Below are 62,239 nucleotides of genomic sequence, written 5' to 3' on the forward strand. Positions count from 1 at the left end.
TACCACTCCTTCAGTAACCATGAAGTGGCACTTCTCCCAGTTCAAGACAAGGTGGACATCCTCACATCTTTTCAGTACTTTAGTCAAATTCAGCAAACATGCATCAAAATCAATGCCATACACACTAAAGTCATCCATAAATACTTCCATGATGGACTCAATAAATTCAGAAAATATGGCCATCATACAACGTTGGAAAGTAGCAGGGGCATTACATAGGCCAAAGGGCATCCTTCTATAGGCAAAGGTACCATAAGGACATGTAAAGGTGGTCTTCTCCTGGTCATCTGGGTGGATAGGGATTTGGAAGAAACCAGAATAGCCATCTAGATAACAGAAATGAGAATGACAAGCTAGACGTTCCAACATCTGATCAATGAAGGGAAGGGGAAAATGGTCTTTCTTAGTGGCAACATTTAATTTCCTATAATCAATGCACATACGCCACCCAGTAACTACTCTTGTAGCAATTAATTCATTTTTCTCATTTTTAACTACAGTAGTACCCCCTTTTTAGGAACCACTTGAACTGGACTCACCCACTTAGAATCAGAAATAGGATAGATAATCCCAGCATCAAGCAATTTCATAACCTCTTTTTTGACAACTTCCTGCATATTCGGGTTCAAACGACGCTGACCTTGTATACTAGGACGATGATCATCCTCAAGAGGATTTTATGCATGCAAAAGTCAGGGCTTATGCCTTTCAAATCATCAATGTTATATCCAATTGCCTTTTTATGTTGTCGCAAAACAGACAAAAGTTGAGACATTTGACCATCATTTAATGCAGCACTAACAATCACAGGGCAATTTTCAGAATCATCCAGAAAAGCATACCGCAGAGAAGGGGGAAGGGGTTTCAGTTCAGGTTTCTTTACCTCTACCGGTGGAGTAGCACATACTAACCGTTCATCCTCATGAGTGGTAGTACCATCAAGCTCGACACAGGTAAAAGCTGCTTCCCAAGCATCCGCTTCAGTAGTCCGGATAATATCATCACCTGTGGAAGAGGTAAAACAAAGCAAAGCCTCCAGTGGATCCCGCATAAGGGATTGAGGCATGTCATCATTAACCAGCACATCAATGACATCTATTCTGTAACAGGCTTCCTCTAGCATGGGACTTTTCAAAGCATTGGTCAAACTAAAAGTTACCTTATCATCCCCCACAGTCAAAGTTAATTTCCCATTTTTTACATCTATGACAGCTCCAGCAGTATGAAGGAATGGTCTCCCTAAAATGATTGGGATTTGAGTATCCTCTTCCATGTCAAGCACAACAAAATCCACAGGAATGTAAAATTTACCTACCCTCACAGGAACGTCCTCTAAGATACCTAGGGGGTATTTAACAGAACGGTCAGCCATTTGAAGAGTAATGTTGGTACATTTTAAATCTCCCATGTCAAGCTTTTTACAAACAGTCAAGGGCATGACACTAACACTAGCACCTAGATCACATAAGGCTTTGTCAATAAATATGGTGCCAATATTACAAGGGATGGAGAAACTCCCCGGATCTTTCAATTTAGGGGGGGATTGATTTTGCAAAAGAGCACTACATTCTTCAGTAAAGGCAACAGTTTCTACTGCATTAAAGCTCTTTTCCTAGTCAAAATTTCCTTCAAAAATTTAGCATATGCAGGTACTTGAGTAATGAGTTCAGTAAATGGAACAGTTACCTGAAGATTTTTCACTACCTCCATAAACTTACCAAGTTGGTGATCCAGCTTATTCCTTGATAGACGAGTGGGAAATGGAACCTTGATCGCAGGAGTGGTGGAGGGACTGTTTTCAGGTACTGTCTGCTTCTCTGCATTTGTGTTGGTGGTAGCCTCAGGAGCTGACGAAGTTTCAGTTATGTCTGCATTTTTTTCTGCTCAACCGGACCATCCTTAGGCATTGGGGGACCATCATAATGTGCCACTCCTAAGAGTGATGGCGTTGGCAGTGTCCCTTGGTTGCATTGATTGTGAAGGTAAGGCCCCAGGTGGCCTACTAGCAGAAGAACTAGCCAACTGAGCTAGTTGAGTCTCCAACATCTTGTTATGCGTGCCCAAATTTTCCAGTTGAGCTTTTGTGTCAGCTTGAAAAGCATTGAACCCCTTCTGCATCTGGAACATCATATTCTTCAACTCTGTCATGGCTGGGTCAGCAGGAGGAGCAGGCTGTGGAGGTGCTTGATTTCTCTGAAAACCAGGTGGAGCTTGTTGTGAAGGTTGGTATTGTTGACCCTGTTGTTGAGGTGGATATGGTTGTTGAGGTTGAGGGTTCAACACATTAGTACTCCTATATGAGAGGTTGGGATGTGTCTTAACCCAGGATTGTAGGTGTTGGAATAGGGGTTGAATTGGTTCCTAGGTTGTGATTGGAAAGCATTGACACTCACAGTTATTTCCCAGCGCAGGACACTCTTGAGAGTTGTGCCCAGATATTCCACAAGCATCACATACATGCACATTATAGTTAGAAGCACTAGCCATCGCATTAACACTCATATGGGAGGAATCATTACCTAACTTCAGGGAGTCAATTTTCTGAGTTAGAGTAGCTAGTTGCCCAGACAGTAGAGAAATGGCTTCAACATCATGTTTACCACCCTTTTTCAAAGAGGAACGAATGGTAGAGGCTTGATTAGATGCTAGCTTCTCCAAAAGTTCATACCCTTCCTCAATTGCTTTATCCATGAAGAACCCACCAGATGCTCCATCAATTACCCGTCGTGTATCTGCATCAACTCTAGTGTAGAAAATCTGACACAAGTACCACTGGTCCAACCCATGATGAGGACATAGACGCTGCAGATCCTTGAACCGCTCCCAAGCTTCATATAGAGATTCACCAGGATCTTGGGTGAAAGTAACTATGGCATGTCTCATATCTGCAGTTTTCTGGTAAGGGTACCACTTGATGAGGAAAATCTTGGAAAGTTCTGGCCAGGTGGTGATGGTGGAAGGCAGCTTGTTATACCAACAAAGCTTTATCGCGCAGAGAGAAACCAAATAGAAGGAGCTTCATCTCATCAGGAGTAACACCAGCTTGCTTCTGAGTAGCACAACACTGTAAAAATCTCTGCAGATGCTGATTTGGGTCTTCAGATGGTAACCCAGCGAACTGATTGTTCTGAACCATATTCAAAACATGAGACTTGATCTCAAAATTTGTAGCAGCAATAGTGGGCATCCGTACCCCAGTAGGCACGTTATCAGGAGATGGTTGCGCATAGTCTCTGAAGGTTCGAGTAACATTCTCACCCATGTTGACAGTAATAGGTGAGGTGGGGGTTTCTTGGTGTGGGGAAGATGGTGTCTTTTGGGAGGGTGTCCCTGCAGACAGCTTAGCTTGCTTAGTTTTCTTTCTGAGTCTACGAGCGGTCTTTTCAATCTCTGGATCGAACGGGATGAGATTTGGAGATTTCAATTTCCTGCTCATACACCAAAAACACTAAAACAAACGTGAGATGCTCCAAAGAACAGGTGTTCTTCAGAGTAGAGGTTAGTTTAATACTATAATTCAGAAAAATAAAATAAACCGTCTCCCCGGCAACGGCGCCAAAATTTGACAGGCTAAAGTCGTATCACCTAATCAAAAATAACCTAAGGTCCACTAACTAGTAGTCAGGGAAGTCAGGATCGAATCCACAGGGAGAAGTTATACTATTGTATCTGAACTCTAATATTATACTAACAAATCAGATGAATGGTTGTGTTACTAAGCTAAACAGGTAACAGAATTAATAAGAAGGTGTAAATATATCTAATAAGTACTAGAATCATGGATCACTATGCATACAATTCGGGAAATCGGATAAATATACCACCTAGTAAGTCAACTGTCTAGGGCACATGTAATTTCTCTCGAACATTACCTCCCTCAAAGATCACCCAGCCGCTCTCGCATAGTCAAGGGTCACTTTGCCTAATAATTGAAAGCCTATACGGTATCTCTCCTCTCGAAGTAGATTCAGTATTGCAACAGTAGAAATATAAATCAGGCCTAACTTATAATCCTAGCATGAAGAATCAATCAAAGGAAACAATTGAAATACCAGATAATCAAACTAATCTATCAATCCCTTATTGCATACATAGATCTCCACAATTCTAGATATAGAACTACTCACTCATAATCATGAAATCAATAACAAGAATCATATAAAAACTCATACTTTGAAACATGGCAAATAACTAAGAAACAAAATAGTTAACAATGGAAGAAATAACAAAGAAGTAAAGAAGAAAGATTACCGAATTATATTGAACTATGAATAAGCAAAAGGTTTGATCTTGAATTGAAATCACAAAGCAATAAATTAAGGTTCTTGAAACACTCTATGGAGAAAACTAATAATAAAAACTAGATAGGAGTTAATAATTCTGATTTTTCTATTTATACAAGCCCTAAAACATAGAAGAAAATCTCGAAAAAGGGCCCGACATCATTAAAATCCGCGTCTCGTCAGACGCCCGATCGGGCCAAGTCGCCCGATACATCGGGCTCAAAGAAGATGATTAAGGCCAAAATCCAGACGCCCGATGCAATCGGGCTGACCCGCCCGATGACATCGGGCGGTCTTATGAAATGGAGGCAGAGTGCTGGAATGGCGCCCGAAGTCGGGCCAACTCACCCGATCGGGCGAAAGACCGAATTACGACAGGGCATAAAACGCCCGATCGGGCCCGCAGCAGAAGCATGAGAACTGGTATCTAGCCCGATCGGGCTGGGCCGCCCGATCCTATCGGGCCGGTCTAGCTAATCTTCGTTTCTTGTTCTTCCTTTGCTCAAAGTCCCGGAAATCATCCTCAGGATCTAGAAACTGGCATCTAACCCTCTAATCCACTGTGCAATCATGTAAAGTAGGTGATAGCTTCCAAAACCTACAATTCAATACAAAATAGCAAACCACAACTAGATGGAGAGAGTTAGTACCAAATGGCTCCTAAGAGCACCATAATCACAACTTTTATCACATAATTTGGGGAGAAAACTCTATATAAAACCATAACATCAGTATACTACTTCCAATAAGGCTCTTTTCTCTCCACCTTAACACAGATTTCATAAACATAAGGGCCAATGAGTTACGGTATGTTCAAATACATCTATTATACTATATTAAAATAATTCCGGCAACAAACCAGTAATCACTAGTACAAAAAAGCCCATATAATGCGATTCTAAAGGGTTCATTCGATGTAAATTTGAACCACACCATATCGGACTGCCACATATGAGAAAAAACTCATATGGTGCAATTATGGAACCGCACTATATTAAGTCCCTTATATGGTGCGATTCAAAAACCGCACCATAAGAGTGATTTTTTAAAGAAAAAAATATAGTCATGTGAGATCTTGTTGGATTCGTCTCAATGTGTAGTATCCAAATATCAACTTTTTGTAATTTTTGCTTATCGAAAATTAGAGATATTAAGGTTCAAATTAATATCTCGACAAATGTGCCCCAAAGAATGGGGTAAACTAATAAAAGATGGAGAGAGTACACCACAACCTACGTAGGATTTGAACCTACAACCTTTGTGCAAACGCACAATGCTCTACCAATTGAGCTAGTAGGTTATACAGGAGCAGAACAAAATTTGTCTAATGGAGCTACAAAATATACAACACAAGTAGCAAAAAGCATTGTCTGAAATCTGAATAAACACATTAAGATTTAGAGCAGCTTGAACTAGGGACATGCGAACGTCAAAAAAACTACCAGAACAATAACCATGAAACTATATATCATATCATTTTAATATAGAAAGCTGGTCCTCTAGCAAAATGCAATTGCTGCGTGCATTAGTAAAATGGATAATAATGCATTATGGAAATTCAAGCATTGATAAACAACCAATCTCTAATTAACCTGCGAATAATTTTTTCTGATTTGAGAAAATAACCTGAAATCTCTTATAACTAAGCTAATCCATTACTTTTCAATTCACTCCTGAAACAAATCCAACCAAACCAAAAGAGTTTGAAACAAAATTGAAATATGAAGTCAGAGTCAAATTCACACAGAAAGATATATATAAGAGAACGAAATTAAAGAACAATGGAGTATAACTGCAATTTGAGAGAAAACCCATGAGAATTCACTTCTGTTGTGGAGGAGGTGCTGTGTACTCAAAATCCCCATCCTCTTCGAGGTCCTCCAAAGGGTGTTGCTCCACAGGTGTTGACATTGAAGTAGCTTCCATGATAAAGTGTACCACCTAAATATAGGTGAATCTAATATTAGAATTCAAGCATTAATTCTAGCTAAGCATGATTATAAGTATGGATTTCTTTGATGCAGATAAGAAGGGATTTTCTAACTATAAGTATGGATTTCTTTGATGATTATAAGTATGGATTTCTTTGATGCAGGTAAGAAATATCACAAAATTACACTGATGTTTTTTTAAGAAAAACTCAAGACTGTATATTGGGTATCACAAAATTGCCACTTCATTTATAATTAATTCAACAGAAAATAGGTACTTTATACTCTTGAAATGTGGATATGCACAGACCCATAACCAAATTTAGCTATCATTCCAACAACCACAGACCCAAGGGTTTATTTTCTACAAGAACCAAATAGCATTTGCTGTTTACAAGAACCCAGAAATATGTAAACATAAGATGCAAGAATCATTTGTTCAAATGCAGAAAAATATACTAAGAAAAGGGTACTTAATAACAAGATTAACAACCATATGCAATCAAAGAAATAAGTTGAATTACACATTTTCCACATGTAAAGTACAAATCTTTACTATTGAAAAGAGCACACGTAAAACAGATAATGAAGAAAAGTGATCATGTAAAATAGTGAGTAACCAAGATCACCAATTTCCTCTCAATCAAAAAACTCAGATTTAAAAAGATAATCAGACAAAACTTGACACACCCAATAAGTTTATGATAAAACCCAAATCACCAATTACCTAAACTGACAAAACCCAGATGAATTTCACAAAACCCAGATCACCAAATGTGAAATTCTGATGAATTCTACAACATCCTTTCATACCTGATTGGGTAGATTCTGGACAATTCAATCTAAACCCATTTGAGAAATGAAGAGATATGTTTAATCAATGGACCTGTAACACAAAAAACAAAACCAAATGAAGAACATGTTAAGGCTTAAAACCCTAGCAGGTATGAAGAACCGAAAAAAAACAGTAACATGGAAGAAATCAGAAAAAATCGAACTCAATCTAAACCCAAAAAAAAGAGAACTTCAAGCATTGATTTACAAATCGGGAAAAAAAATCGAAGAGAATACTAAAAGGTAGATCGGAAAAAAATCAAAGAAAATACTAAAAAATAGATCGAAAAAAAGACTAAGAGAATACTAAAATGTAGATAGGAAAAAAAATCGAAGAGAATACTAAATACCTCGTGTTTTTGTCAGCTATGGCGTCGCTATTCACAGGAAGAACACCTCGTTTTTGAAAGAAAGAAGAAGAGACGAGAGAGGAGAGAGGAGAGAGAAGAGAGAAGAGAGAAGAGAGGAGAGAGGAGAGAGCCAAGAGATAAATGAGGGTTTCTAAACAAAATTGTTAGACCCTGCCTAAATTAAATGACCCTTTTTTGACCCGACCCGACCCGTTAATATCTTATTAGGGTCAGACCCTATATGACCCGACCCTATTTTAATTGGATCGGGTCATGACCCTATGATAAAGGGTCGGGTCATGACCCTATAATAAAGGGTCGGGTCAAGGGTCTTTTTTTGGGGACTCGACCCGTTGAACGGGTCTAGTAACTGGCTTTGGATTCATCTATCGTAATGGGGAAAAAAATTAACACCTTTTAGGAGATTTCATTCTGGGAAGAGCGATAAAGAGAAAAGTTTAAGCAAAACAAAATGGAAACTCACCAAAAGTAGGAAAGATGAAAACAAGAGAGCGGATGAACACAATAGGGTAACTGAAGTAGAGAATTCATGAAGGTCTTATTATGGTGGTGGTTTAGGGGAGACGAAGATGGAAAAAGGACGATCGAGGTGGCGATGGGCGAGAGAGGAGATTGAAGAGGCGTGACAGAACTGAAAAAATGTTAGGGTTTGAGGGGGGCTCAAAAAAGGGGGCTTTATATCAGATAGAACTTTAGGCTTTTGATCTTATTTCATCCGTTGGATGGAATATCTGAGGGTTGAGATTAGCTCTCATTCCAATTATGACTATTTTTTTTATTTTTCAGAAGAGAGTAAGGGGGCGTTTGGTTCATATAATTGTATGGGTTTGGAATCAGGAATGAAATCAAAGTGGTATGGGTTTGGAACTTGATACTTAATACCTTGTGTTTGGTTTCATTTAGGAATGAAAATTTTCTTTTATTTGATACCTAGAGGTAAGGTATGAGCCATACCCACCTCCCCCCATGAGTTTCAAAGCCATACCTTATGGGTTTGAGGTATGGGTTTAAAATTTAGAAATAAATTAAACAAACACTAGGTATGGGTTTTGTTCATTCCAAACCCATACCTCATACCTAAAACTAGTAAACCAAACACCCCCTAAGAGAGTAGAAAACGAAGGGCTTAGCTTTGCTTTTCTCTAATCAACGGTCTAAATTCATGATCCATGACATTTTTCTTTGACCAATGAGCACTGAGAGTAACCAAGTACATGGATTGCTAAGTTAATGTCCATCAATGGTTCAATTTTGATCTTTCTCAAATTAATGGCATTAAATATTCTACATTTGTGATTCTAGTATTGATTTGTCTAGTAATTTAGTTAACTTCTTAAACTAGTATTATTGTTATAAATTAATAGAAATTAAACTTCAAAAATTTTATTAGTATTATTAATTTTAAATAAGTTATTATTAAAAACTTTGAAAATTATAAATATGCGAAGTTTCGAACATGTTACAAGTTACTAATTAGTGCTTATAAGTTACAACTTTACGAGTGGTGATTAGCGCTTACAAGTTTCGACCTATGCGTGGTTTGATCGTTAATGTATCAATCATTAATCAATATTCACTAATCACTATCAATGTACGTTTTTATAAGTTTAAACAAACTTCATACTTTTAATGCTTTCTTGTATATAATTTCATAAGTTCTACTTCATCACTTCATGTCTCCATCTTCCTACGATCATATATTTAATTAGTTCATTGACTTAAAACGATCAATGTGTATAGTGTGTTGTTATGTTCAATAGAGAATACAAAGTATATTGTAGTACAAAGTACCTTTAACATAAACGGTCCAAGTAAACAAAATACAAAGTATCTTAAATGGTTCATGTAAACCATATACACCAATTAGCTTATTGACTTCTATCAATAAATTGATCTAATCCAATATTAGCATATATATACATTAGCCTTGTGCAATAACAAATTGTTTCAACTTTTTTATATGTTTAGATGTATTCACATATATTACATCTAATCGAATAAGTTAATAACAACTCAACTAATCAACTTGTTTTGCTCTAGTAATAATATGTTTTGTATTTGCAATAGATAAAGCTTAATCAAGGTTCACTTGGATAGATCATTGTTATTTTCAATTACCTTGTCAGCTTACATTGATATATTATATAATCCAATATCAACTTATTTCAGTTATGTTAGATATTCGAATTTCAAAATAAATGCTTTTAGTAACACCATAACTTGTGTGCCCCAAAAAGGTGGCATTAGGGGCAACCTATTATTAGCGACAGACATATGGTTGCCTCTAAACATAACAGTCTTTAGCCGCACCATAACTTGTCTGCCTCTAAATGACGCATTAGGGGCAACCTATAATTAGCGACAGTCATATGTTTGCCTCTAAACTTAAGAGTCTTTAGCAGATACCATAATTTGTCTGCCTCTAAAAGGTGGTATTAGGGGCAACCTATAATTAGCGACAGGCATATGGTTGTCTCTAAACATAAGATTCTTTAGCAGCACCATAACTTGTCTGCCTCTAAAACGTGGCATTAGGGGCAACCTATAATTAGCGACAGACTAATTAGAGGCAACCAAAAAATTGTTTCTAAACACCATTAGAGGCTACAAATATATATTTAGATGCAATTTTGGATTGCCTCTATATGTAGTTTTTTTGTAGTGATTGTAAGCTCCCGGTACATCTACTACTAAGAATTATGCCATGACATCCCTAGTCTCCTCATTTTCCCCAACTCCAACCGGTAACGTTAGGAGACCTTCAAGCACCACCGACGCTCCCGTGAATCCTATCATCGGATAGAAGACAGGCTTCAAGTGTTCCCGGCCGATCATTAATTTTTCGAAAAAATTCAAAAAATAAAGTATGTTTCCAGAGCTTCCTCCATCTACATGGGTGCTATCAATTAGACAATTTAATACCATCAAAGTGACCACCAGAGGGTTGTCATGGGGGTAAATGACATGCTTGGCATCTTTCAAGGTGAAAGACATGGCCGAAAATTACTAGTGGCTTCCTCGATTGCATACTCTCGTTAAAGTTTACTTGGTGCCGGAACTCTTTTTAACTTGCCTTACCTCCATTCATGCTACCCCCATGAATAGGACTTCCACTGATGACATGAATTTTGTCAATCTACGACTGAACATTCTGGTTGGTTAGCTTTTTCAGATCCCCATCTCTAGTCTAACCCTTGTACTGAGTGAAGTAACCTCTTCTTATCAAATCCTCTAGATTGTCTTTTAAGTGTCTACAACCCTCAATCAAGTGTCTGTGATCGCCATGAATAGAATTTGTGTTTTATATCATCCACCTATCTTACCTTCTTCTTTTATTTTCATGTCTTTGCTCGCAGCATTCTGACGGAGGACTGGACAAAACAGCTCAAAAAAGAAAATAAACAACTTGTCCGGTAAGCTACTGCAGATCGGGACCAGGCTATGTATGACATGACGGAGCAGGAAATCCTGTATCGCTAATCAAGGGAGGCTTGGGAGAAGCGGTCAGCCGAGATGGAGGCGACCAATAAGAATTACCTTGTCAAAATCAACGAACTATTCACTGAGAAGGACGCTTTGGAGTTGGCCTTAAAGGCTAAGAGGAACACTGCTCTCTTGGCTGCAACTCGACTTAGGAGGGAGAATTGTCTTCTAAGGGCTCAGAACCATCACATGAAGGAGGAGGTAACTCAAGCCTTCAATGACGCTAAGGAGGCCCTGAACGAGATCGTTAATACCTCCAATTCCTGGGATGTGAAGGCCTTTGAGATGCTGACCAAGGCGGACGACGTTACTCGATACTAACATCGTCTACTGTTCCAAGAAAGTCTTAACAGGGCTATGATGGCCGTCGAGGAGCCTGCAGTTTTCCAAGAATCGTCAGACGACAAAGAAGAGGAGGAGGCGACCGACCCAGAGGCTTCGGATGATGACACCAACCTCCCTACCGAATAGAACTCATAGCCTTAAGTCCCCTTGTTGTTGTATCTTAGCCGGAGACCTTTTTGTACTTAGCTTTTTTTGTAAACCATTAGGTTGTAATCCTTTTGAAATTTATATCAGAATTGCTTTTCTAACATTGTCTCTGCTTGCAATTTTCCTTTTGTTAACTAAGTATCAAAAAAGCCTTGTTCAGTTCTGAATAGACATGGAAGAATTAAATCCAAAATTTAATTGAACACCCAAGTGTCAAAGTTACTCGTCATTGACTAAAGAAACGATTCACTTAAAACATAATTCCGGACGTTATCTCCAGCTTATCTATTTCTGGACGATCCCTTTTTCTAAATTTGCACAACTGTTGGTGTTGTTTGTCTGAGAATATAGAATAAAACAAGATGATCAAGCCGTCTATGGTCTATGGTCATAAACTGACATATACTGGACAGTTTAATTTCATTTTAGTCACTGTCTTGGCTCTCCCCCTCTTCTTTGACGAACTGAATTCGATGAATCCTCTATGTTCGGAGAAGGAGAAGGGCCATGGCTAATAATGACATTGTTTGCAAGATAGAGCATTCAGGATACTTGTAAACCGTCCTGCTTTCTTTTGTAATAACTTACTCCTTTACTAAGGTGGTTATTACTTGGGTGACCTTTTGATTGAAAGTAAGATCCCTTTACTAAGGTTTCTCAATTCTGGCCGTCTTCTTTTAGGAGATTGATGTTACCCTTTCTAGAGTTTATCAACTGACAACCTTTAGTCATGTTACAAACCTTATAGATCTGGAACATGTTGACAAGGAAATTGTACTTGTGTTTTTCTTTGTATGTTGTACGTTTATATTTCTTTCCTTTGTTATTTAATTATTTATTTTAGATCACTGTTTTGGCAGGTGGTAAGATGCCCCTAATTAAATGGTCATAAATTACAAGTAAAGAGACAGACATGGAGTGAAAGTAGAATTGTACTATATGAATTTTGCTTGGCCGAGAGCCAAGGTACATGTCTACATATCTACTTTTTCATTTATGTGCCATAGCACTTTTGTTAGAGAGCAACAAGCTTCCACTTAATTACATCAGACATTGTATTTTTTCAAAGTATATGAGTTCTAAGTTTGAGGGAATAGACGACCATCCATGGCTTCAAGACGAAAGGTACCACTTTGTACTTCCTATATGATTTTATAAGGTCCTTCCCAATTTGGCCTGAGCTTTCCCAACTCTTTGGCTCTACCGACCGCTTCCATCTTCCTTAGGACCATGTCCCCCAATTTTAGTGGTCGTGTGGCAACTCTTTTGTTAAACTCTCGAGTCATTATGAGCTTATATAACTGCATCCTTAACAGAGCTTTGGTCCTGATTTCTGGTACCTGGTCCAAGGTCGTGCGTAGAGCAGCCCAGTTGCCCTCTTCTAACTATAACAGGATTCTCAGAGTGGGCTCCTCTATCTCAATGGGCAAGACTGCTTCGGAACCATAGACAGGAATGAAAGGGGTCTCCCTAGTTGAGTTCTGAATGACCATAAAACCAACCACAGCTCTTTACCCATAAGCTTTTTGCATTGTCTAGTTTCTTTTTTATGTCGATTGACAGAATCTTGTTGAATGCCTCCACTTTCCCGTTTTCCTGAGGATGGGTAACGTCTGCGAAGTGAGCCTTGACTTCTCGCTCGGCCAGCCAGTCTTTGAGCTTAGGTGTCTCAAATTGCGGCCCATTATCAAAGACAATAGACTAGGCATGCCAAATCTTATTATGATGTTCTTCTAGAAAAATCCTTTTACATCATTAGTAAAATAGTAAAATAGTCCACTGCTACTACTAGTACAAACTTTTTCTAGCTGGCCGCTACAAGAAATGGTCCCAGAATGTCCATGCCCCCACTTGGCGAAGGGAAGTGGGAACAAGATTAAGGTCAGATAGTTGGACGGCTTCTGATGTATGTTACCACGCCTGTGGCAGCTATCAAATTTCTTAGCATAGGTAAGGGCGTCTTCCTTTAAGGTGGGCCAGTAATACCTAGTCCTTAACGCTTTTTCCCCTAACGCTCTTCCCCCAATATGAGCTGCGCAGGCTCCTTCCTGAACCTCCTTTAAAACCTCTAATCCATCCTCCCTAGTGATACACTTGAGGAGAGGACGGTTAAACACTTTTTTGTAAAGGGTTTCATCCCAGAGTTCAAACCAAGTGTCCTTGGCCATAACATACTTGGCCTTCAACGGGTCTGCAGGCAACCTGCTTGTTTTCCTGAACTCGATGATGAGGTCCACCCAGACTTGCCCCCGGCTGAGAAACAACACTTGCTCCGGCTCAATACTTTTCCTTGGTTTTACTTCCCAAAACACATTTCGTGGTGCATCACCTTTGGCAGAGTTGTTTTGGTGGTTGTGGTGAATTTGTTGTGGAGTTGTTATTGTTGTTGTTGCTCTGTTGTAGTAGTGTTGTTGGGTTATTGTTGTGCTGTTGTTGTGGTTGAGGTTATGTTGTTGAAGAGGCATCATCATTGTGAAGTGTTGTCGCTAGTTGTGGTTAGTTATATGCTCCAAAGATATGTAGAATTAGTTTACAAAATTTAGATTTAAGAAATTGGAATTATGGTTATGAAGTGGGATGCTAGTTATATGGTGTAGCTAGTGTTATTGAACTTATAGTTGGTTCTGAATTGAGGGCCAAGTATCTAGAATGTTAAAGGTTGATAATTTGTAAATTGGGAATTAGTTGTTGTGTTATTGCTGTGATGGTTGTGTTGCTCTTGTTATGTAGTTGTTGCGACTGTGTTGGTGTCCTGTTCTGTTTTTCGTCCCCTCTATTGTGGTGGTGGTGTTGTTGCTTTATGATTGTTGTTGTTGTTGTAGTTGTGATAGTTGTTGTAGTTGTGGTGGATATTGTGGAATTGTTGTGGTGGATGTTATTGGGTTTTTGTTATTATTGTTTGTTGTTTGTTTGTTTGTTGTTGTTGTTCTTGATTTAATTGAAGGTTGTGAGTTAAGTCTAGTTAGTTTAGTTTTATAATTAGAATTCTCATTATGAATTAAGGATTATGGAATTGGGATGCTAGTCGATGTAGCTAATATCATTAAAGTTATTATGTTAAAAACTAGTTTCAAGTATGAAAATCCTAAATCTTCTCAATTGTCAAAGTAAGGGTAATTGAAAGGAGTTGATAAGAGTTTTGAGTATTAAGAATGAGTTGATAAGAGTTTTGAGTATTAAGAATGAGTTGATAACAGTTTTGAGTATTGAGGATTAAAGTATGAATCCTTAAATATCTTATATTATAAATATGAAAGTGAGGCATGAGCATGCACCCGAGCTAGGGCGGGTAGAGTCCCTAACTGTTGTCTTCCAAGAAGGGCGAATTCCTGGCATTATAGGACATGTCCGTTTAAGTCTTGCAAGCAGAACAGTAAAAGGTGGAGTGACGACCCTCAACAGTTTGGAAACAGCTGGTACTGCGTGGTACCCCTCTCCATTCACGTTCATGCCAAACGAGCTGATTTTGTGAAACTATAATAACTGAGTTGAACGTGATTATTTGTTATTATAGATATATGTTAGTTTTCAAAATACACCTAAACTTGTATTTTATATTACACAGTGTGTACTCAGCTTTGCTGATAATGTTGTCATTTTTGTGGCCTGTGACTTGGTGGGTGGCAGAGTCAAACTTTGTTGCAGGATTGTGTTGGGAGCCAGAATCGAGCTGAGAGCAAAGTTATGATTCGAATTGTGTACTATGGGATAAAGTCCGATATCTAAGTTTTTGTATAGAAGAGTTTATTTAGAATAACTTACAATAAGGATTTTTGTCATGAAATTTGAGATTGAATGACTATGTAATTGAAGTCTTATATAAAGAATTTTGTTTTGTGGGCCAATAACCCATAGGTCCAGGATCGTTTTATAGGTTATGTTTTCGCTGCGAGTAAATATTTAATTCGAGGCTTATTAAGCATTGATTGTGATTAGTGAATCTTAAGTGTGTTTAGCTAGCAGCTCGGGAATTGGGCTGTTACACTAGCTGCTTGCTGTTCTCCATATAGAGACCCAATTTTCCCCCATCACACTAGAATTTCATCAGCATCATTAGACGGGTAACAATTACCGCTTTGATATGGTTCAAAGTTGCTCGTCCGATAATGACATCATATGCCGTCAAATCTCGAACACTCAAGAACGTAATGAACAACGTTCTGAATGCTTCCTTGTCCCCTACCATGACAGACAAGGTAACGGTTCCCATAAGGTGGATTACTCCTCCAAACCCAATTATGGGATGATGAACTGGGACTAAATCCCCCTTCTTGTACTTCAGCCTTGACAAACTGTCCGCGCTTATGATATCCGTCAAACTCCCAGTATCAATTAGAATTCTTCTTAATCTTAAATTCGCTATATTCATTTCCACAACCAAGGGATCGTCATGAGGGGTTCTCAATTTCCCACGATCCACTGACGACTACCTTAGGAAATGGGTCAATCTCTGCTGGATTAGTAAGCATGGTATGGCCGAGTTCCCTTAGGTAATTTTTATGTCCTCGGTTGGTTGGTCCTCCAGCTGCAAAACCTCCGGATATGACAAGTACAACTTCCTCGTCAGTACTTTCACTTTCTTTTCTCTTTGTTTGACGGTCATCTCTTTTCTTAAACTTTCTTCCCCCTTGGGGCAGATATGAATTCATCTTCCCTTTCCGAACCAGATCTTCCAGAACTCTCTTCAGATGTTTATATTCATTTGTTTCGTGGCCACAAGCCTTATGGAAGTGACAATATTTACTCTTATCCTTATTCCTATATGGAGTCTTCATTTAAGCTGGAGCCTTTAATTCATGTTGATCTTTTATCTCCATAAGAATGAAGTATTGATCTTTCCTCAACTCTATAGGTTTCATTGAAGTTTCCGGTCCTCTTCTTTTACTTCTCCTAGACGAGGTCGTCATAGAAATCAATGCCAAAGTTTTTGCCTTCTTGGGATTGTTCTTCTTTGGCTGAACAACTTCCTCAACCTTTTTTGCTTCTGGGTGCTTTGCCTCTGTGCATACTTCTGTTGTGTGAATGAACGCTTCAGCCTCCCGGAGGGCTTCAGCTAGAGTGGTGATCTTTTTCATTACTAGATCAAACTTGAAACTTCCCAACCTCAAACCCCTGATAAAGGCGTCATGGGCCACCCCTGCATTCAGATCTTGAATATGCAATGCTTCTAAATTGCATCTTTTAACAAAACTTCTTGAAGCCTCTTTGGTCCTTGGATGATTTTACCCAAGTGCATACTAGTTTTCTGTTCCTGCCGATATGCTATGAAATGACCGGTGAATAGATAGCTAAGCTCTGTGAAATTCTTAAACCACTTATGAGCCACACCCATCAAAGTGGCTGGGAAATTCTTACACCATGTAGCATCATCTACTGTCTGAATAGACATCTGACACTTGTATGCGGACATATGGTCGTCTGGATCAATTGTCCCATCAAAGGGTTCTATAGTCGGCAGCTTAACCTTTGAGAAAGGGGGTGCCTCCATGATTCTGGTCGAGAATGGAGTATGTCAGTTAATCTTGAGAGCCTTTCTTGTTTGGGGCCTATCTCTTTCTCTCGGTGGCCTTTCATCGTCCACCGTATCTTCTAATCGAATTTCAAAACTCCTGTTTCTAGCAACGTTAGATGAGTGACAATAAGTCATTGTTGCGTCTCCCCACAGACGGCGCCAAATGTTACGTAGTGCTGAACTCGTAAAATACTGCTATTCCCAACAACAGGTTCTTCAATAATACCCTGACTTAGATAACCCGAACCTGAGCTCCGCTTTTAAACCTGCAAAAAGGGACCCACCCTGGAGGTTTGGGTGGTAATTTCTCCTCCGAAGTTTAAGTCGGTTATCAGGAGTAGTAAAGGAAATTTTTAGAAAGAGAAAGTAGAGAGAGAGAGAAAATATTATGAGAGAGTAACAATACACTGTTCTGAAAAACGTACCTCTCTCTTGATTTCAAGGACTATTTATAGTGTCGGAAATAATTGTTGTAATACCTTGAGGTCACGCTAATTTGGGAGCACTTGATTGGCTAAGTAATGAAATCATGACACGTGGCAAGCATTTTTTGGAGAGTACACATCATCCAACTTTATGCAAATGACCTTTTGGGATGTTGGGTCTAAGTACAAACTAGGCCATAAAGTTGGGCTAGGACAATTCCCAGTATGAGAATTGTACTTCAGCCATCTGCCATTTGGACCCTATACTTTCTGCAGCAAGGAAGGGACACGTGTACGGGCTAGATGAACCCACATGTTCTTCTTAGAGTCGTTGATCTTTAGGCTACAACACTCATGTAGACGATTTGAAAAAAACTACACATGACTATATTTTTTCTGAAGTATATTGAAAAGAATTTAGACGATTCTCTTTACTTATAAATATTGCCAAATTTAAAAATAGGAAGATCTTAGAAGAACAGAAGGTTTACGATTTATGAAAATAAAGTAATAGAACCATAAAATTACATATATACTCCCTCCATTTCCTAAAGATCTTCCCTCTTTCCGTTTAAGGGTGTTTCCAAAAGATCTTCCCTCTTTTGCTTTATTCCTTATTTGGCAAAACAAATTTTCCTATTTACCCTCTCATGTCACTATCATGTGGTCCACCATTACATTATTAATTCAATTTTACTCCCTTTCTCTCTCCTACTTTAACCCCTTTTTATTTGTTTATTTATTTAACCCCTTTCTCTCTCCTACTTTACTCACACCATGCCCCCACACAACTTGATTTTCCTTGGTATCTGTAGGAACAGTAAGTGGGAAGATCTTTAGGAAACGGAGAGAGTATTAAAGTTTTGAATGATAAAAAAGTTAACACAGATTTTTAGAATAGGCTGTCTAATTTTTACATAAAATTAGACGAATTCAATACTGAATTTTTCTATCAAACCCATTTCATAATTAATTTTTCAAAGTTTGATTTTAAATAAACAACCTTAGAATATTATACTATGTAAGATGAGTATAAGTTTCTACATAGTCTAAATTTTTTATTTTTAGTACCATTGACGATTATTATCTCGAAATATGTTTCAAAATAAGAGAGTTTTGTCATAGAGTTGTTAGCCTAATACAATATAAATTTTTAGATGTTACATAATGAATAATTTATACAACCTATAAAGTAATATGAATTATAACAAGAGAACAACTATAAGAAATATGCATCATTGTATGAATAAGAGTATCGACTATTATTGCTTAGTTCCATTATACTATTGGAGCTAGCCAATAATAACAAAATATTATAACAATAGTAGGATTATAATACAACTATATACTAATAAAAGGAGATCTTTGAAGTACTGTCTACGGAAGAAAAGGATTTTAACTTGCTTTGAGGTGCAATGATTTGTTGGAATAGTTGACTTTGCCTTGTATAATATTCTCCTCGCAAAACACAAACTCGATTAGAAAAATTTAATTGTAGATCAACATGTCGATGACCATTATATTCAATAGTTTAATTTGCTGGAGACTGGACATGAGGTTTACCAGAAAAAGGCAAGTAATGTCTACATAATGCACATAAACACTTCCAGGAAATACACCAAACAAAAGAAGAAGATGGAAGTTATTAACACCAAGCTGCAGTTGTTCAATGTAGCGCTGCTCGTTATAGCGACATTTATAGCAGCAATAATAACAAAATGGGCCTTCAAAACTCCCATCAAAAGCAGCAAACACCTACCACCACCCGTGGTGAAAGGGCGGCTGCCGCTTATTGGGGGTTTGCTTCGCTTCGTAACGAACCCCACCAAGATGCTAACGGAGGAGTATGAAAATCTTGGTAGTGTATTTACTTTGAATGTGTTTAACAAGAATTTCACATTCTTGCTTGAACCTGACGTAATTGGGCATTTCTTCAACGCGCCAGAGCGCGAGCTCAGTGAGCGCGAGGTGAATGGCTTCACCGTGCCGATCTTTGGACCTGGAGTTATGTACGACGTCGATCACGATATCCGCCAGGAGCAGTTTCGCTTCTTCAAGGAGGCCTTACGCATCAACAAACTCAAAGGTTTTGTTGATATTATGCACCAGGAAGTTCAGGTCTCGTCACTATCTTTTCTACTCATTTCTAATTATTATTACGTGTTCCATTTTTTTTTTTTGGGGGCAAACGCTACCTTCAGCCCTAACTAGTAGGGATGTAAATAGATCGAGTTTGGATCGGATGGAACTCCACCCACATTAGGGGTGTTAACGAGTCGCACCGAGACCGAACATATTCAGGATCGGCTCAGCTTGAAAATGGTTCAGATTGAGCTTGGCACGAGCTCGAAGCTTGTTGAGTCCAATAATTTAGGCTAAGCTCGAAAGGACCGAAGCCAAGTTCGACTCGAAAGTTGGCTCGATAACTTGATATTTTAAATATTAAAAAAATATTCAACTTAATTTATTTATTAGATCTTTAATTAATAGGCTAGGCCCAACATCCATATTGTATGGGTATGACCCAAGTTTGCTAGCGGACATTACCTATTGGCCGGGAGCAAACCAAAGTGACGTGGGCTCGCAAAAGGGAAGCAAACCTTAATTCAGCCTTCGGGCCGAGACTGCCGTCACGGTCATAGAAAACGACAAAGCAAAGGGAATCTTCCCTCTGACAGATTAATCACAACAGTACAAGTGTCACAAGATTATACGCCCTGTTAGGTGAACAGTACGCCTATAAATAGCCATCCAGTACTATTCCTGCAGGTACATTCTCTCATACTAAAAATAGCCTCTCTCTCTCTCTAAGATCTCTCTCTCTCTAGAATTCTCTTAAGCATTTAGCTGACTTGAGCGTCGGAGGGGGTTTCCTCGAAACACCCCCGAGGGTAGCTCACGTTTGTCATTGTTGCAGATCCCTCACGGACATCCATCTCTTGTCGGACAACTCTCAAAGGGTCCGGCACCGTTTTCGATACCGAAACATTTCCTCGAAACACCCCCGAGGGTAGCTCACGTTTGTCATTGTTGCAGATCCGTCACGGACATCCATCTCTTGTCGGACAACTCTCAAAGGGTCCGGCACCGTTTTCGATACCGAAACAACTGGCGCTAGAAGGAGGGGACCTCACCCTTTCTAAGGTATCAGTCATGGAAGACACAAACAACGCTACCCATGGTCAGCCTGAGTTTAGCAAGGCCAGAATTCCTCGCACCAGTCATCACTGGGCGTTGGGAAACCCACAGTTCCACTACCGACACCGGAAACGAGGAGCAAACCCCAAACACCAACGTACCATTCAACTTGGCACAGCTAAGTCAATTCTCTCCGAGCAATTGCAAACTGTAGCATCATTTATCCAGATGCTGACAGGTAATCCTCAACAAAATGCTCCTCCCCAACCCTCTGGCGGTACCGTAAGCGACCACCGGCTATGGCTGGTAGGAACGCGGACGGAACCCCGCTTCGAAAAATGCAGTCCTTGGGAAAGAAGGGACGGGAATGGAGAAAAAAATAGACCGATCTGATTATGAGGAGGAAATTCTGGAAACTGAGGATATACTATTCTGAAGAAGAAACGCAGGGTCACTCCCGCCGTGAGTACAGTACCGTCGGTGCTAGTAACTATTCGGCTGGGGGTCACCTCTTGATCAAGCCTAAGCTCTTCCCCCTTCACTCCGGAGATATTAAATCATCCTATGACACGAATCAAGATGCCGTCCTCCAAGTATGATGGCACATCAGACCCTGATGACACGTCGCGGCCTACGAAGGACATATGTTCTTTACACTCAAGTTGATGCCATATGGTGTAAAGTCTTTCCCTCAACCTTGACGGGAATAGCTCAGACATGGTTCAAAAGCCTCAAGCCAGGTAGCGTCTCTAGCTTTTCTCTCTGTCATCCATGTTCAGTACGCACTTTGTAAGCAATAGGCGCCGTGAGCGCACCAATGGGGAGTTGCTATCAGTCAAACAAGGAGAAAATGATAGCCTGAGGGACTATATCGGCCGCTTCAATGTCGAGGCAGTTTCAATACCTCGACTACAGCAGGATGTCGCCGTTTTGGCCTTAATGACAGGACTCAAGGAGGGATCACCCTTCCGGAATTATCTGGGTCGAAAGTCGTATACAACCCTGGGTCCCGTCCTTGGCAAGGCCAATGACTATATAAGAGGGGAAGAATTTGACAAAGCTGTAGGCAACCGGGAGGCTGGAAAGAAGGATGACAAGAAGAAGGAGAAGGCCCGCGAGGCGGATCGGGGCCGAGAGGAGAGAGCAGGGTCAAACATGGTCAAAAGGGGAAATGACCGAGACAGGGAGAATGAAAGGTACGATCGCGATCGCAGAGATCGTGAAAAAAGTGGCCGGGAAGGAGGTGAACGCAAGGATAGGTTCGATGCATACACCCAACTCACCACTTCAAGAAGTCAAATTTTTCTGATGAATAAGGACAGTGATAAGTGGCAACGTCCGAGACAGATGTTCCACAAAAATCGTGACAAAAGTAAGTGGTGTGATTTCCATGGAGATCACGGCCACATAACTAGGATTGTCGGCACTTAAAAGATAACCTGGAGGATCTAATAAGAAGAGGTTATTTCAGTCAGTACAAGGCCCAAACAAAAGAGGGTGATCTTGTAAAGCCCGTGACTCGAAATGTTCAATCCCGGATCAGCGAGATTCACGTTATCAGTGGGGGTCCCATCCATGGAGGAAGTGTTAACGGCGCAAAGGCAAGTCTGACGGAATTCCGACATCATGTCAATTTCAATGCCAGTTTACCATGGAAGAGTCCGCCAGCAATGCCGGCGATGTCATTTACTCTGGAGGATGCAAAGCATGTGGTGTACCCTCATGATGATCCGCTGGTGGTAACGCTGAAAGTCTCAAACTGCCTGGTACATAGAATTTTGGTGGATGGGGGAAGCTCCGCAAATATTCTATACCTATCAACATTTGAAAAGCTCATGCTGAGCCGTGAGTACTTGAAGCCGGTCAGGTATCCCGTCATTGGATTCACAGGGGCATCATGTGTCAGAAGGGTTAATCTCACTCCCAGTACGTATTGGGGAGGATGAGTCAGCCAGAGACGTCATGACGAGTTTCTTGTGGTGGATGTTCCGGGAGCATACAATGCAATCATTGGACGCCCATTCATTCATGACGTCCAAGGTGTCGTCTCAACTTACCACCTGACCATGTTATATGTTTCCAATGACGGATCAACATCAAGATTGAAGGGCAATCAGGAGATGGCAAGATCATGCTACTTAACGACACTAAAGCAACCAGCCAGAGGGGTTCCCGGTAGAAAATCCGGAACCACCCTCAAGAAAGCAGAGGAGGGCTCAGAGAAGAGCTCAGGTTGAGGGAAGTGAAGGTAATGAAGAAGAGGAAGTAATCACTGTCCGGAAGAGTAAGGAAGTGCCGCTAGAAGAGTTGGAGTCCCGGCCAGAGGATGAGCCAGGCCACAGCCTGATGGAGAAACTAAATAAGAAGCATTGGCAGATGATCTGCTCGGTCGTCGCGGTAGGGATGGACATGGACCCAGAGGTCCGGGTAAACTGGTAACTCTCCTAGAGAAAATGCTGACATATTTGCATTCTCAGGCGGAGAGATGCTGGGAATAGACCCGGCCGTGATGGTCCATCATTTAAACGTCGACAGCGCAGTCCGACCGGTAAAGCAGAAAAAGAGAGCCTTCTCGGCCAAAAAGAATAAGGCCATCAAAGAGGAAGTAGAAAAGCTGATAGCGGCCGATTTTATCGAGCCATGTGATTACCCTGAATGGGTGGCAAATGTAGTCATGGTGAAGAAGGCCAACGGCCAATGGCGTATGTGCGTGGACTTTACAAACCTGAATAGGGCATGCCCTAAGGACTGTATCCTCTGCCAAGGATAGACAGCTAGTGGATTCACTAGCGGACATGCACTACTGAGTTTCATGGATGCCTTCTCAGGGTATCATCAAATAGTTTGTAAAGAGGACCGTAAGAAAACGGCATTCAATCACGGATGGGGTGTTTACAATTATAAGGCAATGCCTTTCGGCCTGAGAAACGCTGGGGCAACCTACCAGAAGTTAGTGGACAAGGTATTTGCGGCTCAGAAAGGGCGTAATATAGAAGTGTATGTGGACGATCTATTGTAAGAGTAAAACGGACCGAGAGCATCTGGCGGATCTGGAAGAAACATTCAAAACTTGAGAAAATACAGCATGAAATTGAACCAAAGAATGTGTCTTTGGCGTAAGAGCAGGAAAATTTCTTGGGTTTATGGTGAGCAAAAGAGGATTGATGCGAACCCGGACAAGGTTCAAGCAATTTTGAGCCTTCCAGAGCCCAAAGGGTCAAAGACATCCAAAAATTAACAGGAAGGATGGCCGCTTTGACAAGATTCATTTCGAAATCAGCTGATAAGGCCCTTCCGTTTTTCGCATTGCTCAGGGGGAATAAAAAGCTCGAATGGGGAGAAGAGCAGAGAAAGCTTTCTCGGCCGTCAAAGAACACCTCACAAGCTGCCAACATACAAGGCCAGAGGCTGGAGCACACTGCAATTGTACATCTCGGCCTCCCCAAAACGGTAGCGGCAGTGCTGATAACAGAAAGGAGAAAAGCAGCAGCACCCAATATACTTCGTCAGCCACATCCTTAACGGCCCTGAAAGCCGGTATCAGCAGATAGAGAAAATGGCATTAGCGGTTATTATAGCGGCTCGAAAGTTAAGGCCCTATTTTGACTGTCATCCATATAGGTGTTAACAAATCACCGTTGGAGAAAGCTCTGCAAAGGATGGACACCTCTGGGCGCTTATTGAAATGGGCTGTCGAATTGTCGGAATATGATATTCAGTACAAGCCGCGAACGGCCATAAAAGCCAAGCATGGCGGATTCATGACTGAGGCATATGAGGAGGTAGAGATAAAAGAAAAAGAATCATGGCTGCTAGAGGTAGATGGTTCTTCGGCCGCGAGCGGAGCTGGGGCCGGTATTGTGATAACCAGCCCAGAGGGAAACACCTTCGAGTACGCCATCAAATTTGCTTTCCCAGCCTCAAACAATGAATCAGAATATGAAGCAGCCATTGCTGGCTTAAGAATGTGCATTGCAGCAGGAGCTAAAAGCGTCCTCTTGAAAACGATCACAGTTGGTTAGCAGTCAGCTTAAGGGAGAATTTGAGGTCCGAGAGCCCAACATGGTCAAATATGTGGAGAAAGCCAAAGAAATAATAGCACAGCTGGAACAATTTGAAGTAGAAGCAATTCCAAGGGCTGAGAACATGAAGGCGGACTCCCTATCTAAACTAGCTAGCTCAGATTCATTCCAGGTAGAAGGAATGGTAACGGTTGACATCCTCAAAGAAAAGAGCATTGCCCAGAAAGTGGCCGTGATAAACAGCATTGACCAGCAAGGGGAATGGTTTACAGAGCTAGTGAAGTACAAGCAGACAGGAATACTCCCAGCGGATCCCATGGCCGCCAAGAAGTTGCAGAAACAAGCAAATTGGTACGTGATATACCAGACGAGTTATACAAAAAATCGTTTAGCCTGCCGCTGCTAAAGTGCGCAACATCTGCTGAGGCCGTGAAAATAATGGAAGAAATCCACGAAGGTGTTTGTGGAAACCACATTGGAGGTAAAGCATTGGCTTTAAAGGCACTTAGAGCTGGATTTTACTGGCCCAGCATGTTGGCCGACGCGCAAAGTTATGTGAAAAAATGTGATAAGTGCCAGAAGTTTGCACCAGTGATAAACAGGCCCGCCAACGACTTGCAGCCCATCCTATGTCCGATACCGTTTGCACAGTGGGGAATGGATATCTTGGGACCGTTCACTACTGCGACGGGAGGTAGGCGTTTCTTGATTGTGGGTATTGATTACTTTACGAAGTGGATCGAAGCAGACCGACAGCAAAGATAAAGGCCAACAAGTAAAAAAGTTCATCTGGCAGAACATCATGACTAGGTTCGGTATCCCGGCTGCGATCGTGTTTGACCACGGAGTTCAGTTTGACTGCAGACCCATTCAGGCTTTCCTCTCGGATTTCCGCGTGAAATTTGCATATTCAGCAGTGTGCCATCCCGAGAGTAACGGTCAGGCAGAGGCCGCTAATAAGCAAATTTTGAACGCCTTGAAAAAGAAGCTCGATGAGTTTAAGGGAAAGTGGGCTGAGATGGTACCGGCTGTTCTATGGGCAAATAGGACAACTGAAAAAGAAGCGACGGGAGAAAGCCCTTTCAAGCTGGCCTTTGGTGCAGAGGCAGTGCTGTCAGTAGAAGTAGGCCTGCCCACCTACCGGATAAAACATCAAGCCCTGGAAAGGAATGATCAAGCATTAAGGGAGGATCTGGGTTTCTTGCCGGAAATAAGGCTAAAGGCGGAGCTGAGAGCAGCTGTGTACAAGGACCGGATCCGCAAGGCCTACAACAAAAGGGTCATGGAAAGGCCGTTAGCTGAAGGTGAGATAGTTCTCCGAAGGACAGCCGCCACCGGAAAAGCTCATGCAGAGGGTAAATTAACTGCCAACTGGGAAGGCCCTATATATCCTAGCTCGAAAGATAGGTCCGGGATCCTTCATTCTCAAGGGAATGGATGGGAAAGAGCTGAAGAATGCTGGAATGCTGACGTCCTTAAAAAGTACTATGTGTAGTCCAAAAGAAATGTAATGGGCGGAGGGCCTTTGATGGCATTATACATAAATAAAACTCTGTTAGCATTCCGATATATTCTGTTTCTATTTGTCCATTACTCCCCATATTTTCGCTAAGTAAAGTGAACTAGTTGCTACAAGAGTTACCAGCCATATAACAGGCTAAATAAAGTTAATAGCCATATAACAGGCTAAATAAAGTTAATAGCCATATGACAGGTTAAGTACTCATGCCAGCCATATGACAGGCTAAGCAAGTGTTGCCAGCCACATGACAGGCTAAGTAGTAACCAGCCATATAACAGGCTAAGCAATTATGCAAAGCCATATGACAGGCAAAACAAATACTAACGGCCATATAATAGGCAAAATAAACGTTAGCAGCCAAATGACAGGCAAAATAAACAATAACAGCCACATGACAGGCTAAACAATTGTTGCAGGCCAAATGACAGTCAAAATAAAATGTTAAATAGCCATAGAATAAGCAAAGTAAACATTAACAGCATAATTGTGTAGCAGACACAGAAGTTCTAAATTAAATACAAGGAAAGTTCGTCTATCACAAGTGAATCATAAATTACTGGCTTGGCGGCCAACTACAAACAAAATTTGGCAGCCACTCAAAACAAGGCATTTATAGATTCAGTAGCAAAAGTTAAAGAAAAGTTTACATGCCATTTAAAAGGCTGACAACTAAGACTATTACAAGCTGTTGGATGCTACAGAAGAGGTTGAAGATGACCGCCAAAGTCTTCAGGAAGGGGGCGCTTCATCTTCAGCGGTAGGCAGGACGTTGGCGATTATCTCCTCAGAGCATATGTAAGGTTCGTCCGCTAAAGGTTGCCGGTGGACCCCTTCGCCAAAAGCGACCTCCATCTGCTCCCAGTCGAAGTCAGGATGGGAATGGCAGACACACCTCTTAGCGGCCACCCATCTGCCATCGTACCGCTCGCCAAGGAGTCCAATAAACTCCTCAGACCTCTTGAAATCAACCAAGGCAGCTTGCGGGGCTTCAGCAGTAGCGGCCTCCACAGCAGCTTTCGTCTCTTCCTTGGAAGTTTGGAGAGCAGTTTCCAAGTTAGAGCACTTCAGCTGAAGGTCCTCCAGATCTTTGGCCTTCTACCGCAGCTCCTCCATCTCCTTGTCGGCCTCAATCCTAGCCTTCTTCTCGGACTCAAGGCTGGCCTCCAGTTGAGCAACCTGAAGAGAAAGACTCTTCTTGTCGGCCTCCAAGTCTTTGATGACCCCACCAGCGCTCTCAGCCACGCGCTGGTACTCCAGATACTGAGCTATAAGCTCAACAGCAGAGTTCCCGGCCTAGAAACATAACAGGGAAGAGGGGGTTAAAAAAAATTAAAAAAAAAAAAAAAGAAGGAAGAGGAAAGAATGAACTTACCACAACAAGGTCATGAGCCAATTGAGCAGCGGGCGCGACCAGCTTGTCGGCGGGACGATCAAAGGGCAGCTGAAGCCCCTTCAAAAGACGATACCCCAGAGTACCGCCATTAACAGGGATATCAGCAAAGATGGACTCATCCTCCCTCACATCCAGAGCCGGCCTGAAAGCCTGGCCGGCAGTAGAAGGAGGATGAGAAAGGGCAGCCTTGACAGAGGCGCAAAGAGGGACAATGTTGGTCTCTATCCACTCCTGCACCCGGCAAAACATTCCCGGACCAAGGTCCGAGAGGAAAGTTGGCCTGCTGAGCATCTCGTACACCCTTTGGCGGGTAGAGCAGCTAGAACCAACAGCAGCATCCTTGCTGCGAGCCAAAGAACCAGAAGACCGCTGAATCTCCGGGGCCGGTTCTCGTACAGGCGAAAGAGAGAGCCCCTGATTATCATTTACGGCCAAGTCCATAGAGTCAACTTCTACGGACTGGCGTTTGTTAGGGGCCTCAACCTCAGGCTCCCTTGGACGCCGGCGAGAAGTGCTACCGCCACCCCTATTTATGGGGACTTGGATGGTGGAGCGAGAAGGAGTCGACTCCCCACGGCCAGGATCGCGACCCTGAGTCCTCCCAGCGCGACGAGCCGTCCTCCCAGCCCGGCTTCCGCGACCGGGATTCCTATCAGTCCCTCGTGGGCCGCCAGTAAGCCCATGGATGGTGTCATAATCAATGAGAGGCTCGTCAGGATTCTGGGCCATGGGCGTAGCTTATCGTCCAAAACCAGCTCTTCTAAATCCAAGCTGACGTCCCCTGAAAGCAAATCACACAAAGCAGTTCATACGTTAGTACGGCAAGAAAAGTTTAACACATAAGCAAAAAAATCCAAAAAGATCGTGTCGGACCAGAATTTACTTTACACACCTTCTGGATGAGTCCGGCACAGGAAGACAGCAGACAAAGGCTCATTCCCAAGGATGTACTTGACGTGAGGAAGCCAAGTACGGGGAATCCTCGTCTCAGCCTCGTCCCCCTCAAGGACCACGTCCACAGAGTCAAAGTACTCGAAGGCCTTGGCCTCCGTCAAGTCATACTTAGTGACGTCTTCCATCCTGGGATATGGTTTGGTGAAGTGGCGGCGGAGAGGAAAGTTATCCGGAACCTTCAGCCAATAGAAAGCTCCCTGCCAGCTCTTAAGCCCACTCATCTTCGGATAAACCGTCATTTTATCCGCGGCCGTCATCAAAGACCACCAACCCTTCTCGGTAGAGCCATTCCGTCTCAGCCAATGTAACCGCCGGAATAGATTCAAAGTCTCGGTAAAGCCCAGATAACGGCGAACCCAGACATAAGCAACTATGTTCCTAACGGCCAGAGGCGTTAGCTGGGCAAGGCAGACATTGAAGGCTTGCAGAATCTTAGCCAGTACCGGGTCCAGTGGAAACCGCAACCCATATTCTAAGTGGTGAGCATAAATGGCGACGTGACCGGCAGGGCAATCTAGCACTTTCGCCCCCTCGGCTGGAACTACTAAACTATACTCAGACGGAAAGCCGTATAATTTCCTAGCAACCTCACAGTAATTCAGCTCCAAGGCTGCCGCCCGCCAATTCTTGCAAATGACGGTCTTCTTAGGGCCGTCACTACAGTCCAAAGGTAGCCACCTCCCAGAATGGAGGACATCAGTCCGGGCCGGGATCACCTCGGGCCGCGGAGAGGAAGGCATGGCAGAATTTTCACCAACGTCAAATTGACGGGGACGGGAGTCATGGTCACGGCCAGAAGAGGAAGGAGCATCAGTCTCCATGCTAGCAATAGAGTCGCTATCAGAACCTAAATTGACAACAGGAGGATGAGAGGGATGAGAAGGAGTTGGATCTCGGGCAAGACGGTCAAAGACACTAGGATCGGTCACGACCCCGGTGTCAGCTAGGCTCTCTAACCAGGCATGCTCTCTCAAAGGTTGAACATCCAGGCCAGGGACGGCATCAAGGGGAGGATGTCTAAGGGTCCTACGGGCCAGAATCTGATGTCTCAGTTCTTTAAGTGTCTGATTATCACCACTCATCCTAGCGGTCAGAAATTGAGCGGTCGGGTTGGTTAATTCAGGAGAAGAACGGTCGTTTAAAAACTTAGACCTAAGCTCTCTATCCCGGTCAGAAGTCAGAGGGAGATCAGCTAAAAGGCGAGTCCTCCCATCTGGGGGGCTAGAGTCCGACGAACTGGGTTCGACATGAAGGGAAGGGGATGAAGGTTCACTTTCAGTAACCAGATTAGTGCCTAGAGAGTTTTGACTGTCTGACTGGTCCGACATGATCTCAAGGAAGAAAATAAAAACAAAAAAATGAAAAGAAAAACTAAAGGAGGAGAAGGGGTACCTGAACAAGAGACACACCGAAAGCTAAGAACCCCGAGAAAAAACGCCCCAGAAAATGCTTCTCAAGCAAAAGTTCGCCGGAGAAAATGTCGCAACAGTGCTGATAAAACTCTCAGGGAGCAAACCCAAAAACGGAGCCAAAAGGTGATCTTTTTTCGGAAATTGTGAAGAGAACGAGGAAAAGTAGCAAGCTTTGGTAATTTCGAGGCGAAAGAAGCAATCTGGCACCAGGAAACAGCGAGTTCAAAGTTTGCAAGAAAATGGAGAAAACCAGAGAAAAGTCTGAAGGAAGGAGAAGAAGTTGAGTAAAAGTAAGAAGAAAAAGGGATTTCGCTTTTAAATATCGAAATAAGGGGCCAGGATTAAAACCGTATCAACTGCCTCTACGGATTCGTGATAAATGTCGCTTGCGCAACATACCCTAAAGTCCAAAAAGGAAAAAACGAGCGGGATTCCAGAGTTAAGTAATGATTACACTTTTTCAAAAACCAACGACTCACCCCAGATTGACACGTGGAAATAAGAAAAAAAAAAAAACCAACCAGCAGAGGAGCCCTATTTCATCCACGTCAACAAGTTAGAACATCCATGACGGTCACGACCGTCAAAGATGCTGGGGGGCTAGTTGTATGGGTATGACCCAAGTTTGCTAGCGGACATTACCTATTGGCCGGGAGCAAACCAAAGTGACGTGGGCTCGCAAAAGGGAAGCAAACCCTAATTCAGCCTTCGGGCCGAGAGTGTCGTCACGGTCATAGAAAACGACAAAGCAAAGGGAATCTTCCCTCTGACAGATTAATCACAACAGTACAAGTGTCACAAGATTACACGCCCTGTTAGGTGAATAGTACGCCTATAAATAGCCATCCAGTACTATTCCTGCAGGTACATTCTCTCATACTAAAAATAGCCTCTCTCTCTCTCTCTCTAAGATCTCTCTCTCTCTAGAATTCTCTTAAGCGTTTAGCTGACTTGAGCGTCGGAGGGGGTTTCCTCGAAACACCCCCGAGGGTAGCTCATGTTTGTCATTGTTGCAGATCCCTCACGGACATCCATTTCTTGTCGGACAACTCTCAAAGGGTCCGGCACCGTTTTCGATACCGAAACACATATAATTTCTCCCTCTATACTCAGCTCTTTAATAGAGCAGCTCCCGCACTTTTACTCCCTTGTCGATGTGGATCTAGTCCCAACTAATCCCGTATCACTCTTACTGCACGTGTTGCACCGAAAAAATGGGATATGCAATGTGGGATCTAATTCCAACTAATCCCGTAGAACGCTTACTGCATGTGTTGCACCGAAAAAATGAGATAGGTAGTACATAGGTATTTGCTGCCAGGTGTAGGCATTTGCTACTAGGTTACACTACTTTTTTCATTATGTGTTATATAAATGTATATATATAAAAAAAAAAAAACATTTTGATTGCATTAGAGAGAAGATGAAAAATTTGGTATAAGTTGCAGTCCAATATATACAAATGCAACATTAGAAAATAGTCCACTATACAAATACATGCTTTTTAATAGTGGATTTTATAGGAAAAATAAGGTTATCTATTTTCTCTATCAATGTGGGACAATATTATTTACCTACAACCTATCTAAAATATTTTCGAGCTTGCTCACTAATTTTCGAGCCGAACTTATGGAGGCTCAAGCTCGGCTTGTTAAGGTCTCGAGCTGATCCCAAACTCGAGTCGAGCCCTCTCGAGCCGACCTTTAATCGACCTTTGATCGAGTCAAGCTCGAATAGTTTGCGAGCAACCCAGACTCATTAACACCCATAAGTCCCACATCTATCACCTGCTTACATTCGTCTGTCTTGATGTGCCACCCGCTTCAACCATCTATCACTTATCACTTCATCCGTCACCTGCTTTTCATCCGTTTATTTCGAGTTTAAATCCGTTTTTTAAATCGGCTGAATCGGGTTATTGGATATCCATTAAAAATTGCCACCCCTAACCCTAAGGGCTACTTTTAAGCATTTAATAGCATCCCAAATTCGATTAAAGTTTACTTCTTTCATTTTAAAATACAAGACACCTACAATATTCGAGGCGAACTTTCATCGTTATTTACATTTAGTTCATGCTGATAATAATTAACAAAAACAATATAATATATCATACTCCCTCCGTCCTATAATATAGTGTTTGTTTCGTTTTTTGGATCAAACTTTAAAATATTTGACCAAATATTGTGAAATTTGTAAAAAAAAAAAACATATTCACGTGAGATCTTGTTATATTCGTCTCAATGTCTACTTTCATAATATCAACTTTTTGGGTATTTCTACGTTATACCCTTGTGTTTCTTCAGTTTCTACGTTGTGTCCTATTATTCTAAAGTTCCACACAATGCCCCACGACTTAATTCTTTTTAGTGCACAATACCCCTGCATAAATTCAGACGTCATTAATATCATTGACTTTTTGTAATTAGTGACATTAATTTAATTAATTTTCACATCGTTTAACTCTTATAAGGAGTAGTTATATGTTAGATTTGTTCTATTAAATAACAAAAATTAAATAAAACAAATGATGGATATCTGGCGATAGGGGCATTATGCATTAACAAGGTAACTTTAGGGGCACTGTGTGGAATTTTGAAAATATTATGGTACAACGTAGAAATTGAAGAAACATGAGGGTATAACGTAGAAAAACTCATTTTCTTTATCAATATAAAATCGAAAATATCAAAGATGAAAGGTATGTATTGGAGATCGTGCAAAAAGAATTAAGTACTATATTATTGGAGGAACGGAGTAGTATTTTTCAAGACAAATCTAGTAGTATAGTTGTTATAATTTAATTTGTCATATTATAAGAAACTTTTACGGTTTTTTCATCATATACCCTTGAAATTTTTTTATTCACTGGATACCCCAGCTTCTTTCAAAATTCATCATATACCCCTAATTTTCTTGAAAATACATCAAATTACCCCTAATTTTTTGTTTTAAACCCTAATTAACTCATAACCCTAACCCTAACTCTAACCCCTAACAACCAGCCAACCACACCACCTTCCCCCCAAACCCAACCCCGATAGCTCCCCCACACCCGCATCCCTTCCCCACTCCCGCCGCCGCCCCACGCAACCCCTCCAACATCTCGAACCTCGTTTCTACCCCCACCTCTGACATCAATTCTCTATCCTCCTCCAAACTCTCTCGCTTTGATTTAGCCGGATGAGTCCGACCTTCAAATTCTTCTCTTCTTACGCGCAATGCTATTCCAATTGACGTCGACAGATTGTACATGTCTATTAATCGGGTCACTGTCTCGTTTGCCTCGCACAATGGGGGTATCATCGACGATTTCGGCGAGATTTGAAGGGGATGATGGGGGGAGGGTGCTGCGGGATTCAAGGGGGGGCTGCAGGATTTGAATGCAGTGGGGGAAGGCTGCGGGGTAGAACGAGGGTTGCGGGGGAGGGGTGGTGGGTGGGGGTGGGAGTCAGGTGGTGGTGGTTTTATGTTGGTAGGTTAGGAAGAGAGAAGTAGGGTTAATTGAAGTTACTTAGGATTTTAGGATTAATGACTAACGGTTTTAACCGCCATTAGTCATTAAGGACATTCTGATGTATTTTCAAGAAAGTCCAGGATATATGGTGAATTTTGAAAAAAAATTAGGATATTTGGTGACTACAAAAATTTGTCAAAATTATATAGTGAAAAACCGAAATTTTTATGGTCAAAGTAAATTCTCGTAAAGCATGCGTGTCGTAGTCTAGTTACTCCACCATATGACTACTTATGGGAGCAGTAATATATCTAATAAATAAAAAGGGGCCACTAACTACTGCTCATTTCTTAGCCTAAGAAAATCAAAAACACATGCTGATTGCTTTAAGTGTATCCAAGTTCTGTCTTGAGGTAATAAGAAACCATTACATCGAACTAACAGCTTGAGATTACATATCATGACTTTTTTTTTTTTTGCCGAGTCTTCATCTTCCATCTGAGTTGGTTGGGACCTTTGAAGCAGTTCCGTTAATGATTAATGTTTTTTATTAGTGTCAAAAGTACTAGTAGCAATCCTACAGATGAGCATTTTGTTATTGCTCTATGTTGTTCTACTACTACACTTAGTAGGTTTAGTATTGTATCTTACAATAGCCTATTCTCATTTTAATTGCATCATTCGTGTTTTAGTTGTACCCAAATTATAAGTGACGAGGGAGGTATAAATTTTATCATACAATCGGGTGTACCATGAGTATGGTATACTCAAAACTATTTTTTTTTTGCTAATTGCTTGTTTGAAATAATCCAAATGAGCAAATGTACTAATAAAAGTTCCAAATGAGCATATGAGCAAAAATTAGTTGAAGAATACCATGTACATAGTACACCTGGGTGTATGATGAATGAACTTCGTAGAAGGTATAAGGAAATTTCATGATGTATTTAGGGCAAAATACAATTTATATACAAGAGGATATTTATCATTCTAGCTAAATTATTTTATCCAGGAAATAAATATCTTATTGCAAGTTTTTTTTGTTGTTTGAAGAACACAACTAATTTATAACAAAACTTGTGATTTTTTCAGTGTTTCTTGTTAGTTGGCAATGCTGGTAAACTAAAATCACACTAATAACTATTTGTAAAGAAAAATTCATTCCCATAGCCATAATTTTTTATATTTTTCATTTTCATGTGTCGTCTCACATTCATTTTACACTTTCATCTTGAAAAAAGGCTCACTAATATGTAATCCATCTATCTACTTCGCTCATTAATGTTTAATGCATCTATGTACACCTACTAAAATGTTGTGTTACGGTTACCCGCACTATCTCTCTATCATCTAATTATAAGAACACACCCTATGTATTATCTCTATACATAAATAAATGTGTGGCTAGCTTGATAAGTATAAAAACTAATGTGATATTTACATACTGATACTTCATTTTATAGGACTTCTTTTCCAAGTGGGGAGATAACGGAGAGGTTGATTTGAAAGCTGAGCTAGAGCATCTGGTGCTTATAATAGCAAGCAGATGCTTCATTGGTCAGGAAGTCCGTGATAGTCTGGTTGATAATATAGACACTCTACTCAATGATATAAACAGTGTGTGGATACCTATAACTATGATCTTCCCTTATCTCCCTGTACCAATTCATCGTCGTCGCGATAAAGCCCGAAAGAAACTCGGTGATCTCTTATCAAACATCATGAAATCTCGTAAATCGTTTGGAAGATTTGAGAATGACATGTTGCAGACCCTGCTTGAGTGCAAGTACAAAGATGGTCGTGCAACAACCGTGAAAGAGATCACAGGTCTTCTCATTACTGCTATATATGGAAGCCGACGTCCAAGTGTGGCTATATCTACCATGACAGGAGCTAATCTTCTCCATCATAATAAGAAATACTGGATTGCTGCTTTGGAAGAGCAAACAAGTATAATGAAGAAGCATGGAAATACAATAGATTATGATGTTTTGTCAGAAATGCAAGTATTATATCGCTGTGTCAAGGAAACGTTGAGGTTGCACCCTCCGATATCATTGCTACTGCGCAAATCTCATGCCGATTTCGACGTGATTACTCGACAGGGTAAAAAGTTTGGCATTCCAAGAGATCATATGATTTTCACCTCAGCAGCTATCACGAATCGTCTGCCGTATATTTACAAGGATCCAAATAATTATGATCCTGAAAGGTTTACGCTCGGAAGAGATGAGGATAAGTTAGCAGGTCCGTTGTCTTTTATATCTTTCGGAGGAGGACGACATAGCTGTCTTAACGAGCCCTTTGCATACTTAGAGATGAAGACTATATGGAGCTATCTTCTTAGGAACTTTGAGCTCGAGTTGATTTCTCCATTCCCAGAGACCGAATACAATGACATAGTTTCGGATGTTAAAGGAAAGGTGATCGTGCGTTACAATCGTCGAAATCTTGTAATTGATTGAAACTTGGGAATCCCTGTCCAAGTCTCCAAGATGCTCAATCATGAATGCTTATTTATATATGTTTGATTGTACTCTGAAATTGTCATGCCATGTAATGCTATGTCATTGTTATTGTTCCGGTATGGGACAAATCACAGGGTCTCGAACCGTTAAGTCCTTGTATTCAAGCCGGTTTGCATTCCTGCAAAAGAGAATAAGTAAGCTAGCCTCGGGGGTTGATCCGAGGAACGCCCCTCCGATGCCTAAGTCAGTATTAGGTTAAAAGCCGGTAGCTCTCAAGTATAGTGTATTGGGATTCGTGTACGTCCCTTATGACTCAGATCAACGGAGTATTTATAGGGACTTGATTAAGCCCATCTCTTTGTTGGGCCCGGTATTTACGGGAGAGATCCCGAAGAATATTCCCTTAGGATATATTCTTTTTTTACTGAAATTATATCTTTTTAGGCCCGTAGGCACTGGAGATATAAACTGGATCTTAGCCCAGGCTCGTAAGCCCAAAAGCTATTAGACCGGTATCAATTGAACCGGTATGGAACTTAGTCAGCCCCATACAACTAGCCCCCAAGCCGGTATGACTAGCATAGGCGTATCCGATTTAGTAGGTTGCAAACCGTTATGGGAGATGCTGGGTTATCTTTAGCGAGAGAAGATGAATCGTTGGTCAGAGAATTCCAACGGTCGTCTCGAGCTACGCACTTGTATTGAAAGCTCTTTCAGAGAGTGATTGCTTCACAGCTGGATGCTACTGACACACGTGGCATGATCATGTCGGGAAGACGAAGAGTCACTTAATCTCGACCGCGACTTTTCCTATAAATACCTCTTGTGTGACCTCTGCTTCTCACTTCTTGCAATCTATCTCTTGTGATCGTGCTCATATCGGACTTTCTCTCTCCAAAATCCTTTCGTTTTCTTGGCGGTATTTGTTTGATCTTGTAACGTCCCGTAAATTTATAACCTCATTTAAACACATATACTTATAATTGGTAGCGTAAATTAGAAAATTAAACCTGTGGGTTATGGGCCCACTAATATAATAATTAGCTTAAATAGTCTTAGAGACTATAATTCTTAAAACTCACCAATATTAGCTATAATAATAATATAATCTTCCTAGCCCATAAGATATAAAATACAGACAACAGCATTGATACACGAGATCCATCCTGAACTCTCTCTCTTGCAGTGCTTCTAGCTTGGGCTTACGAACCCTTACTATTAGTGTCATACTAGATTCTTTAACACTAATTAGCAAAATCCGTTTTACGAACGATCTTTCAACTGTATGTCTGACCATACCTAAAACATAAAAGCAAAACGTTATGAGTCGAGGCTCAGTAACAAACTACCCCAGCAACGTAAACTCATTTCAACTCATTTTATTTGCAAACAGGGAGGAAGAATAATTCAAACATTTGTCAAAATAACATTTATTCAACTTCACCTTTATAATCCATTGATCCTTTTATACATTTTTACTCTGGTTGCTGCAAAATCAGTCACCTCTGGGACGTCTCCCAGCCATGTGTATGCATCACTGTGCAAGGACCTGTGTCCCGGGCATTGCCCTACACCAGTAACGGGCCAGTGCCCTAATAACAGTAACGGGCCAGTGCCCCAGTAAACAGCTCGGTACGTATACGACCGCCAATCAGCTCAGCAAACCAGTTCTTTCACTTTACGTTATCATGTTCCGTAATTTTTATTATTCATAGGTGATAATCATCAGTCATTCATCTCAGCTCTACCTCAATGATTAAGGTAGCAAAATCATTTTATATCATATCATCTTTTCATAAACCATAGCTCATGATAATCCATCCAGTTCATAAACTCATAAAATGCACTTACAAATAAATCATAGTAGTCATCCCGCAACTCAAGAATAAACATTTTGATAAACTTTTACTAAATCACATTGTTCCCATGTTCATAAAACATTTAAAGGGAATTGCGGGTACTAGCAGTAGATGTTACATTGGTTGCAGAATAATAATAATAATCTTCTTCTTATGTCCTTGATATCGTCCTTACTGAGCTCCGAGGAACGAGTTCTTTTAAGTTTCAAAACGAGTATTTTTATAAGTTAGAAATTCATAGAAACATTAATATAAGTGCTCTTTAAGTATGATTCGTAGCTTATACTATTGTTTATATAAGTTAAAAAGTCTAACTTATTTAAAGATTACGTAATATGTTGAAGTTATAATAGTTTATCCACAACCTTTATACTTATCTCATGATAATCGATAGATATTACTTAGAGATCAAATTAAAAGTATTATCCATATATTAGTCATATTATAAGCTTATAATTGCACTCATATAAGTGAGATACTTATTAAAATTACAAGTAATTACATTATAACTTTTAGACTAATTCAAAGGGTATATGTTAAAACATGTTATAATTTAGATAATTAAAAGCTTGGCCATCCATATTTTAATATAGACTAATAATTTACTAAACTTAGGTAAATAAACTATATAATATATTAAGTGACTCACTTAACTAATTATGAGCATGAATTAATTAGCACCATTTAGTAAGTGGGAATTCCTTCATCTTGACAAAGTCAACATTTACAAAAATGTAACACAAGAAACTCTAGTCAATATTTAAGGGAATGTAAAACAAGAACCTCACCTAAAACAGAACACACACACACGCAGGGAGAAACGAGGGGCTTGGCGTCGCGGCCGGAGGTCCGGCGAATGGGCAGCATTCCGAGGCGGCGAAAGGCGACAAAAGGGCCGCGAGCAGAAAGGCGAGTGATGCTGGGTGATGGTACCGTGATGTCGCGCAGAGGAGAGAGAAAGATAGGCGTGCAGGGGTTCGAGGGGAATGCGAGTAGGGAGGGGAGAAGGTGGGTGCTGGTGGCGCGGCTGGGCGACGGCGCTCTGCGGCGAAAGAGAGGTCGGCGGGTGGGCGGCAGAGAGGCGAGTGATGATGTGTGGTGGTGCTGTGCGGTTCGCGAAAGAGGAGGGAGAATGGTCGTGCAGAGAACGACGAGGAAGAGGTGCGGCGTGGGGGTTGTGGTGCCGCTGCCACTGGGCGGAGGTCGTGACTTCTCGACGACAGTCAGAAGATAAAAGAGATGGTGGCTATGGTGGTTTTTGTGGTGGCCGAAACTAAAGAAGGAAAACAGAGAAGTTGAAAGATTTGAAAACTTCTGTTTCAAATTCTTTTAGTGGATGTAAACTTCTGAATTATGGTTGTTAATTTTGTGATTGTAAAACTCAACCATTCCTCCCTATTTATAGAGAAACTTCTATCTCAGTAGATGAATTTCAGAATTTTAAATTACCAAAACCATTCAAGAAAACAAGTGGCTAAATTCTGTAGTTTTGAGGAAAACTAGTGGTTTAAGGGTGGTTGAGAGAGTGAAAGCTCAATTAAATTTACTGAGATAGTTTTTGACACTACTAGAAAACCCTTACTTTCTAGACGCTTGTTGCTCGACGCCCCAACATAGGTGTTGGGGGTTTTATTTTTTTCCGCATATCCTCGACGCTTAAAAGCGTCGAGAATATTGTCAACGCTTTTTGGTGTCCACATAACACGCCTACACATATGCACGCCCTGTGAGATATTGCAGTAGTTAGTTCTACACTCGATACCACGTTCGTTTCTGAGCAGGTAGTTAGTTCTCAAACACTCAAACCCTATTCTTCTCAATTCTTCTCAATTCACTCTTCAACTGCTCGTCGTCGTCTTCTTCTTCATCAGGTATGTCATCTCTAATTTCTCTTTTTTTTTGTTACAATTTTGCGAATTTCCATTGAAGAATATATTCATCTCCTACCTTTCAACAGTCTTGAAGCAATTGCAAAGCTGCGAGAAATTGATGAATTTGATAACAGAATTCTCTGAATTTCAATAAAAGTGTTGAGTACCGTAGGTTTGTCTCGAATTACTGTTTTTTTTCTTGAATTTTGTAAAATTCAATCTGATTTTCATGAATTTCTATTGAATTCTTCATTCTCAATCTTCCATGAATCTAGAGAAATTGCGAAGGGGAAGGAGTTGAACAATTTGACAAGGAAAATCAGGGTAATTCAATAACAAAAAGGTTAGTACTTTAAGCATGCTTATTTAAACTCAAAACTTTAATCCCCTCAAAAAAAAAATCAAAACTTTAATATATATCTTGTATACATCTGTTGCGAGTGTAAAATAATATTCTAAACTGTAATTTAAATCTTATTAAAGAGGTATTTTTGTGTTTGTTATTGATAGATTAATGTCTAGAAGATTTGGCATATGTTAGATTGTTTATAATACAGGATCGATAATATTTACAAGGGCGTAAATAAATGGGAAAACTAAAGATGGATAAAGAGGTTTTTCCTTGGTGTTTGAGAGCTTATTACTTATCTTTCGTAGTGGTATGGCCTTTCTTGCTTTTATTTGTCTTGTTACTTGAACCATATATTTATAGTCAATAGGAAACTAGGAATAACACATGTACTCTTCAAGGAATATAGTTGTTGAGCCTTACAATGCTACCCTCTCTGTCCATCAGCTTGTCGAGAATGCTGATGAGTGTATGGTGCTTGATAACGAGGTTCTTTACGACATTTGCTTCAGGACTCTCAAGCTGACTACCCCTAGCTGTGAGTTTGCTTTCACCTGCTTTCTATTGAAATGATTTATAATTTCACTACTGATTGGGTGAAATGCTATTAGTCGTATATCTGAATATGTAATGTTAGGAGATTTGGTGGGAGTTTGGCAAGAATATCTCAATGTAGGATCCTTTCTAGATTCATGCTTTTGAATCATCTTTCTAGTGTTTTGAGTCTGGCAGAACATCTGAATCTAAGATCCTTTTAGATTCAGGCTTTTGAATCAGCTTTTGAGTCGTTTCTGAATACTTGCTCTTTTGTTAGACCATTATATGTTTGTCCTTCTCAATGGTGGCAATATGTTGCTTTTCTCTTTATTGACCTTCAATTCCCTTGCCTCATGGCCAGAGTTTAGAGTTGCTCACCATTTTTGTGAAGAGTTGTTGCCTTTGTTTGCCGTCATGTGCTTGCCATTAACGTGCAAAGGCTTGCGTTGACTGCCTTACCCCCATCTTGGAGTATTATAGTCTATTAGCTTATATTGATTGCTATCTTGAATGATTCTTATGGTTCATGTCGCAAGTTGGCTTCCCTGATCTTAGTAACATTGTAAATATTGAAATGATATTCCAAATTGCTGATTGTAACTTGATTTTATGCTGTCAAGTTGTTTTCCTTGTGTCTCATGTAAGGCTGTGACAGTTCAGCAACTGTTGGGAAGGCTGTTCTAACTGCCCCGAAATCTAAGATGTCATCCTACAAGCCAAAGAAATTACTAGAGGGTTCTGCTAATGGTCATCGTGAAGCAGGTAGATGTTTTTAGCCTTTTGAGATGAAGCATATGAATAATTTTATTCACCTATGTTACACATGACCTAAATGATGCAGTTGAGGAAAAACTGAATGAATTACTTGATTTTGATGGTGGTATCTGCAAAAAGAAGGTACGGGATTTCTGAATTTGGTTGAATTCTCCTTGTTTTCTCCTTAACAGGCCTAATAGCTCGAATGACAAAAAAAGGGAAAAAAAATCTGTTTGGGATTAAGAGATGGATGTATGTCTTTTGTTGCTCGTCTTCATATGCACCCCTTACCTTAAATTATATGAATTTATGTTCTTATCACCTCCTTGCTAGACTGAGTGTCTTGACTCTTGTGTTCATCATCACTTCACTTTTACTTGTGTTGTGACATAAGTTTTTCAGACAAGGATTTTAATGTTTGTCTCTCATACCTTTGATGGCGTTTTTCTCCTTGGAAGTGAGGTAGGAATGAAGTTGGGATTATTTCGATTTCGAACATGGGGCTCAACACTTTCAAACAGAACAATCAGTGATTGTTCAAACTTTCAGATTGCTTGATGAATTAACGACATAATCCTGCAAAGTGTTTGTTTCTTATTAGTTATGTTTGGCTATTTTATGTGTTTTTACTTCTAGTCAGCATAGTTGCTTTGGTGTATATGTAATCATTGTTAAATTTTGTTATTCGTGTTGTGATTGTAATTTTTTTTTTATTCAGTTCTCTCAGACTCCTCAATAAATTACAGGTGACCTGAATAGAACAGGTCACTTGTATAAAACGTTGGTCATGGTTTAAAGATATGTTGGAGGCTACCATCTGTACAAAAGATAGTTTGTAGTGGCATATTTAGCAAAAACAGTTGTATATTTGTTACAAAAGATAGTAATTTTTTTTTTTGAAAAAAGTAGTATAAAAAGACCCAGCATATGACGTGATTGTGGGTATATTATCACATTGATGGTTTTTGTTCCAGTATACTACTTTGTTGATTAAATGTATTCCTTTTTTGTTTACTAGAATCTAGATAGACTACTTTTTTTTATGATCTGAACAAAATATATATAGAATGGTTTTGAATTTGGCAAAACTCCTCTTTTTTGCTGTGCATCTGGTGTGGAAGCCTTTGTTCAGGATCTTTGATTATGAAATTGGGGTTTCGGACTTGATTCCCAATATTATTGTTTCTTTGGGTCTAATTGTAGTCGTTATACAAGTAGGTTTTGAACATAGAGTTTCGCTGTGTCATTTTAAGGATTTGGCTTACAATAATTTAAGAAAGTTTGTTACTTCCCTAGATATTGTTTTAGCTTATAAAAGGGGCACGAGAGCTGAGTTGATAGTTTTGTCATTCTGGTTTCTAAGAATATAATCAAATTCTTTGGAATTATTCTCTATCTGAACTACCAGTTCTAAATCTGGTTTCTGTATTCTGGATTTCAGGATAGAGATGTATAACAATATAGGATCTCAGCCTGCTATGCTGCGACCGCCTGCTAATTCTCAGTCTAATCCATTTGGAGACGCATTCTCTGCAGCAGGTTCTGGGTTTATCTGAGGTGGTTTGGGTGCCTATGGGGAGAGAATTCTAGGGTCCAGTTCTGAGTATGTACAAAGCAATGTAAGTACAATGCTTGGTTAATTCTTTTTAGCACTCTATGTCTTGGATGGTGCTTCAGATGTCTCATGTTTTGAGCTTTATAACATTGTTTGTGTGTTGGTTTACTTAGTAAAGAGAGAAATACATTATTTTACACTAGTTAAGATTCTCACGTTAAATAAGGGAATAGAAATACTTGTAAATTGCCTACCATCTGTACAAGTCTTCAGGAGGCTAGTGCAGGATGTTGGGCTTGGTTGAAGGCTATACACCGAGTAATCTTAGATTCGAAGCAATTTATATCTCAAATTTCATCACTGTTTGCGTAGAAGTATTTTTATGAAATATATTCAATCTGGTTTCGGTCTTCTGCTGAACTTGGTTCTTCATGTGCATATCATCATCAATCAGAAAACAGGTCCTTAATTTTTTTTCCCATGTTTTTCTGTGCAGGTTATATTTTGTTATTGGGTTACTTCTAATATCTTCTCCTTCGCATATGGATCTGGTGAGTTATCCATTCTGCTTTTTTGTCCACAGATAGGCATTATATATAATATTTTGCTCTGTTTTAAACACATCTGTTGATAAACATGCTTGCGCAAGGAGGTGATTTTGGCCATTGCACAGTTCAAAATGGTATTTTATTTTACACCTTTAATTTATTTCTAGAATAAGTTTCAGAGGGATTCTCAGTCTCAGTTTAGGATGATAAAATAAGTAACAACTTGGTGTGCATGTTACTCGTCTTCTGTAAATCTGTAATTTGTAGAAAAAATTGCTTAATTGCACTTATCTTGCTTTATATATTGATTTCTTGGGATATATTACATGTGCTTAGAATAATTTTGGTCTTATTTTTCATCTTTTGAAGGTACCCGAAAATAATAATAAAGGTCCACAGATCAAGAATAGGAAGACACTACTTGAAGCTTCAAACTGGATACCATCATTGTTTTGCTAGATTTTAGTATTATTTAGCTTTGTAAGGCTACAACTACATCTTTATTGTGTTTTAATTTTGTGGTATTTTTAGAAACATATTAGTTATGAAGTATTATATATTGATGAACGTATGTAGGGATATTAATTGTACGAACTACGTTTATGATTTATGATAATAATATATACATTGCTTAAAGTATTTTTATGTAATCATCAGGTTCCATTGTTGACTTTATATTCTAAATTACTGTATATTATATTACCGTATTATTATATATTATTATTTGTTAATTAATTAGGAAAAAAATACGAAAAGAGTCCATACAAAATCTAGACGCTTTTCCTTGTCAAGAACGTATGACAAATATAAGAATAATTTTCTACCCAAATTTCTCTCAACACTAAAAGGCGTCGTGACTAATTGTAGTCAACAAAAAGCGTCTTGAATTAGGACACTTTAAAGCGTCTAAAAATTAATTGATGGCACCCCCACTAACCAATGTGGAGACTTGTACAGCGTCGCCAATGGCGACGCTTTTTGGTGACGAGAAATACCGACTGATTCTGCTCGACGCTTTTTGTCAGCGTCGAGAGCAAATTTCTCGACGCTTTTAAGCGTCGCCAATTGAGCCAAAAAGCGTCTTCACAACACTCCTTTTCTAGTAGTGTGACTTGTTGAGAAATCTCCATTCTTGTCCTTCCACGTATGGAGGAGGAAGAAGATGGAGTTATTGCTTTCCTTTTGTGTTTTTTAGATTTTTGGAGAAGAATAGTGCTAGGCCTTTTTGTTTTGTTTGGGCTTTAAAGGATTTGGTCATTGGGCATTGGGTCCATCAAAATTTTTGCTAACCTTAAGTCTTACATCATTTACAAGATTGATGCTAGACTTAGATTTTAATTTATGAACTTTGTTATCCTAAAATTATTAAACAACATATTTAGAAATTAACTTAGAAATTTTATTTACTAAAATTAGTTCACATTAGTTTAATCATTAAGATTAGTTATTAATTAATTAAAAGTAAAACTTGGGTATTACATCCTTCCCCTCTTAGAAAAAGTTTCGTCCTCGAAACTGGAGCTCAGTTAGAACCTAAATCATTGATAATAAACATTCATATAAAATTCATTCCATATTATATGCGTAATACGCAATGTCACAAAATGGTTTCATCAAATAAACATTCAGAACATGCAGTATCATATAACTTCAATTAGAGCATTCATTACAAAAAGATCATATCACCCAAAGAGAAAAGGTGGGGGTAATTCGTTCTCATTTGTTCCTCTACTTCCCACTAGCCTCAGAGGTCAAGTGGTTAGCCTATAGAACTTTCACCATTTGGATCACCCTACTTCTCAGTTGTTTTTCCTTACGATCAAGTATTTCAATTGTTTCTCCTCATAGGTCAAGTCGTTTCATAGTTGCAAAGGTTCATGTCTGATTATATGGCTCGCATCTAGGACTTATTTTGCAACATTGACACATGAAATACATTATGGCCTTGTCTAAGTCAATCCGTAATGCTAATTCATTCATACTATCATAGGTTATGCTAATAACATCACAACATACCTTTAACTTTCATCTTGAGGCTAATTAACAATACACAGTAATACGCTGGTATTACCTTAAAAAAATATCTCATATAACAGGAACTTTTGCGAAACTCAATCCACTCAGTTCATATCATTTTCAGGTTTGCACACGAGATTATAGAACCCCATGGTAAGCATTACGAACTTAAACCAAATCATCATGCCTTTTGTAATACATACGACTTATGTTATTCTTCCAACTATTTCGCGTATGAAAAGTCAACTATCAACATTGACAGATCTCTTACTCATAAGTTTCATTTTATTTGGCTATTAAGGAACACCTTACTATTGATGAGCTGATTAATAGACCGTTTCCCACAAATATATGGTAAAACTTCCTTCTGACCTCGTATTACAAAACATCTATCAATGATGCATCATATAAGATAAAGCTTAAGTTCTTGTACCAACTTTTCCACTATGTTATTATTAACTTCTTCGTCAATGAAGACTCCACATCTCAATAATACATAACCCCAAAATAATGTCACAATGCACATTGAATTCCCAAAATTTTTTGCATAACCTCTAGTATCATACAAGGGTCCACCAATTAAATTTCCATTTATTAACTTAACTTATCATTAGTTATAATTTCTTCTCCTTCGCTCGGTCACTGTATTTAATGAGCTCAACGTTCATTGCGTATATCCTTTCTTAACACACCTACAATCTTCAAAAAAATCCTCCTCCAAATAGGGTACTTGTTTTACTCATCTTGTACCATTTTCTAATGTGCACACATCATTAAATAATATGACAGCTTTGTCCACTCAAGTCGCCATACTTATTCTAAGATATACTATTTCCAAAGATATTTCGGTTGCTTAAATTCATCCACTGACATATACTCTCTTTCACAAGTTCTGTTTTAGGAAGTTCTTATGATGAAGCTGCCAAAGAAATTGCCCTCTACAAATAACTTAGCTATACTTCCCTTTGACCTCTATATCCCAAAGATTTCTATTAAATATGGAGTGAGTTCATACACCATATAAGGAGGAGATTAAATTTTGTATCATCTTTTTCACTATGGTATAATTATTATTATTTTTTTTTTCCTTGATTGAGTCTCTAGACCTCATCAGGCACATAATCCAAATTAATAATATCCACCATCATGTCTTTATAATACACCATTTCATACTTCATCCACCAATCGAACAGAAACTTTAACTCAAAATTTTCCTTTATTAGCTTGTTTTCTTTTTCTCTCAATCACCAATCCTAACCGTTCCGTGTGTATATACATCATTTCATAACATTAGTCAAAATTTATCCTTGTCCCTTCAATAATAATCTCACTCAAAACCTCTCAATCTCGATTTCCTATATATTCTCCATTGAGTTGCTTCCTCAAATTGATGCCATCATAATGTATTCCTGAATCACTTCTTTATCTAGTATCTTATTCTTAATTGTGCAATAATCTAATTACGTAATCACAAACCCACTTGTCAAGACATTTTGTACTTACTTTCTTATCATGGTAATTTAAGCACTTTCTATCACACATTCCAAGATTATCTCAATAACTAATGAGGTAATTTGTAACATCATGATTGATGATCTACTATTCAAACACTAACATCTTGTCTGATATCCTCAAAATAGGTTTATCCCAATAATGCTTGTTTATAACTTCTTCAAGTAAAACATCCTTATACCATACTTATCCTTAAAGTACGACTTTCATGCTTAACCCATCAATTTGAAACATAGTTAGTTCTAATCTAAATGCCTAACAATAATCCACCACATCATAATGTAATCCAAATTTGAACTCAAACTTTATTTGCAGAAGTAATCTGCGTTTATCTTCTAATCCCTCAAAGAAAAATCTTAAACCATTTATATTCTAAAGTTATAAACCCCAAAATTATTTCGAAAACCTCCGTATAATAAAGTCACTCTAAGATTACTATAGGGATAATACCATTAGCCTTAAGTTTGTGGGAATTATAAGTATCAAACATTGCTATGACTCTATAAAACAATATCATCTAGCCAATTATTCACTAATACTTCCAAATTTCCATTTCTTACTTGCATGTCCCTAATATCAGCAATATTCATCATAACCCCAAAGTAATCACTTATTTTTCCACAATGTAACATATTTCTAACCAAGTCCTTAATTATCAAGCGTTCAAGTTCTAATTACCTAATACTCTACAATCCCAAATGGTTTTGTTCATCACAACATTTTCTTTTATATATCCATTACATTATCCCAATAATCACATCAACACTGTCACAGAATAGAACTTTAAAACACAAAAGAATAATCCATGTCTTGGTAAAATATTTAAGGTTTCAAGCACTTACTTTTCTAAATACTTTTTCTCATGGCTTCTAAATGCTTACTCCCCAATTGTACCCATGTAGTCACATTTTCAAGTACCACATTTCTATTCCTTCGAAATAACACTTTAATCTAACTCTTGAGTTAATGCTCCTTTCATAGTCATAATTTCGTTCTTCAATTTATAACATCGAATATAAGTTTGCATCATAAAATGACGTACTTTGACCTTTTTAAAGCTCAAATCTCAAGTCATGTTGATTATTTCCTAACTTCTCAAGTAGAAATCATAATTTCCTCTAAATTTTTCGAATCCCAAAATCATTGTATATATAAAAAAAGTTCAATCTAAATTATCGTATAGTATTACTCCAAGAAATAATGTCTATAATACGCCATAACATTAGCCCTAGAATAATCCTTCATCAGATTCTTAATATATCATCCGAAAGTAATATAATCCTATCCACCAAAAATCTGCAAATATTCCTTAACTTGATCCCAAAATATAGTCACTCATGCCTCAAAATATTATTCATAATTTATAAGTCCCTAATGCCCAAAACGTTATTAATTAATCCACGAACCACTTAGCATCTAATTTTCACATAATTCTATCCAGCAAAGGACCTTATAATCTCCATTCAATGTTTCATATCTTAGACTATCAACCCAAAAATTAAGCTCGTTTCAATCTCCAAATATTTCCTCAAAAGGTCATACTTCTAATTTTAAACTCAAGTACCCAAATAGTCATCTATCACACCTCAATTTTTCAGCGTCTAATTCCCCAAAAGTGTTCATACCCGGGCGATGCTACGCACTTCCGGCCGGGTTTCAGCTCTGATACCTTCTGTAACGCCCCGAAATTAATAACCTCATTTAAACACATATACTTATAATTGGTAGCGTAAACTAGAAAATTAAACCTGTGGGTTATGGGCCACTAATATAATATTAGCTTAAATAGTCTTAGAGACTATAATTCTTAAAACTCACCAATATTAGCATAATATATAATATAATCTTCCTAGCCCATAAGATATAAAATACAGACAACAGCATTGATACACGAGATCCATCCTGAACTCTCTCTCTTGCAGTGCTTCTAGCTTGGGCTTACGAACCCTTACTATTAGTGCCATACTAGATTCTTTAACAGTAATTAGCAAAATTCGTTTTAGGAACGATCTTTCAACTGTCTGACCATACCTAAAACATAAAAGCAAAACGTTATGTGCCGAGGCTCAGTAACAAACTACCCCAGCAACGTAAACTCATTTCAACTCATTTTATTTGCAAACAGGGAGGAAGAATAATTCAAACATTTGTCAAAATAACATTTATTCAACTTCACCTTTATAATCCATTGATCCTTTTATACATTTTTACTCTGGTTGCTGCAAAATCAGTCAGCTCTTGGACGTCTCCCAGCCATGTGTATGCACCATGTGCAAGGACCTGTGTCCCGGGCATTGCCTACACCAGTAACGGGCCAGTGCCCTAATAACAGTAACGGGCCAGTGCCCCAGTAAACAGCTTGATACGTATACGACCGCCAATCAGCTCAGCAAACCAGTTCTTTCACTTTACGTTATCATGTTCCGTAATTTTTATTACTCATAGGTGATAATCATCAGTCATTCATCTCAGCGCTCACCTCAATGATTAAGGTAGCAAACATTTTATATCATATCATCTTTTCATAAACCATAGCTCATGATAATCCATCCAGTTCATAAACTCATAAAATGCACTTACAAATAAATCATAGTAGTCATCCCGCAACTCAAGAATAAACATTTTGATAAACTTTTACTAAATCACATTGTTCCCATGTTCATAAAACATTTAAAGGGAATTGCGGGTACTAGCAGTAGATGTTACTTGGTTGCAGAATAATAATAATAATCTCTTCTTATGTCCTTGATATCGTCCTTACTGAGCTCCGAGGAACGAGTTCTTTTAAGTTTCAAAACGAGTATTTTTATAAGTTAGAATTCATAGAAACATTAATATAAGTGCTCTTTAAGTATGATTCGTAGCTTATACTATTGTTTATATAAGTTAAAAAGTCTAACTTATTTAACGATTACGTATATGTTGAAGTTATAATAGTTTATCCACAACCTTTATACTTATCTCATGATAATCGATAGATATTACTTAGAGATCAAATTAAAAGTATTATCCATATATTAGTCATATTATAAGCTTATAATTGCACTCATATAAGTGAGATACTTATTAAAATTACAAGTAATTACATTATAACTTTTAGACTAATTCAAAGGGTATATGTTAAAACATGTTATAATTTAGATAATTAAAAGCTTGGCCATCCATATTTTAATATAGACTAATAATTTACTAAACTTAGGTAAATAAACTATATAATATATTAAGTGACTCACTTAACTAATTATGAGAATGAATTAATTAGCACCATTTAGAAAGTGGGAATTCCTTCATCTTGACAAAGTCAACATTTACAAAAATGTAACACAAGAAACTCTAGTCAATATTTAAGGGAATGTAAAACAAAACCTCACAAAACAGAAACACACACACGCAGGGAGAAACGAGGGGCTTGGCGTCGCGGCCGGAGGTCCGGTGAATTGGCAGCATTCCGAGGCGGCGAAAGGCGACAAAAGGGCCGCGCAGAAAGGCGAGTGATGCTGGGTGATGGTACCGTGATGTCGCGCAGAGGAGAGAGAAAGATAGGCGTGCAGGGTTCGAGGGGAATGCGAGTAGGGAGGGGAGAAGGTGGGTGCTGGTGGCGCGGCTGGGCGACGGCGCTCTGCGGCGAAGAGAGGTGGCGGGTGGGCGGCAGAGAGGCGAGTGATGATGTGTGGTGGTGCTGTGCGGTTCGCGAAAGAGGAGGGAGAATGGTCGTGCAGAGAACGACGAGGAAGAGGTGCAGCGTGGGGGTGCTGGTGCCGCTGCCACTGGGCGGAGGTCGTGACTTCTCGACGACAGTCAGAAGATAAAAGAGATGGTGGCTATGGTGGTTTTTGTGGTGGCCGAAACTAAAGAAGGAAAACAGAGAAGTTGAAAGATTTGAAAACTTCTGTTTCAAATTCTTTTAGTGGATGTAAACTTCTGAATTATTGTTGTTAATTTTGTGATTGTAAAACTCAACCATTCCTCCCTATTTATAGAGAAACTTCTATCTCAGTAGATGAATTTCAGAATTTTAAATTACAAAACCATTCAAGAAAACAAGTGGCTAAATTCTGTAGTTTTGAGGAAAACCAGTGGTTTAAGGGTGGTTGAGAGAGTGAAAGCTCAATTAAATTTACTGAGATAGTTTTTGACTTGTTGAGAAATCTCCATTCTTGTCCTTCCACGTATGGAGGAGGAAGAAGATGGAGTTATTGCTTTCCTTTTGTGTTTTCTGATTTTTGGAGAAGAATAGTGCTAGGCCTTTTTGTTTTGTTTGGGCTTTAAAGGATTTGGTCATTGGGCATTGGGTCCATCAAAATTTTTGCTAACCATAAGTCTTACATCATTTACAAGATTGATGCTAAGACTTAGGATTTTAATTTATGAACTTTGTTATCCTAAAATTATTAAACAACATATCTTAGAAATTAACTTAGAAATTTTTATTTACTAAAATTAGTTCACTATTAGTTTAATCATTAAGATTAGTTATTAATTAATTAAGAGTAAAACTTGGGGTATTACAGATCTCTCATTCCGGCCTCACGCTAACAGTTGATTCGGTGTATTTTCCCTTCGCGTCTTTACTTCCAGGTATTTTATCAAAACTTTTTCCAATCTTCATACCGTCATATTTATAATGTCGTCCAACTCTGAAAATTATGATTCCCAAGACATATCTAAGTCTCCCTCCGTCATGACGGAAAGTGATGCTGAGTCTGATAACACTTCCATTAGGTCGGTAGAGGTTACCAATTCTCCCCTGGTTACTCCCATTTCAGAACATAGGGTGAATAGCCAGAATGACTGTAGTACCTCCGGTAGACAAGATATGGAAACGGCCATTCATGCCTCCCCCTTAAAGATGGTATTGGGGCAAACCGGGGCTTTAGGACAGTATGGGACCATGAGAGGTTTAGCTGAGCACTCCCCGGACTTGTTTCCTCCCGGCCCTTCTCCTGTTCAGCCTTCTACCTTTGAAGTAGGTGAGACATCCCATCGACCGGTACCGCGGGAGATTCCGGCCTCCCCTGTTCACTCTGATGCTGTAGAGAGCGTAGAAAAGTACGTAGCTGGGACGGACGAGGAGTTCACTACTTTAGAGGCCGAGTCGGATTCCGACCAAGAGGATCCCCCCGAGATAATCCAGGAGGACTCTGATGAGGATACCATGGTGGAATTGTTCATGCCGCCTAGTGATGCCGGCTGTGCCGCCAGCGTTCAGTTGGATAGTGGCTGGGCGAGGACTTGTAGGAAAAGTAAATTTCTCATTAAGGGTCCCCAGTATTTTGCCTTCCCTGAGGATTACCACTTGGTGCTCCCAGCTGAAGGGAGCCGGGTGACGGACTGTCCTGCCGGTCATGTGGCCTTTTATGCTCACTATCTTTGACTTTGGGTTGAGGTTTCCCCTAGACCCCTTCTTTGTTAAAGTTTTCAAGGCATGGAATATCTGCCTGGCCCAGATGACCCCCCTTGGATGGCGGAATCTGATGGCTTATGCCTGGGTGGTCCGATATAAAGGCTTTCCGGAGACATTAAACCTCTTCCGGAAATTACATTGGATTAAGGAGGACGGCTCTGCCAAAGGAAAAGGAGCCGGTAAGAAAAGGAAATCCCGGGATGATGAGCTCGAGGGCCGGGGTGGATGGATGTCCTTGTACACGAAGGCCGGCAAAACTAACTGTGTACCCTAAACCGTCAGGCCTCAAGCTCGAGAGGCCGGTTTTTCTGGGTACGCGTGCCCGATGATTTCCCGCTACGGCGACAATGGACTAAGCCTCGTTCCCGAATGGAACATATCAGGGATCGGGGCCTAACCCGCCGGGAAAGGATTGCCTATGACTATTTTACATCGGACTCCATCCCGGCTTTGAGAGGCAAGAAAAGGATCCCGATCCCTAAATATTGGCTTCCTCATACCAGCTACATTTTTACCAATCCGGCCTTATCGGCCTTAGGCTTCTGCCGGTCTGACCCCTACGGTGTGTTTTTAATTTTTCTTTTGCTAGCCGTCTGTGTTTGCATTTTCGATTTTGTCTAACTGTGATATCGTCTGTCTTGCAGGCAAGGACTTCCTGATTCGTGAGGCTCTTCACGTCGACAGATCATACCGGCCTTTAAGCAACATGCCTCCCAAGCCTGCAAGCAAATTCGTTCCTATCCAGATGCCGGCTGGCGGCGGCCGAGGAGGTCGAGGCGGTCGAGGATCTGGCCGGAAATCCGGCACTGAGGACGATGTCAGGGATACCATCCCCCTGCAACGTCGCCAGGCTGAGGTCTTGGCCCGGAAAAGGAAACCGGAGCAGACCTTAGTGGCCGAGCCGGCGGCCAAGAGGGCTGCCTCTAAGGCAGGCAAGGATAAGGAAGCCCCTGCTTCCACCGCTCCCCCTCTTCTTACCGGTCGGGTTGCTGAGGTAGGTACCTCCTCACTGCAGCCCAAGATCTACAAGCAACTTACTCTGCCGGAGATGGTTCCCGGCCTGGAGTCCTTTGCCAAGCCTAGAAAGTTGGGCTATCTGGAGTGAAATCGGATGGAGATGCCGGACATTTTGAAGAAGCGCAAGACTCGTTCCCCAGTGAAGAATGGGGAGAAGTTTGATCCAAAGCTGAACGTTTTGGACGACGAATCCCTGCTGCTGGACCGTTCTCTTGAGGGCGGGAACCTGGGATACCCTATTTTGAAGGCTACCCAGCTTAAATACGACATCCCGGTGGATGAGGTGCATACGCTTGCGGCTACGCACGCGCATAAATTGGCCTTGGTAAGATAACTTTTCTTTACCTTTATTTTCTTCTTATCTTTACTGTCGGTTTGTTCGCAATCTTGACCTCTCTGTTTCTTCTTATCTTTGCAGTCTGCTCAATCCGGTAAAGAGCTCTGTGACTTTTACCGGTACTTCCAGACTTCTTACTTCAATGAAGTAAAGGAGAATAAGGAACTGGAGGGCCGGATGGCCGTTAAGGAACAGGAGCTGCTCCAGGCCATTACCGAGAAGAATGATGCTCTGGCTGCGGAGAGCAAGGCTGATGGTACCCTCTCTAAGGCGGTGGAGGATCATTCTTTGGTCCTTTTTAACAAGGATGAAGAGATCCGGCTTCTGCGGGAGCAGATCCACGAGGCTAAAGAACTGGAGCTTGCCGCCATCAGTGAATACCGGAAGAGCGTGGACTTTGTGAACCGCCTGCTTAACCAGTATAATGGCGGCTGGTCTGGGGCCATGAGGTGTGTCCGGCATAGCTTCCCCGATTTTGACTGGTCCAAGATCGAGGATGCCCACACTCTTCAGACGCACTTTCTGCCGGTTGAGGGTGAGGTCCTGGATCCCGACGTCACGGAGGCCGACATCGCCAATGCTGACCCCAGAGCTGAATTCGAAGAGGAGCTGGAGGCTGTCAACGACGCTGCTGAGATTGCCAACACTGATGCCGGTCCTACTCCGGAAGAGCAAGTGGTTGTTGTTGACGGCTCTGAGGAGGAAGAGCAAACCAAGTAGACTCTCAGCCCTCCTCCTTGCCCTTCTTGTATTGGGTCACTTTGTGGGTGGTGTGCTTTATGCAACCATGCCGTCTTTTTCTTGGGCAGCCAAACTATCTTTACTTCTGTAAATCCGTTCGCCTGTGATCGGTTTTTGCTTTTATTTTGGCGGTCATACCGTATGTGGTTGACTACTTAGCTCTAGGATTGTAATTTTTCATTGATTAATGAAGTACAGTTTTTTGATGAACTTTCGTATCGTCTTTTATTACTTTTTATGTTTTTCCGGCATGTTCATTGAGTCACTGTTATTTAATTCGGACCTAAGGTCATTGCATTAATCATAATGTTAATTATTTTATACCGGCAGATCCACGAAGGTCATTGACCGATTTCACACTGTTGATTAATTCAGCAGATCCACTAAGGTCGTTGGTTGATTAATCAATAATGCTTAATTTATTTTATACCGGCAGATCCACGAAGGTCATTGACCGGTTTCACACTATTGATTAATTCAGCAGATCCACTAAGGTCATTGACTGATTAATCAATAATGTTAATTTATTTTATACCGGCAGATCCACGAAGGTCATTGACCGGTTTCACACTATTGATTAATTCAGCAGATCCACTAAGGTCATTGACTGATTAATCAATTGCTTAATTTATTTTATACCGGCAGATCCACGAAGGTCATTGACCGGTTTCACACTATTGATTAATTCAGCAGATCCACTAAGGTCATTGACTGATTAATCAATAATGCTTAATGGATGGGCAGCATTGGACTGATTGGTGTGGAAGATGCTCATTTTATTAAGATAAAACGGCTCTTCTCCGGCTATGCCGGAATTATTGCCTACAATTAAACTGGTAAATCTTTTCGGCACAAGCGCCTGATTATTCCTTTCTACTGGCAACATTGCCCATTTACTAACTAAACATAGTATTTCTTAAGGACACTGGCGTTCCAACTATTTTTCAACAGCTTGCCTGCCATGTCTTCGAGCCGATATGACCCTGGTACTATCTCTTCTTTGACCAAGTAAGGTCCTTCCCAATTGGCCGTAAGTTTCCGTCCACGTGGGCTTTTCCCGTTGCTGCCGTCCGCCTGAGGACGAGTCTCCTTTGGAGATAGGACGGCTTCGCACTCTTTTATTGTAGGCCTTGCTTATCCGGTCTTTGTATGCTGCGACTCAGTCTCTGCAGCCAATCTGATCTCTTGTAAGAGGTCTAAGTCCTCTTTGTGTACTTGTTCATTCAAAACGGGCTCATAGTTCAGGATCCGCCAGTTGGGTAATCCCACTTCTACCGGGAGTACCGCCTCTGCCCCGAAAGCTAGCCTGAACGGTGTTTCTCCGGTGGTTCCTTTTCGGTGGTCCTGTTGGACCAAGCACTGCTGGTACCATGTCGGCCCATGCACCTTTCACTCATCCAACCTTTTCTTCAGGGCATTGAGGATCTGTTTGTTAGCGGCTTCGGCTTGGCCGTTGCTTTGCGGATGGCAGACTGAAGAGTAGGCGAACTTGATGCTGTAAGGACGCAAAAAGTCGCGTATCGGACCGCAATCGAACTGGACGCCATGATCCATCACTATTCCCATCGGGATGCCGAACCTAGTGATGATGTTCTGCCAGATAAACTTCTTTACCTGATTAGCCGTTATTTTTGCCGTTGGCTCGCCTCTATCCATTTCGTGAAGTAGTCAATACCCACTATTAAGAATTTCTTCCCCCGGATGCCGGCGTAAAGGGCCCTATAATGTCCATCCCCACTGTGCGAAAGGGATCGGATTTAAAATTGGCTGGAGGTCATTGGCCGGCTGGTTGATCACTGGTGCGAACCTTTGACATTTATCGCACTTTTTCACGTATGTTTGGGCATCCGTCAGCATTGTATGCCAGTAAAACCCGGCTCGCAGCGCTTTCAGTGCTAACGCTTTACCACCGATATGGTTCCCGCATATACCTTCGTGGATTTCCTCAATTATCTTTGTCGCTTCGTTAGCCGTGACGCACCTTAGTAAAGGTAGTGAGAACCCCTTCTTGTACAACTATCCTTGGAAGATGCAATACCAGACATAATCCCTTTTCAATTTTTGCGCCGTCATCTTATCTTCCGGGAGCTCACCTTTGAGCTTATATGCCAGTATACCCTCATACCATTCTGATTCAGTAGTGATTGTATTAACGGACCCTGGGACAACTTCTATACTTCTTTCTACCAACGTCTCCACCCTGACGTTCCTTTTCTTGTCACTTAGACTGGAACTTGCCAGTTTTGATAGGGCATATGCCGCCCTGTTTTCTACTCTCGGGACCAATTGCACTTCGAAGCTTTGCAGCCCTTTTACCATATTCTTTACCAGATGTAGGTATTTCTGCATTACCGGTTCTCGGGCCTCATACGTCCCCTCTATTTGGCTTGAGATTAATTGTGACTCCATTATCATAATGACGTTTCTTGCTCCAGCCGCAATGCTCAGACTTAGTCCGGCCAGGGCCGCTTCATACTCCGCTTCATTGTTAGAGGCCTTAAACCCAAAGCGGATGGCATGTTCAAAGATTTCCCCTTCTGGGGATGTCATGACCACTCCGGCTCCGGCTCCACTTTGGGCTGCTGATCCATCTACCTCGATTTTCCACCTGCCGGTGGATTCTGCCGGTTCAGAGTAAGTTGTCTCCACTATGAAGTCCGCTAAAGCTTGGGCTTTGATCGCGGTACGCGGCCGGTATTCTATGTCGAACTCCGATAGCTCAGTTTCCCACTTCAATAGTCTGCCTGTGGTGTCTAGTTTGTGGAGGGCTTTTTCCAAAGGCTGGTTTGTGAGGACTTGGACAGTGTGGGAGTCAAAGTATGGTCTCAGCTTTCTTGCTGCAATCAAGACGGCATAGGCCATTTTTTCCAGTAATTCATACCTCTGCTCCGCACCGGCAAGAACGTGACTAACAAAGTATATGGGGCTTTGCTGCCCCTGCCGGTTTACCAGCAGTACCGCCGCGACCATCTTCTCAGTAACCGATACGTATAACTGCAGTTTTTCCCCCAACTCTGGCCGGGTTATGGTGGGCAGTCGCAGGAAGTGCTCTTTTACCTTCTCGAAGGCTTGCTTCTGCTCTTCTCCCCATTCAAACTTCTTGTTTCCTCTGAGTATTTTAAAGAATGGCAAGGCCTTTTCTGCTGATTTGGAAACGAATCTTGTTAAGGCCGCCATCCGCCCAGTCAGCTTTTGGATATCCTGGATGTTCTTTGGCTCCGGGAGGTCACTGATGGCTTTGATTTTGTCGGGGTTGGCATCTATCCCCCTTTCGCTCACCATGAAGCCTAGAAACTTACCGGATCGTACTCCAAACACGCATTTCTTCGGATTTAACTTCATTTGGTGTTGCCGGAGTGTTTCAAATGTTTCCTCTAGGTCCACTATGTGGTCCTCTTCAGTTAAGCTCTTGACTATACTGTCGTCTACATACACTTCTACGATTCTGCCATTTTGGTGTTCGAATATCTTGTCTACCAGCTTTTGGTAGGTAGCACCGGCATTTTTGAGCCCAAACGGCATTGCCTTATAGGCATAAACTCCTGCGTCTGTGATGAAGGCCGGTTTATTCCTGTCGGATTCCAGCAAGCTTATCTGGTGGTATCCTGAGAAAGCATCCATGAAGCTTAACAGTGCATGGCCGCTAAATGGGTAGCAGTCCTTTGGACAGGCTTTGTTGAGGTCGGTAAAGTCTACACACATACGCCATGTCCCATTGGATTTTTTCACCATCACTACATTCGCCAACCATTCCGGGTAGTCGCAGGGTTCAATAAAGTATGCCGCTAGCAGCTTGTCTACTTCCACCTTAATAGCTGCGTTCTTTTCTGCTGAGAAGTTCCGCTTCTTTTGCTTTACCGGCCTTACATCCTCGTTCACATTCAGGCGATGTACCATGAAATCCGGGTCAATGCCCGGCATTTCGTCTGCCGAGAAGGCGAAAATGTCGGCATGTCCTCTCAAAGGAAATTAGGTTGACCTTCACTTCTTCACCAAATCGGATCCGATTTTTACTGTTCTGTCGGGTCTGTCCTCTTCCAAACTGATTTCTTCCGTTTCCCCCGCAGGGCTAGGTCTCGGCTGATCTGCCGGCCTTCCCTCGAAATTCTCCATGGATAGATCCTTCCTGACCTTATTTTCCAGCCTTCTCCGCTTTCTTTCCGACGGTGGTGTGTCGGCCGGCCGTTTATGATCAGAGTGTTTTAGCGCGGTAAGGTAGCATGCCCTTGCCTACTCTTGATTACCTCTCATTTTCTCGGGATTGCCGTCATTAGAGGTGTAGATCATGGTAAGGTGATATGTTGAGACAACAGCCTGGGCGTCATGAATTAGCGGCCTCCCAATGATGGCGTTATATGCCGCCGGGACGTCTACAACCAGAAACTCCACCATGAGATCTTTTGACCGGGATCCCTCTCCTATTTTGACCGCCAGCTTTACCGTCCCCTCTGGGACAATCGATGCTCCTGTGAAGCCGATAACCGGGTAAGAGACTGGTTTCAAACATGTTTCGTCAAATCCCATTTTTTCAAACGTCTCTTTGTAGAGGATATTGGCGGAGCTTCCTCCGTCGACTAGAACGCGATGGACCATCGCATTGGATATTTGCAGAGATACTACCAAAGGGTCGTCATGAGGATAAACGATTCCCTTAGCGTCCTCTGAAGTAAAAGCTACAGACGGCATAGATGGGGGTGCCGGCCATTCTCTGGCGTTGTTATAGTTCACCTGGTGGCGGACCTCTTTGAGGCTAGCTTTCGCCCCGTGAATACTACCGCCTCTCGTTGGTCCTCCGCTTATGATGTGGATTTCGGTGATCCTGTCTTTTACCAGCCTTCTATTGGCATTGTCGTCCTCCCTTGGAGGAGTTTTGCGATCGTTCTTTGATAGGTACCGGGTAAAGTAACCTCGCCTGACGAGGTCTTCGATCCCGTCCTTAAGGTCCTTGCAATCATCTGTTTGTGGCCGTAATCATCATGAAATTCGCACCACTTGGACTTATCCCTACCCTTGTAGTACATTTTTCACGGCCTTTGCCACTTATCGTCCTTACTATGCAGTTCAAAGATCCGGGCCCGGGATATTGTTAGCGGAGTATAATTGTTGTATTTGTCTGGCCTCCCTTCGAACCCCTTTTTCACAGAGTTGCTTTCCTCTTTCCTGCCGGTTGACTCGGATTTTTTGTCCTTCCGGTATTTGTCATCCCGGCGATCCTTGTCTTTGTCTTTCTCTTTATCTTTTTCTATAGCCACTGGCCTTTTTGCGTTAGCTGCCTTGTCAAACTCTTCCCCCCTGATGAAGTCATTAGCCTTTCCCAGGACTTCTGTTAGGCATGTCATCTTTTTTCTGCCGAGAATACTGCGAAATGAGGTACCTTCTTTCAACCCCGTAATTAGGGCCAGTACCGCTACTTCCTGCTGCAGTGTCGGGATGGTGACGGCTTCGGCATTGAAACGCCCGACATAATCCCTCAAGCTTTCAGTCTCCCCTTGTTTAATAGACATTAACTCGCCGGTTGTTCGTTCACGACGCTTATTGCTGACAAAGTGTGTCACGAACATGGATGTGAGTTGTCGGAAGTCAAACACAGTTGCCGGCGGAATGCTTTTAAACCAGGTCTGCCCTAGTCCGGTTAAGGTGGATGGGAACACCTTACACCATACTGAGTCAGTATCGGTGTACAACATCATATGACCCTCATAAGCCGATAGGTGATCCTCTGGGTCAGTCTTACCGTCATACTTGCATGTCGGCATTTTCAGTTTTTCCATGGGCTCCTGCAGAATTGCAGTGAAAAAGGGGGAATTCCGCAGCGACACCCGCGCTCTACGCCGGTATTCACTTCGGCTTCTCGGCTGAGAGGAATGCTGCTGAACCTCAGTATCCTGTCCTCCTCTTCTTCCTCCTCATTTCCCACCTGCTCTGTGGGGGTCTTCGAATTCGCCACCTGATCCTGGTCATGCCGGTCTCGCTCACCTTGGCGGCCCGTCCACGGTGTACGAAGTTTTCTCACTGGGTTGTGGGCTCTGCTCAAGGGTCGCTTTGGCCGGGGACTGGTCGGTGGGGTACCGCTTGCCATTGCCTGAAAAACCTCTGCTGCACTTCTGAGTTGCTCTGGGGTGAACATATTCTGCAGGGTGTGGAAGATGTCATCCTGGGGAGTTTCAGGGATTTTCCTAGTGTTCACAGGCGGTCGAGTGTGCCTAGCGGCCGGCAGCGGAGTTAAGTACCCCGGGGGGGCTTGGTCAATGGGGACATTGTTCTCATCGGTTTCCGGCATCCCTAATGGCTGCTTAGGATCCATAAGGGTTGTTGGATGCAAGGGATGGCTTAGACTACAAGGTATTGTTCGCCCCTCCTTCTAGCGCCAATTGTTCCGGTATGGGACAAATCACAGGGTCTCGAACCGTTAAGTCCTTGTATTCAAGCCGGTTTGGATTCCTGCAAAAGAGAATAAGTAAGCTAGCCTCGGGGGTTGATCCGAGGAACGCCCCTCCGATGCCTAAGTCAGTATTAGGTTAAAAGCCGGTAGCTCTCAAGTATAGTGTATTGGGATTCGTGTACGTCCCTTATGACTCAGATCAACGGAGTATTTATAGGGACTTGATTAAGCCCATCTCTTTGTTGGGCCCGGTATTTACGGGAGAGATCCCCAAGAATATTCCCTTAGGATATATTCTTATCTTTTACTGAAATTATATCTTTTTAGGCCCGTAGGCACTGGAGATATAAACTGGATCTTAGCCCAGGCTCGTAAGCCCAAAAGCTATTAGACCGGTATCAATTGAACCGGTATGGAACTTAGTCAGCCCCCATACAGTTATAGTTGAAATACGCATGTAATAAATTTTATGGAGAAATTAAATAAGAAAAATAATGTTAATATTAACACTACCCTCTATTGGATTCCCCATTGTTGCATTGATCTTTCTCTCATTACTCGTAAAGATGTTTTATGCTGGCCCCTAGATAGATACATCCAGACTATGTTTTCTATCATTTGAAAAAGAAAATCAATGCAGGGAACTATCATAAGAGATCAAGCCCGGTCATGACCTTTTTGGGTCCTAGGCAAAATAGGAATAAGAGACCCTTAAAAAAATGCAATTTATAATAGAACAAATTAAAAACATATGAACCAAGGATGTCTTGGCTTAGGGGTTAAGATTGAGGTACTGTGAATGATAGGTCACAGGTTCGAATCCTCCCTCCCTTTCTTTGTACTTTGTACCGCCTTCGTAGCTCATATGGATCAAAAAAAAATTAAAAAAAAAAAATTAAAAACATATGACAGTAATTCTCTACTATTAAAATAAAACGCCGTTGTTTAAACGAATGCAATCTTACAAATAAATTTACCAAAAACAAATTGTTCAAGCAACGCATATACCATCCCTTAATACATGATATTAAAAAAAGCATAAAAAACGGGTTCTACGAGCATTCCGAGATACAAAATAATTAAAGATAACATCAACTTCAATTTTTTTCATAAGCTACTTCTCGATTGATAAAAATTGCAAGACCAATCGACCGTTCTTGTGCCATGGATGACCTCAAGTAAGTTTGATCAACTTTAACTTTGAAAAACATCTTTCAGCCGATGCCACAATCACCGAAATTGTCAAAAAGATTCTATAAACTATTGAAGTATTTGGATAGCAATATGCAGATTTGACAAACTCAAGAATTTCAGTGGTTGACATTAATTTATTTGGCAAAGTAAATTGTAACACTTTCAATTCTAAGTAAAAAACATTAGAATCAACATCAAATGAATTACCATGAGAAAAACAGAGTGAAAAATACCACAAAACGTTCTCTCAGTTCCTTTTCATCCAATGACCTCAATTTGTTTGAATCAAACGAAAATCCAAAAATATTTTCAAAATTTTTTAGTTACTCAAATCTGCTTTCCAAAGAAGTAAATGTCATATCAACAACAACCAAAATGTACTCAAGTCTAACTAGTTCTTCAAGAGATTGGTTTTGATCATCTCGTAGATTATTTTCATCAAAATGTTTTTTTAAAATAACATG

At 40.7% G+C, this 62,239-nt stretch overlaps 2 protein-coding genes, 2 long non-coding RNA genes and 1 other non-coding gene across 5 annotated transcripts; 3 read left to right on the forward strand and 2 right to left on the reverse strand.

Moving 5' to 3' along the window:
- The first annotated feature begins 2,779 nt into the window (after positions 1-2,779).
- LOC125496225 (small nucleolar RNA R71) lies at positions 2,780-2,886 on the forward strand. Its single transcript, XR_007272922.1, has one exon. It is a non-coding gene; the product is annotated as a small nucleolar RNA R71 (small nucleolar RNA).
- Positions 2,887-5,990: 3,104 nt separating this feature from the next.
- On the reverse strand, positions 5,991-7,514 carry LOC125495846 (uncharacterized). The gene is made up of 3 exons (XR_007272250.2): positions 7,399-7,514; positions 7,028-7,100; positions 5,991-6,224 (listed from the first exon to the last, which is right to left on the reverse strand). It is a non-coding gene; the product is annotated as an uncharacterized LOC125495846 (long non-coding RNA).
- Positions 7,515-18,826: 11,312 nt separating this feature from the next.
- On the forward strand, positions 18,827-35,752 carry LOC125496005 (obtusifoliol 14-alpha demethylase-like). Its single transcript, XM_048641243.2, has 2 exons — positions 18,827-19,449; positions 34,693-35,752. The coding sequence occupies exons 1-2, from the start codon at positions 18,922-18,924 to the stop codon at positions 35,692-35,694; spliced, it is 1,530 nt and encodes a 509-aa protein (XP_048497200.1). The 5' UTR covers positions 18,827-18,921; the 3' UTR covers positions 35,695-35,752.
- Positions 35,753-42,167: 6,415 nt separating this feature from the next.
- Positions 42,168-43,724, forward strand: LOC130590708 (uncharacterized). Its single transcript, XR_008968551.1, has 3 exons — positions 42,168-42,688; positions 43,121-43,175; positions 43,542-43,724. It is a non-coding gene; the product is annotated as an uncharacterized LOC130590708 (long non-coding RNA).
- Positions 43,725-59,223: 15,499 nt separating this feature from the next.
- Positions 59,224-59,955, reverse strand: LOC130590769 (uncharacterized). The gene has a single exon (XM_057393316.1). The coding sequence runs from the start codon at positions 59,953-59,955 to the stop codon at positions 59,224-59,226; it is 732 nt and encodes a 243-aa protein (XP_057249299.1).
- Positions 59,956-62,239: the final 2,284 nt, after the last annotated feature.

This window comes from Beta vulgaris, chromosome 3 (assembly GCF_026745355.1).
Source record: "Beta vulgaris subsp. vulgaris cultivar EL10 chromosome 3, EL10.2, whole genome shotgun sequence".
Taxonomy (NCBI): domain Eukaryota; kingdom Viridiplantae; phylum Streptophyta; class Magnoliopsida; order Caryophyllales; family Amaranthaceae; genus Beta; species Beta vulgaris.

Coding starts and splice junctions, on each gene's coding strand:
- LOC125496005 (XM_048641243.2), top strand. CDS start 18,922: ATGCACATAAACACTTCCAGGAAATACACCAAACAAAAGAAGAAGATG. Junction 19,450..34,692: donor TTATGCACCAGGAAGTTCAG/GTCTCGTCACTA, acceptor TTCATTTTATAG/GACTTCTTTTCCAAGTGGGG.
- LOC130590769 (XM_057393316.1), bottom strand. CDS start 59,955: ATGCCGACATGCAAGTATGACGGTAAGACTGACCCAGAGGATCACCTA.